Raw genomic sequence first — 60,057 nt, 5'->3', positions numbered from 1 at the left:
ACTGACTTAAATGAGCAACGGCATTTCAAACTATTTGAAGATTTGGCCCTTCTTTGAAATGCAAAGTAAAACAGACTTTCATTGTTATTCCTAATTACATTTTAAGTCATAGTATTGACTTTTAAAATATATACATTTATTGAAATTTTATAAATAAATATAGTTACAGAAAAAGAAAATAGGAGAAAATAGGAAAAATATTTACACTAGAAAGTATAGTGAATTAATTGGATATATAGAGACAGTATCATGGTTGGAACTTATGACAGATGGTATTTTATATTTTTATATAAAAATGATATATTCTTAATCGTATATGTCAAAGAAAAGAGACCATATGTTGTTAAACACTTCCAAATTGTCATTTAATCTGAAGGGCACTCTCTTGCATGCTACCGAATCCCTCATTGTTTTGGTCTAACCAGTGCTAATCTATAGAAGATTTTATTTATTGATTTGCAGGAATGCAGTGCAAGAAAATGTTTCAAGGTTTGTTCCCTTTTTTATTACTTGGCTCTCGTAAGTGGTAAAAACTAGCTTTGATTGGATCCTTACATTTTTCCTGGTTTCCCCATGCTAACCTATCCTTGTTTGTAGTGAAGTGATCAACAGAGATCAGACTTGGTAAGAGATCACATCATTTTTTTTCCTATCTCCTGGTATATAATTTTCCCTTCAAATCTCTTTGTGATTGGATTAAAGCAGCAATATTTCTGAGGCTCTGTAATTAAATAATGCAATTTTACATGGCTAAGTGGTAAAATTTAAGAATGGCGTGTAGAACATGAAGAATGCACTGAGAGATTGGACACAATTTTCTAGCAAATTGTTTATGTAGAGAGTGCGGTTTGTGCTATTCTCGAGGACTGAGTTATAATATTAAAAAACCCAAAATCATCAACACCAAAAACCCCAAACAAACCCACAGAAGATACAGTTTCAGAAAGCCTGGTGTTAGAATACCTGATACACTGTGGGTTGAACAAAACATTGGACTTGTGGATATTTTTGTTTTCTATGTTTAAACATGTAGAACAGAGCATGGGAAATGACTATACTTCAAGGGGTACAAGACCTGACATCATGTTTGTGAGAGGGTAATAGAGCCTGAATCACACTATTTTATTGATTGATTTAGAATTATGTTTGGTAGTTATACACTGAAAGAGTAATGAAGGAATAAGAGTGTTTAAGCTGCAGCCTTTCACCCTGGGAATGGACTGGAACTCTGTCTTGGCAAACCCGTAAATGGTGAAAATGTTTCTTCTGTTATCCTTGGCAAGCACTCACTCCGTTAGAAGTGCTGATGGTGACCTCTGTGACATCCCCAACAGCTTGTACAATGCTTGATCAACTCCTTGCTGCATGCAGAGTAATAGCAAGTCTTGTCACAAACAATGAATAAAATTTTACAGGATCAGTTAAAGATAGTATATGAGTGAGATTACTTTTTTTAGACTCCTCAACAATTCTACAATAGCTGCAGAAGGCTGTTAGAGCCTTGAAAGAGGCTTCATTAATCCTGAAACATATGATTATTGAAAACCTGCAAACAAAACTATTTGCATCTCTTTCAGAGCGCAGACCTGCCCATTAAAGTATGACAAGTATTAAGTCAGTTTGAGTGAGAAGAATGGTAACAATGTATTTGGATATAATCCATCCCAGTTAGGAAGGGAGAGGATATAAAGAAAGCAAACATTCCTTACAGTAAGCCATAAACAGCCCCAGCCCCCCTCCAGTTGGTGCCAAAAGATCTTGTTTATATTGGAAATTTCACCAGCCACAAGTTTCACATGCAGTCCTAAAGGAAACTGGACTTTTGTCTTTTTAAGTCTATTTAAAGTGATGGCTGAGTTGTGAGAACTATCTACAAACCATCTGGAGAAGATAAGGCCAAGAAAAAAATCAGTCTTGCTGGAAATGCATGTGTTGGGGGTGTCTATGGAAAATTTTTTGAAGAAACAGAGAAGTGGGTTTGTGTCCCTGGCAATTGCAAAGGTGCTACTCTGTGAGAGACAGTTTATTTAAATAACTGTGTAGAAGACTGTAAATTGAAAACTGTAAATTAAGAGAAAGGTGGTATGTAAAGTGGACATACTGTGGGGTTTTCTGGATTGCTGTGGGATGGAACAATACTACACCTCTTTTTCCCTCCCCTTTATTCAGTGGGAGATTTTCCCCTTATTTGTGACACAATAAAAATTAATTTTGTACTTCCTTTAGAACTTAAGATTTATTTCTGATTGGGCTGAAACATTACTTTTATAGAAGAGCTGTGTAATTGGTATAAGGCTTTTCACCAATTTCAGGTAGTGAGAGCCAACCAACAAAGATAATTTCAGTTATTTCTGTGGTTATGTCTGTGTTAAGGAGTAGTACAGTCTAGGAGGAGTAAATGTGTGGGGCTAAATTGGTGTGGTACATTTCTGTTAGCATTTTCTACTTCGGATAGCTCTACTTGTGTCCCAAGGTTGAATGCTCATTTACAACCAAATTATGTGAAGCATGTTTCTGCTCTGCCATTTTTCAATGAGAGAATCTACTTCCAGCACTCCCAAACTTTGGTTTGCTGCTTTGAGGGTTTTGCTTTAAAGGCACACTCTGGATGCAAACTTAAACAATCATGTAGATGCATGATACGTATAATCTCTTTTTTAAACAAGAATCAATCAACAATGTGTAAAGATAACATGGCACAAAGCTGGAGAAGAGTGAAATAAAATTGAAGAAGGTGAAGTCCTCCACATTGCTACACATGGCATGCCCAAAGCTCTGGGTATATACAATATGTTCTATGGAGAGCCTGAGGGACCTGTAAACTGCTAGATAAAAACCCATTCAGTGAATATTTTGATCCTCACAAGAATGTCACTTGGGAAAGGCACATTTTTTGCAAGAAACCAGCTGCCAGATGAGACCATTGACCATTGTTAAGATCTTTAAAATAAAGCCAAGTAATGTGAATTGGAGCAGTTAACAGATGGATGAATTACTTGTGATATAAGTGATAACCAAGTCAAAGCAAGGTGAGAAAAGGACTTGACATTGCAAAGAACAGCGGATATTTGCAGGGCTAGTAAAGACTGCTTCCCAAATAAAAGTGTTAGCTAGTGGTGAAAGAACTGGAGTGTATCTAATTAAAAATGCATACCAAAGCATAAAGAGAGAATACAAGGGTAAACAAATGGCAGAGACCAGACTTGTTTTCAATAGATGTAAAATCAATCACAACATGGTGAAAAGGTCCTACACAAGAGGTTCGGTGTCCTGTATACAATGAAAGCAGCCATTTTGCCAAAATTAAATTGCTTTCAACTCAACTTATAAAGATCTGCCTAAGAAAAGCTATCTGTGACTGTGCTGCTGGAGGACATAACAGATGACAACGGTGATTACAGTGGCTGGTTTAAAGGATGGTAGGGATGATGCTATTCTGTAAAATCAGATTTTCTGCTGGGCCAGAACATTTACCTTTGAAATTACCTCGCAAACAGGATTGCAATTTACAGATTTTGAAAATTCTCTGATGATAAAAAAGTAATGAAGAATTCCTAAATAGCTTCATTCCACAGAGTTCTACGTAAATCAAATAAATCTATAGAGATTACATTAGTCTACTAATCACAGAGATATAGCAGAGAATAAAGTATTTGCAGTCTTGGTGCCTCTGCAAAATAAGGTGTGTTCATCATTTGTAATTTACCCTGTTACTTGGGATGTGAGGAACCTGTACTCTCTATTTAAATAGAAACTGGAGGTAAATACAAAATAATGTATCTAACTCAGACATTAAATTTGTATAAACTTGTTTAAACTTCTATATAGTCTTCAGAATAATGAAACTTATCAATCAGATATATTGACTCTTCTCTTTAGGATGGTTTTAGTTCTTGCAGTCCCTCAAGATACACACCGTGGCATTTTTTCCTCTTCATTACACTGGCTCTTTTTTCTGTCATCCTTTGTAGAATTCTCTACTGTCCTTATAAACATTAAATCATTATAGAGCCCAGTTATATTTGGAATTTTTCTGAGACAATACAAATTATTAATAGCCAGCTAAGATAAACTAGATATTTCTCCTCCTTGATTGGTTTAGAAAAATAGCTATTTTATTAATTAAACATATATGTTATACTTCAGCCAGTTCAGCTTTTTGGAACACAAGACATCGATAGAAGGAAAAGAAAAATAAAATATAACATAATTGTTTTTTGACTGTGCACAGTCTATGGAGTTGTGATCATGCCTTTTTATCTGTGTTGATCACAGAAAAAATACTAGAAATCGATAGGAAAGGTTGGTTTCATTCTTGTAGTACCCAGATTTTCACAAATGTAGTTCTTGCTGACTTTATTACCCTGAATAGACAAGTGTCTTACAAACACTGAGAGGAATGTAATTTGGGTAGGCACAGTACTTGCAATTGCCAATAAACTATTCAGGTAAGGCTATATCCTTATTTTAGTGCCATAAATAAATACAGTAGTGGTTTCTCATCTCACTAGCTTACGTGACTCTGTTGATTAAAGGCTATAAACTGACTTTAATTATATGTTGTAACAGTTGGTATTTGGAGACCTAAATATTTGGGTCCATGTGGTGGCAGTTTTAGTCTCCATTGTAGAAGGGATCTGGAGAAGCTTTTAGTACTGCCCAGATTTCTAATTTCAACTTCTTTTTTTTTTTTTTTTCTTTAATTAATATGCCTCCAGGTTTTTTTATACATTTAGGAGGTCATGGTTTTTTTAGTTTGACTATTAAATACTTTTTTTTTTTTCCTGTCTTATTCCAGGTCCAGAGATCGTTTCAAGCACCAATTGAACCTAAGCCTTTTCTCTGCAAAGGTAGGATGTGAAAAATGCAATGCATTCCAGATTTTTTTTTTTGCTAAGATGATAAAAGAGTGAGACACTTTATCCATGCAGAAAAGGTGGATGCAAATATTACACTTGCACATGCTATTGTTTTATAAAATGATTTGCAATTTTTTTTTAATTCCTGAGAACTGAGGAGGCAACTGTCAGTATCAGGTGCTTAAGGCATCATTGATTTGTTCTTTGAATACTTTATTAAATTAAATTAGATTAAATTAGATTAAATTAAAATTTTAAAATTAAATTTAAACTTTATTTTATTTTTTATTTAATATTTAGTTACTCTGCTAAAAAAAGTACAATTCTCTTGTTTATGCTTACTGTTTAACTGTTAATCTGCACAGCACTGTCTAAGTTATTATATTTGTTTCACGGATAAAAATGAGTCTAAATTCAGGTAAGAACAATATTCAAGGCAAAAGTAAATATAAAAGCTTCTTGTAATTAAATAAAAATATTGAAACCAGATAATGAAAAAGGAGTTTTCAATAGGCCTTATAAACTGTTGTATTGCTGGTATTTAGGTTGCTGGGTTGTTAAAATGTAATACAATACGCATTCTTTAATTCTGAAGAAAGTGGATTTGAATTATTATAGTAGAGAAATATCTTAAATTGTCTTGAGACCACTGACTTTTCTACCTACCTGATTAAGTCAATGTAACTGGTTTAATACCCAGATAACATGAGTGGCCAATTAACAAAGTCCAAGAAACTACTTCAGGATCTGCTACCTAGTTTTTGTCATATTAAAACTTGATACTAGCTCAAAACTTAAAGTTTTCTTTGGCTCTTGTTTTATTTCCAACTATTTGTGTCAGTATATGGCAGTAGATTTCAATCTCTTTTGAGGTGGAAAGTCATAAAAATTTCAGTGGACAAGGCGTTGCATTAGAAACAGTTTGAGGACAAGGAATACTCCACAGACATTTTTTACCATAGTCCACAGGTCACAAAGTTAATGTCAGCACTTTAAAGATCCTTTGGAGTATTTGACTAGTTTTCACATATGTTTAATATACCTGAAATATAATATGATCTTTCATATGGCATATTTGCAGTAGGGAATTTGGGGTGAAATAAATGCAATGGTGATGATCGCAAGAATCTTTTTGCAACAGCAATTATACTCCCTAGTAACTAGGGAGTTACTAGGGAGGATAATTGCTAGAACCAGTTGCACAGAACCTTATACTACTTTTGTGTATTTTAGGAGCTTGCAGCTTTTGAGTAGTGTTTGTATACTTAAAACTTACACTGTTGTCCTTTTGTGATACCCTTCTCAGTATTAGTCCAACAAGACAATTCAACTATCTGCTCCTTTCAGCTTAATTTTACACTCATTGTTGAGAACCTTTCCTTTCTCCACAAAACTTAGACATAGAAATTAATTAAATTACACATTTCCAGTTTACCTGAAAAATGTTTTTAAGCAAGAGCCATAATCTCCTCTAGCCAACAATTACATATATATTTATTATTTATATTTATAACAATTTTATATTCAACATCCTTCACTTGTTATTTTCAGGAACTGTGGATAGCCTCTAAAAAATCATCAATCCTTTGTTGCCTATTTCTTTATGAGCACAGATGCTTACAACGTCTATTGAGTGACTGTAAATAACATCATTTTTAATTAGAAATGCGCTGATTTAAAACTGCCTGCTCATCTTAGCTCCATCTTTCAGGTAACTGGAGCTGCTAATTACTTTCAAAAACCCAGGTCAAATGGTCAGTGTCTGAATTCATTAACCACTTAGCAAAATATCTCTCTGCCTCTAAAAAAGAGGAAAACTTTACAAATATTTTTAAAGGTCAAATGTTTTGCTCCACTTTACCCATTGACTTTGTTCTCGGTAATAGATCTGGGATTTTATAGTAGCAGTAATACACAAATAGTTAATACTGTTTAAATAAGTGGTAGGTAAACCAGCTTTGTTCCTTTGTAATGGAAGACAGCAAAATATACTGTTAATGGTGTAGATAAGCAGTAACCTTTTAAGATCTCCATCCCTCTGAAAAACATTCAAATCCAGTTCATTCAAATTTACTTTGTGCAATCTTTTACGATTTTATTTCTCAAGTAAGTAAGAGGAAAAAAATTACCATTAATGATCATCACATATAGACTAACAAGTAATGTGTTCAAATAAGCATAAAAATTGGGTCTAAAGCCCAGATGTTTTAAATATTTTCTTCTGACTACCTGTGTGGGACACAATTTTTAAGGGAATGTTTTCTACTTGTAATTTTTGAGAAAACAGTTTGAAGCTCTCATAACTTTTATTTTGCTGACAATATGAAAATTGTCCAGTCTAGATCTCTACTTTTATTGTTCTGCACACAAATATTTAAGGAACAATTTTAAAAATGCAAGCCATTCTAACTGTCTTGAAACATAAGAATAGGGTCTCTCACTGTGTGAAAAGTAATTGTGGTTTGAATTCCTTGAAAATACTTTTGATATTGTAGTTAGTTTTAAAAAAAACATTATACTTAAAGCTGGTGAGCTATTTACATTATTAATGTGATGTAATTTTGTGTAATTTTGTGGTGCTTCTTTCAGGTCTTCATTTCCTGAACATTTGTTAAACTTTCTTCACTGCTTGCCAGTAAAGTTCTAGCTAATTTAGATACTTGTCTTGTAATTGAAACTTGATTTCAGATATACTGGGCTGATGTGGATAATATTCATGTCATCAATACAATAGTGTAAGGTTTTTTTACTCTACTTGTTGTACTCTACTTGTGTGTTGTTATAATTATGTGTTGTTATGATGTGGTTAAATTTTGTTTCTCATTGGTTCTAGCATTTTTACTACACAAATAGAAAAAAAATCTTAATATCAACTCTTTCTTCTGACAGAAGAAGGAGCTATCTCTTATATTTTGAATGAAGTGGTAATTTTATGGAGGAAGAATGCACTCTACCTAAATTTGGACATTCAGATATTTTGTCTTTTGAGGTCTTTTTCATTTTAGTGTTAATGAAAGAGGGTGCTTTTTTTCCCCCAGAAGCTAAGAGTGCTAAATATGCTCTTTCCCAGAGCTTACTGAAGAGCAATAGTTTTGGGGTTTTTTTACACTGACTGATGCCAGTAGGAGGGGAAGGCATGTATTATTACACAGTATTGCACACAAATTTATTTCATGTTTTCATGAAGTATATATTTACATTTCTTTAGAAAAAAAAGGTTCAGGTACATCTTCAAACACAAACACTGTGAATAATGCGGTCTTTCCCCTCTGAGTTACAAACATGTTCTATGTGACTGAAGCCATCCTTGCATAAATCATTCTACAATGCCCAAAGAACAGGAATCATAGAATCATTCAGGTTGGAGAAGACCCCTAATATTTAGTCCAGCAGTTAACACCTTCAACCCTTAACCATGTCCTCAAGTGCTACATCAACATGATTTTTCATCAGTGATTCCACCAATGCCCTTGCCATCCTATTTCAGTGCTTGGCCATGCTTTCAATGATTACATTTTTCCTAATATTTTCCTAATATCCAGTTTAAACCCTCCTTGGTATAACATGGGACCAATGTTTGGTCTTATTGGTCTATATTTGGTCATTATTGGCATTTAAAACTTTGATGTTCCAGAGTGGCATGATCATGTCAGCTGGCAGTCCTCTCATTTTAGACCAGAAGTGCCACTGCCTTTCAGAAGAGCGCACAGTAAAGGTCTTGATTTCAAATGGTCATCAAAATTTTATGGTATTTGGTGTAGTAGCTGAACACAAAATTCTGCTTTAGTTAATTCTTCATCTAATTCGTTATTATGTTTTTACTCATTTCAACCAACAGCAAGAAGAACATTTTGGATACATTTTCCTTTTTGTTCATTAATCTATTGCAGATAATGGCTGTTAGACAGGTGTGCGTCTATATAGACAAAACCATCCATCCACTATAGAGCAGCATGTAAAAAACCCCAAAGTGATGGACTTTATCTTCAATTTGGATTAAAAAAAAAAAAAAAAGAGATTGCAAATTCACTAGTATTTATTACCATTTACATGAAATATCTATGCTAGCTGCATTTGTTCTGCAAATGTTGGTGGAAAATAAGGCCATGCATATTCCTACAACAAAGCTGTTCATTGTATAATTTAGTTTTTAGCTGACTCTGAACTTACTGCAGGTGAAAATAAGATGATCCAGATCTGTCAGCACTGATATACATGTAGGTGGTTCCATTATTATAATTTGTGAAAAGCTCACAAGCTGTCTTTGTGAGGGTGCTTATATAGAGTAATGCATTAAAAAGAGGCAAGATGTTCTACCTTATGATGGCATTGCAGTTGTGCAGTTTGTGTAAAGTAATCAAGTCTTTCTAAAACACACATGAAAAGTATTTGAAAAGGAAAATTGATTAATATTTTTATATGGTTTATATGTGTGCAATGTAATACTTCATACTTCAAGAAAGAATTTCCTGGTATTTATGGGACAGATATGTTCCAATCAAATGAACTGATAAGTATTTATAGACTAGATGCTCTTTTCATGAGTTGTGAGTACTACAAGAATAACACCACTATTCTTATAGAGAACATAGATGTTAGAACTGCCCCTCTCTTGAATGAAGAGTTGTTGTATTAGTACTGGTGAAATTTCTGGACTTTTCCCACTGTTTTGAGAAGACCACCCTGCTTTTTTCCATCTTTTCTTAAATTTTGCTTTCAATTTTTTTGTTTCAATTTCCAGTGATGTGTATGTATAGGATGTGTAATAGGTATTACAACCAGTCTGCAACTGATGAAAATAATTTACTGGCAGGGGGGGAATTACTTGAAACATCTACTTCTGATAAACTTATTAAAACATTTTTAATGTATAAAAATAAATTAATATAATGTAGCTGTATATAATCCACTAGTTTATAACATGAACTTCAGTCCTCCCTCCTTCCTCCCCTCCATGTTCAGAACAGTAGCAAAATGATATTATGAGGTTTTATTGAGGCTGGCTGGCACACTTAGAAAAAAATAGAGGAACTTTTGGACTCATGGTGATTTCATAAAGTAATTCTGCTTCACTTACTTTCAGTGAAGCAAAAAGAAAGAAAAATTCTGAATTTACACCAATTTAAGCTTGTGCTCTTGTAACTCAACAGGTATGTAATTTTGGGGTTCTCTGTGGGATCCACATATGAATCCATGTTTGAGCTTAAATAATAGAAAATGACCAGCTCTCTGATGCAATAATTTTTAATGAGAAAAGAATGAGCTCACCTAAAATGTGCTAATCCTGTGAATGCTTGACCATATTCTCTACTTCAGTCACATGATTACAGACAGCTTTGGAATAATAGAGCATTCCTAATCTGAAGAAATCACTTGATGGGCACTTGAACAAGCAGGGTATTCCTTCTTATGTGAAATGAAGGGCAAAAGTGTATTTTATCTATCCCTTAAAACAAAATTCCTGCCCTTGAGCGTAGTCAACTATGTAAAAAACTAAGTATTGTGCAGCCCATTTTATCTATTGGAAATCTGAGCACTGGAACCATCAAATTTTTGTATAAGTAGCAGCTCTGCTTTTCTCTTCTTAAGTTCTGGCCAGTGTGCCATTTTTGAAATATTCAAACAAAGAAACCACAAACCGCTAGTCACACCACAATACCAGCTTGTGTTTACATTTTCAGCTCTCCAGATCATGATCCTATTGAGTGCACATAGAGCGAGTGCGTGTACACGCGCCCATCCACCATCAGGAGAAACGAAACTGTAAACACAAGCTGGTATTTTGGTGGGGGCACACTAATATGGCGGTTGGTGGGGTCAGAAGGTGGAGGGTGAATTATGGATCCAGAATTTCCTTGTATTTTTAAGTCAGGCTGCTTGCAGTATCTGCTTTTCAAAGTGAAATGTTCGGTTGTTTTATAAGACTAAGGCCTAGTTTCATTAATTCTGAACTACGCGTTCAGACTTGAAAGATGATGGATGAAAGCGCTAATGCATGACAGATTTAAACTGGACAACATCTTACAAACTGCATTACAGGGAGTCCTGATTGCTTGAGTGGAGGGTGGGCAAGAGTGATCTCACAGTTACTACCATTTATGGAATTCTTTGCTGAACTAACTAGTGAATCATCTTGCTTAATATTAAACTAAACACTAAAGACATTGTTAAAAATAATGTGGTGAGACCAAAGTGACTATCTTTAAATTTGCAGAATCTAAGATACATATTTGAATATAAACTCTTAAAATATAGAGCACTTGATGGGTAAACTGAGGAGATGAAACATATTCAATTAGATACCTCTCAAAACTTCTACATTTTATTTGTTGCTTAATTTAAATATGCCTGCAAGTCCCTAAACTATTTTTTCAATCAATTAAGTGGTATTATTTAATTAAAACTAGAGTGCCTGAATGTCTCTTATGGAGAAGACTTGGTTTTGCTGCTTACAGATCAGCTGTTGCCATTAATCTCTACGGAATTCTCCAATTTGAGGGTATCTGAAGTTGTCATGTCTTCCTTACTGGCCATTTGCAGCCACTTTCTCTTGTCTGCTCCTCCAAGAAGAGAATTGCTGAAAGAGTTAGATTGCTGTTTTGAGAAAACAGGATGCTGGAATGCAGGATCAAATCATGGCCTTAAGGAAGAGAAGAGAGACAAGACTATTGTCTTCAGAAGAAAAATAATCTTCCTCTAAAATCTAAACAGTTCAATAGCTTCTCCCAGTGTGAAAACAGCATGGCCTAATTTTCAGTCCTGCTCTTGTATTAGCACGTTGTGTTAAAAACAGCCTTTCTGAGCTCACTCCTTTACGTGCTATGTGTTGTTCTTTACTCCATAGACATTCTAAAGCACTACTAATTAAATCACAATCACAGATACTAAAATATATAAACTAATGGAAAATGTAAACCTTAAAAATAATAAAATGCAGATGTAATATTTTTATCTCAAAAGCTATAAATCTGTATTTTAGCCGCAAATTTGATTATTTAGCACACAATGCCCATATTTGTCTGATCCTTAAAAAAAAAAAAGTATGTTAGAGAGAACAACACAGTACTGAAAAAAAAGCATATCATAGGCTTTGTTGTGAACTGTCTACACTTTATGGAAATTACATAACATCTTAGTTCTTAGTACAAGTCTGGTTAAATGGAGTAGAAGAAGACTGTGTACCTGCACTTAAAGAACTTCTGAAATTTGATATGTATTTTGAGCATTTGAATTCACTAACTGAGGGAGACTAAATATAATAATTGCTTTTCCTTATAACTAATGTGATCATCTTGGAACAATAATATTTGGAAGACTGTAATTCAACCACAAGATCTGGAAAGATACCAGCCCAAAGCTTTGAAAGAAATATTAAACATCAGGCTGCTTAGTGCAATTAAGTAAGTCTGAAATGGAGATATTTTCATCTACCCCTTTAGATAGTTCACAGAATATCAGAGACAGATTAGAGAAAGAGCCAAAAAGGGATACATTTTCGGTCTTACTGCTGTCACACTTGTACTATTAAATCACTGATATTTTTTATAGGTAAGCTTTATTTGTGTGAAAAATCATGTTTTTATTTGATTTAATGGAAGCTGAGATTCTCAATGAAATCCATCACACAATATTGAGAAATTTTCAGTAAAAACCTGAGGGTTAGCAAACAGCTGAAAGCTTAGTGAACTAAAGCTGAAGTGGAATGTCTTGGTGGGTGGTGGGAGGTCTCATCTCACACTTACCTAAATAAATGGATAATTATCTATTGTTTTAGCAAGGTTTTTGGTGTGGGGTTCGTTTTTTGTTTTGTTTTGGTTTGGTTCGGGTTTATTTACATTTAGATCCCCTTTCTTTCGTGCAAGGCAACAAGATATGCCCATCTAGACTTGCTACTTATTTCTGCAGACCTTTCATCTCACTCTCTATTCATGGCCATGAAACTCATCCAACAGCAAGAAAGAACTAACCTTTCAAAAAAGCTACATAGCCTCAAAGATGAAAAGTTTGTTCTTTGGTCGGGCAGAGCAATTGAGCTCCATCAGGCTACCCATCAGTACTGCAAGGAGATGTAGTTATGAGAGATCTGCTCAGTGTTTTTCCCAGACCTAATTATGAGAAAATTAGTTAGCAAGAAGTGATGAATATAAATACTGCTAATGTTTCTCCCATAAGCATTTTTCTAGTAGTAGGTTTTTTACTGTATTTTCCTCTAAAATTTTCTTACTATGAAATCTTGTTGATCCAATCCATAATCTTCTGATCTATGAATTAAAAAATTTTTCTTTCAAAATTCCTAAATTATTATGGTGTCATATGAATGAACATTAGACTAGAACATTAGTACAGCTGAAATAGTAACTATAACTGCATAGCCATTAGTATTAAATAGTTGCAGTCCTGTCTTGTAATAGTTATGTTTCAATACAGAGGAGAAAAAAATAAATTAGGAAGATTCTATTTCTGAATGCGACATCTGAGGAAACTGGCAGAGATCAGTCAGGCTTTAATTCCAGTTTAAAATGCACAGAGATGAAAAACCTAATAGTCAGCTAATAAGAAGAAAATTCCTAGAACTGATATGCAATTGAATGATTGGTGTAAATAGGAACAGTGTAGACAACACTGGCTACCTGTACACACTTCTAACTTCTGTCAATCTGCTGCCATGACAGTTTTGCTTTATTTATTAATATTAACAATTATTAGCATAATCTTAAAGTGTCAAACATTGTATTGTTTTTCCTATTTACTATATATATGTGTGTTGCATATACTTTGATGCAATATAAAGAAGAAAATAGATTGAAAGTTTTATCTCTTTACATAATTTCAAATTTTATATTAAAATTAAACAGTAGTACTGAAAACATTAATGACATATATAAATAGTATATAGTAAATAGTTTTATAATGTATAAACTGATTTTAACATCATATCACCCAATAGAGGATTACTTTCTGAATTGCTTAAATGGAAAATTTATTCCAGAGAGAGCTATTCTTTTAAGAGGCTTTTACTGACATTTCAAAGCAATGTAATGTGATACATATTTACACAGAGTAAAAAACTTTTAAAATTCATGGCTTTGCATTTACAGTTAAATGTTTTTAAAATATTCTTTGAAGGGTCAGATTAAATCTTGCATAGGTAAAACTCAGTTCAGCATCAAGTATAATCAACTGGTAGACTCACATGTTGTATGCCAAGTGGCTGAAAATACATTACATGAAGTAAGTTACTATTACTATTACTATCACTGTAAATGATGTGCTTGTTGGGTTTCTTTTTCTTGGAGGAGGAGTATGAAATGACTCGCCTTATGTTTGTTTTGAGGAAGTTCCTTCAGAATTAGATCTTATTTACAGTAAATCCAAGCCTGTGGTTCCACTGAAGCTGAAGCCAATCTAAATGTTGATTGCTGCAAACCCTACTTTTGGCCATATGTTACCACCGCTTTCCCTTGAGCTCTCTTTGCTGTGCTCTTCTCCAGCATTTTCACTGGCACCTTCATTCATCTGACTTTAAACTGAATGTCTAGTAGCTCAGGGGCTTGCTTCTTGTATAGTGAACTATATTTTATAAGATTTTTTTAATGTCTCTTTGACTTCTCTGTGGGGTCAGATCATTACCTCTGCCAGGGAGGATGGAGCCAGGTTTGGGAACAAAACAGAAGCTGGATAATTTCTTTTTATAGTGGATTGATTTTAGACCAGCCTAGTTGTATTGTCAGGCTTCACCCTGAATAGAATTCTGCCATGAAACATCTCTGTGGGGGGACAGTGGCCTCAGTACTCTGATGCAAGAGAGAAGCCAGAATCACTTGGCACAATGCACAGTGGCAGCTCAGATGCAGAGCAGTTCAAAGTGTAATGAAACTGCAGCTTTAACTAATGAAATTTTATAGTTGGCTACATCATGCAAAGGATACATTAACTTTTAATTTAAAACAATGTCATGTTTGTAATTAAGCAGAAATAGTGTAGTAATGTTTAAATGTGTTAATTTAGGATGGCACATTAGAACAATTTGAAATAAATTGTAGCATCATTCAGTTTTTAAATTATTGTATTATGATTGCTATTATTATAAATAATGTTCTGTAAATATTTTAGAATGGAAATCTGAACCTAACCCATTTTCCTTCAAATCCATGAAGTTCTGTTTCCCAGAGTAGGATCAGACATACTCACAAATTCCCTAAAACTCATGAGTGACAGCATCTTACTATAGACGCCTAACTATGTGTTATGGCAGTATACCCCCTCAGATTATAAACATTTAGATCTGTCTTCCATCAAAGCTCATTCTTATTTAAGAATGTCCTGTTATTGCAGCAATTGTTCCTAGACTAACAGTGCTTCTAAAGTGATACACAGAGCCTTTTAAAATTTTAATAATTAAACACTTATTTCCAAAGTATGACAAGAAATAGAAAAGTCACTAGCTTTAATTGTATCGTATTAGATGTGCAGTATTTCATCATTTAAATTATCCTTAAGCATTGTATCTAAATAGTATTAATGAGGTTAATATCCATAAGAGACAGATTTAGAATCTCATTGCTAAAACTGGTCAAATAATTCATAATGAATTATTCACCTTGTTTTTTTCATGAACTCTTGGTGAACAGATTGTGATTTTCTCAGAAGGATTAATTATTCAAAGTTATTCACCAAAAAACTTAATAGTTCTTGGGCTCAGTTTCTTGGTGAGCAATATATTGTGAACATCTGACCAGCTCCAGTATTTCAGATTATACAAAAGTGGATTTTTCCTGCTGTGACCTTTCCCGATCAGTTAAGGTCTCTCTGAGATGAAATGTTTATGATACTTTTTTTCTCATACCATCTATGGAACTGTCCCTTTAAATCTGACAGAGACAAACAGTAGCAGTCCTACAACTGACACGATATTGTTCTTGCCTTTCAGTTACTAAGTACTGTATGCTGTATTTTGCCTTTGCCTAATTACTTACTCTTGGAGGGTTGATTCATTGTCAGTTATGTTTTGTATGGATGATGTGGGTTTATATATTGAAGTGCACATTTAAAATTTTCTTAGAATTATTGCTGAAAATGTTCTGTATGAGCGAATAATATTGCAAATTGCTTATACAAACCAAGTGAATTAATTTTAATGTTTTAATATTATATTTTCTAATTTGCTTAGTACTCGGAGGACTTTTTTTTGCTTCCCCTGTAGTGGTTTATATCCATAGGCACATTGCTTTCTTCATCTCTCAAATATGGAAGTTATCAATCTCCACTGTGATCTCTTCACTTTCTGCAAAAACATCTTCAGTGAAATGGCTACAGTTGCTGGAATAGCCACAGATTAGCCAGGGTTAGTAAGGTTTTGCAAATAATATTTAGAAATGTTGGTTCTGTCCCCCCAAATTACTTTCCTGTATAGTTTGTTCATTTCTTTCTTTCTTTCTTTCTTTCTTTCTTTCTTTCTTTCTTTCTTTCTTTCTTTCTTTCTTTCTTTCTTTCTTCTTTCTTTTCTCTCTTTCTCTCTTTCTCTCTTTCTCTCTTTCTTTCATCTCTCTCTCTCTTTCTCAAGAAAAATCCGGTTCTGAAGTTTACACTTTCTCACTGAAGAGCAACTTATCCTTTCAAGAAGGCAATATTCTAGAGAATGCTTTGTGGTTCTTATTTTACAGAATTCTCCCATCTTTTTTTCTTTTGTTTTAACTTTATTAAGCAATTTAGTCTACAGTGTTCAAATCACATCCTTCAAATGCAACAATACAACATCACCTTTTAGCATTAGAAGACTATATTATTAAAATGCTTAAATATTGTAAGAAAAGCAGAAGGAAGAAAACAGTCTTTTGCACTGGTCTCTCAAATAGAATTTCTTATGCTGGAAATAGCCAGCATAAGAGCCTGCTGGCTTTGTGACTCTTCTTTTACCATCACATTTAATGGACTTATTTTCTCCTTCAATCTTTGCTCTTCACAGCTTCTCTTTAGAAATGTCTGGAGGCATTTGTAAAAGTGCATCAAATTTTCTCCTGCCCCTATGAACAGCTGTAAAAGTTGAAGGATTGCTTTCTGCAACACAAAAATTGATACAGCACAAAAATTTGATGGACAAAGTTCTGAAATTCACTGTGAATTTCTTTCCTGTTGTCTCAGGACCATGGAAAACAGTCCAATAATGAAATACTACAATACTTAAAGTGAAAAGCTGTTCAATTAACATTAAAACTGGTTTGTTATAGTTCTGTTTCCTGTATTGCCCTACCTACTCCCCTCTCTTCAGTATCCCAAGTTATCCTTAGATTAGTTCTATATTCTAAGACCTCCAAGACACATTCTGTTCCTTTAATGGAACATCCCCAGAATGTTTCTGGCTTTTCCCTTAACCTCTAGTTTTGAATTGTGGCCTGCTAAATAGGTAAGAGACATCACATGGTGAGGCAGATCCAGGAGCTTTTGTAGGTTTTTTGATCAATCAACTGCTGCCTATTAAAGGTTGGCTTCTTTATACCTTTCACATGGTAGTTACAAAGCTTGTTCTTATTTATAAACATGGAAAAAAAAAAAGAAAAAAACACAAAACCAGTACCTTCATGTGTATTTTTCAGTCAAATTGGTTGAACTTTGCTAACAAATTTAAAAATTATTAAGCAATAGGTCATAAACACACTTTTTCCTTTTTTATCTGGAGACAAGAGTTAAAAAAAAAAACAAACCTCAACATTGTCTCCTCAAATGAGATAAATGAACATATAAAAGTGTATGAGCAGAGTACTCAGAAATTTTTTTTAAAAATTCCTGTTTGCACAGTTGTGTGTGTGTATATATCTGATGCAAATGTTCCCAGATACCAATTATGTGGAAACCATACCCAAAGTTGAGAGAGAGAGGTTATGTTCTGCAAGTCCAGATGTCACCAAACTCTCAAAGCAGTGCATGCACTTGTACAGCACCATGTTTTCCAGTATGCAGTTTTAATTAAGTGAACACAGGATGAAGGTCCAAACCCTGTTCTCCTTAATAATGGAAATAACCACATTATTTTTGTTCTAAATTTCCTGGATGCAGTAGATAAACATGACGCTGTAAACATCAAAATTATTTTGATTAGGTTATTCCTTAAATGGTTTGAAATTATGTGTTCAATATTATCTACACCTTGTGTTTTAAATTTAGCTGATTAATGAGATTTATGTTACCATTGAAACAGAAGCAGCAAAGGATTTGTGTGAAGGCAACATTTTTTATTTATATATACACAAACATATATATTCATGGGTAAAGTTGAAGGCCGTTCTTTACTCAAACTAAAACTTGAAAAGCAAATTATTTCATGGGAGAAACTATTGGGTCCTATTACATTTTTTATAAACTTTGGCATATTGGCATGGGTTAATAGTAGGAAGCTTTAAAACAAACTAAAGCACTTTTGAAGGATGACTGTGTTCTATGTGTTTGTGAGACACTGGAGAAAATAAAGGAGTGAATTGACAAAGGTGTTGCAATCTGGAAAAAGGCATCACAAATGATAATCCAAACAAGCAGGGAGATGGTAACCCATCTGAATGTAAATACTGCTTGATGAATATCCTACACACGGATTTTCCCGATTGAATGGATATTTTAGTCAAGCTAGGCTTCCTTTTGCTGTAGTCGACTTCAGGTGAGGATTTGTATCGTTCTGCTTTTGGAATCCTGCTATTTCAAATCGTCCTTCTCAAATACCTGACTTTTTAAGGATCTGTGAATATAAATGGGTATATTTTCCAGTTCCTGCTGGAAATCAGAACGTATGGATCTTTTTATAGCCCCGCTTTCCTCTAAGTTGTGTGCGATGTTGATTCGAGAACGGTGAAGAATTAGCGTCTAAATCTAAACGTACACTCTTTGTTGGAATGCCCGGGCGCTGCTTGGAAAGCCGCGGAGGAGCTGGCAGGGAAAGGAGGGATGGAGGGAGGGAAGGAGGGAGGGAGGGAGGCGCAGCCGGGCGCGGGGCTGTGGCGCGCCCCTCGCGCGGCTCGAGCGGCGCCGGTTGCGGCTTCCTCGGCAGCGCCCGCCGAGCAGCGCCGGGAGCCAGGGAGCGGAGCGGAGGGTTCCCGCTGCCGCGGGAATTACTGAGCCGGGCAATGGAGAGGGGCAGGACGGGAGCGCTCGCGGCCGCGGGAAAAGACGGCAGAAGTAGCGGTGCTCGGAGGCAGGCTCCCGCCGCACGGCAGGCGCAGCGCGAACCGCGCCGCGCAAATCCCTTGCTGAGGCTCCTGCCTCTAGAGAGGAGCAAACTTTCTGGCCTGCCTTCCTGGAGAATCCTAATCCTAAAGACGCTGAGATATTTAATCGTGAAAATAAGACTATTAAGAATTCACAGATTATCGAAAACAACAGTTAATCACCCCACGCCTGTCCTAGAAGAGACAGACAGACGTTAGGGAAAGCGCTGGGGACGGGCTGGTGTGAAATGCAGCAGCCTTGCAAAGTCTTTCCAGCTCCAGCCTGCTCTTACAAGAAAAGGATCATGTGAGGATCCTTTGAAAGGCAGTGTTCTGACTTAAGCAAGCAACTGCATTAATTGGAAGTCTTGTATTCATACATGCTGGGCTAAATAAAGCAAGCTGGTTTGCTGCGGCAGCCTGGGGAAAATATATAAAACTAATCCTTCAATTACTTTGTCGCTGATTAGAGTATCCATAACAAATGTAATGTCCCATGTAGCACAGAACATCTTTTCAAGGAGCAGGACAAGCGTCCTAAACAAAAACCAAAACGACCTAACTTTTTGGGAGGGTATTTTTTTGACATTTGGGGGGCGGCGAAGGGAAGCACGAATCGCCGCGATTCACTGCTTTCGAGAGTTGCAGCTACAAGGTATCCCCCCTTTTTTTTTTAATCCCTGAAGTTAACTTTCATGATGGAGAAAAACTCGGCAGGACAACAAAGCTTTGATCTTTGTGTGAAGAAAGTACTAGAGTGAAAGTCTCTCCAGAGGGTAATTATTCTTTGGCCGCTCAGGCAAGAAGTTCCCTGTCACTCTTAAGGTTAATATTAAGGTAGTTCGGCTATACTTTCCCATATTAAAAAAAAAAAAAAAAAAAACAAACCCAAACCAACCCTCCCCAGAATGTTATACTATTAATTGCCAATTTGCATATGTGTGCAGCTGCTGTTTTGGCTCCGATCTTCCATCCGATAAGCTTGCTGGAGGTATCACAGAGCACTTGGCAGCTTTCCTATTTGAAAAGAAAGCCTTCCTAACTACAGAACAGCTGATAGTCTATCAGTGATAGACCCTGATGGCGTGAATTACAATTACACTACTTTTCACACTAAATCTGGGTGATAGCTACTTGGAAAGAAGTTTCATCATTTTTTACCACAAACTGGAAAAAGAATTACATGGTCATGCTGTGCTTTTAAAGGCAGTTTGGTTCACTTTTGTCTATTTAACACCTAATTCCGAGGAGTCCATAGGCATCTGGAGATCTGAACGTCGCGTAATGAATTCACTGTTTAGATGGGAGATTTTTTAAATCTACCTCAAATTACATTTATTAACAAGGAGAGCAGGAAGTGTTAGAGTTGTTAGACGCTTCATTTATTAAATAATTTGTGGATATTTTCAGTTGTCATATCCAGAGTCATGGGGGTTTACTTGTTTTTTAATTAGCAATTCCAAAACAATGCTACCACAATTTAACAATTCATCACGTAATCTCGGGCTGTTCAGTTCAGCCACTAATGCTAGATAATTCAGATTGTTATTTTGATCTGTTGATAACTCATTTTGTTGTGATAAGAGAACTGCTGCCTTGAAATTAAATGGCATGTTTTCCTATGGACCTTGTTGCGACCTAGAAACCAACTATATAATCTTTGTCTACCTATTTCTTAACATTATGCTTGGTATAGCAAAGCAATAGTAATTTTGAAATGTCACTTATTTGTTTTCTCACTTTATGATTAGTCTTTATTTTGCATTAATGTGTTTTCATATACCACTGTGGAGGAGGAAGACATGGGGAGAAATGCAAGTGTCAAAGTAAATTTAATTGTACAAGATAGTAACCCACAATGATGCCGAGGTCATGATGTCTAAACTTTTTCCTTTATATGTCAGAAAGTTAATTTAGTGAGGTACTACCCTGATAGTAAAATGTAGCTGCTTTAATATCTTATAAAGGCATGGTGGAATGCCTGACTCCTGACGTAGCTAACCTAACAGAAAATAGACTTTGTTTTCCTTTTTTAGTTTCTTGCTTTATTAGATTTCTCACTCTCACAGATTATCCAAAAACTACCCATTGATTGATCACCCGTAGAGCTGCATTTGGTGTAAAGAAAAACTTCACAGCTTTATTGGCTCCCAGGAGACAAAACAAACATAACAAGATATTCGTATTAATACAAACAATGCAACAAATGAGAAAACCATCACATTTAAATAAGATGGTAAAATCAGTCCAGTGTACATCCAGCCTCTGATATAGCAGACATGGCAGTTCAACTATTCAGCAGTGCTCTCAGGCACGGGTCCCTCTGGGAGTTGCGTTATTGCTCACAGCATCTCACCACCAGGAACAGTTATCCTCAGGAAATGCCACCGAGTAAAACTTTCAGAACCCAGTTGAATGGAATTTCACTGCAGCTTTGTAACTGTAAATATAAAGGTTGTGATTAGTCTATTTCTTCAAAAGTATTTTGAACAAGGTTTTTTTTGTTTGTTTGGTTTTGTTTTGGTTTTTTTTTTTTTTTTTTTTTTTTGTGTGTGTGTGCTTGGACCTGGAAGCTGTTGTTTATTTATTTTAGGGCATCATATATCTGATCTTAGTAAGGCATTTATTTTGGGAAGAGAAAGTGAGAAGATTCAAACTTTCTGCCATTTTTTCTGAAGACAAAGAAAGGGATGTGTCCCTTTAGCCTAGGCTAAAAAAACCAATCCAATTAACTGCTTTATTTTTAAGGAAAGAAACTTTCCCTCCCAGCACAAATACACCCACGCATGCCATGATTTTTTTTTTTTTAAATGAAAGCTAATGCCCTCTTAACTTCAGTACCAGTTTTGAGGAAAGGTACCAGTTTTGAGGAAAGCAAGCTGGCAAGTTCATTCTCAGTGTTCTTTCCTCCAGAGTCTTCATCAGAAGATGAAACCAGCCTGTTACATACTATCATTTTCTTCACATTTTCTTATAATAACTATGTTAATAGAAAAGTCACTTAGGCACAGTGGGAAATATGGGCCTTCTGGAATGCAGTGGGAGTCCTTTAATCCTCATCATCTTGCTACCCTCATGCAAAGGCTATGAAATTTCTGTTCTGCCATTCTGGTAATAGCCTTTTCTGGTTATCTCTGTGATGGGCTACTAAATACACGTGAAGCTGGACTTTGTGGCCATGTGATTCTTTTGAGGCCCATAAGAGAGCTGACAGGTCTGAGAATCACATCACTTTCCAGGTCTTGCATCCATTTTCCACTGGATGGTGAGGTCGAAAAAGGCTGAGGGGATTGATTGCCTTTTCATTCTGTGTTTGTAATGTTCAACGGGTATTTCTTGACATTCCTGCTATTCTGCAGGAAAGAAAAAAACAAGGCTAACTTATGAATTGTTGCTGCAGTTGCACTGGTCACGTTTCAATGGGTTTGTGAGCTTGCATGCATGACTACAGGCTCTCTGCCAATGACATCTATGTTGGTCTTTTTGTACACTTGACCACTGATCACCCCACATGCTCACGATGACAGAGCTTTGTGTGGAACATCGAGGGATGTCTGTGCAGGTGCCATTTAGATCACCTCTTTCATGGGTAGGTCAGTGAGACACATAAAGGAGCAAAATACACATGCTTAAATAGTAAAACTTAAAAAGTAGAACTGAACTAATTTTAAAAGAATTTGTGAAGCATACAGCATTTTCTTCTTCTAGAGGAGGTATTAGGTATTCACAGGTTACTACATGTCTTCAAAGAGTTGCACTTGCAGTCATGGCATATAATGCCAAGTTATCACTACACAAAGTAAATTTTAAAATGATGACTCTTAATTTCTTGCTAAGGTGTAGGAAGATATTTCATAACCAACTGATATAACATTTCATATTACTTTCCAGCTGCGTATTCTTCTCAATATTACTTGCCTGAAATACCTGTGTGTATGCACAGAATTATATGGAATAAAAACTTTGGAAAAATGCAAGGAGTAGAGTGCTGAAAGAGATTTCAGAAATGATACATAGGAATGAGACGAAGTATGTTAGAAGTAATGGTAGAAGTAAATTAAAGGTAGGAGCAAACCTGCTGTTCCTCCTCCCTGGGCAGAAGGAGGTCTAAACCTAGCAGCTCTATTCTGGAAGATTTTTATCATTCTTTGAATACTTAGGGACACTAAACTCCCTGAATAAAGAAATCAGATTAATCCATTCTAATTAAGGATATTCCTGTTGCTGCTGTCTTGTATCACTTGAGGCAACTGGGAATCTATAAGTAACAAGCTTATTTGATTCGTATTAACTGCAGTTAAATGGACACATGGATAAGAACTCTATTAAAAAATCAGTGTATGAGATTTTGGCTGCTGAGTCTCTGTGGGCTTTCACATCTCGGATGGCATGGAGCCCGAGGTTTCTCTCCCGTGATCCTATTGAGCTTGGACGTGGCTTTTTCTACGCCCCCACACTTATGTCCAGAGTTATGTACATGTTTCCACATATTAAAAATGCAGTCTATACTGCTCAGATTTACAATGCTAAGCCTCTCCAGATGTATCTATCACCAGGTCTATGTACACTCCAAACGGTACCATTCCAGCCAGCTAGTTCCTCTGGGCTGGTTCTGTACTGGCAGAGAACTTGCATAAAGCTACAGTGATATTTTTTCCTGCTCACTTCACGTTCTGTACCTCCTCCTACAATTGCTGTAATCCCTTTAACCCCACAGAAACCTCCAACACTCTACTCCTGATAAATTGGTAGGTCGGATGGCCTTTCACCTGGTTGTCACCGCTGGAAAAGTGCTAATGGACATTTGTAGATAGGATTGTGACCTGACCAGAGGCTCAGTTTCTGATGTGCAGGCATAGGCTTGTCACACAAAGCCTCTACTCCACACCCTGTCTGTCTGTATAGTCTTTTGCATGCACACTGACCCCAGGAATAAATAGTTTCTGTGTTTTTTTCAGGGCAACTGTTATAAGCAGATGTTCTTATAAGAACATCTTATAGTCCATGAACTCAAGGACTTGTTTCATTCTGTTGTCCCATATATGAGGTGTAACCCATGTACAGGAGGCTTGTGATGGTGAGAAGGGAAGTCGATCAATTAAAAACAAACAAACCAAAACCCACAACAAACTACACCCCTCCCCAAAAAGAAAAAAAGCCCAAACCAAAAACCAAACCCCAACCGTTATTTGTCACTCCTTTGCTGGCAGTCAATTATAGAGAAGAAACTTTGAAAGACTGCATGTCAGCAAGGATAGGAGGGGCAGCAGTGCAGATGTACTGCCTGAGTTCATCCATCATTACCTAGCAAATGAGCCGACTAGCTTGTGGGCAGGTACAGAAGCCCTGGCAGGCAAGCAAGAGAAGAGATTATTTTTGCACATCTTCTGTGAATCTCCAGGGAATTCAGTGGCGTTCCTTATCTCAAAAGCTTGTAATTAAGAGGATGGCATCTTTGGGCTGGAGAATTCCGGAGAAAATCATTTTCACAGCACCTAGAGGGCTCGATGTTGTGCTTGATGACAGATGGGAAACCTTTATGAAGGCTCCATAACCTCTTGCCCTCAGAGACTGTACTTTTGACACTGCAGAAATTGGGAGGATATAGATGTTTTTACTCGGGTGATCGTGTGGTAATTTTTTAAAACAACGAGTCATTTATTAAAGTATTTTAATGAACTATACAAACAGTGAAAACCTGGCAAAGCTTGTGTCATTGCTGAGAGCAAAAACATAACTATTAGAGTGTTTTGCTTATGGAGACTTTTCTATTGCACGCAAATAAGATATAGGAAAAGACTAGCAGATAGAATTTCATGTTTCATCTTTTCAGATCGTGACCTCAGGAGTGTCATGCCACTTCCATTAATCCTTTTCTCGACTTAAAGATCCCTATGAATATGAATAAATTTGTATTTTAAAAACGAAAGAAAGAGAGAAAGAGGAAACAAAACTCATTCACATTCCGAGTCTGCTTTCTGTCTCACACGTATTACATTTCACAAAACAGATAGAAACAATAGAGCTTATTAAGAAAAACTTGTTTTGAATGGCAAATTAAGCATAATGAAAATACACACGTTTTTACAAGTAGTTATTTTTTACATCAATTGAATATTTTAAACCTTTTAAAACTATGTACTTGTCTCTGCAAAATGTTTTTCTTTTAGCTCATTTGCACCATATCACCCTGCTATATATTTTTATTTAAAATTTTAATTTGGTCAGTTCAGAAACCTGGATAAGCACAGCACCTTGTCTGCAGCCAGGCAGTAACCAATAGGGATGCCGTACCCTGGATATTTATGAGCAATATCATTGCTGGCTTCTGGGCTGAACAGGCTGGTGCATGGATTGCTCCATATTATGGCTTCTTAGGCAGGGAAAAACTTATTCTATTAGAGAAAATATCTTGGCATTTGTCTTTGATCCAAATAGCTTTTTAGTGCACTGTAAATCATCAAAATAGATATAATAGTTTGTTTCCAGCTTGAAAAATTATATGAAATCAAGAAACAATCCAATAATCTTTTAATGAAAAGTAAACTTGATCTAATGGAAACTTATTTCTGCCTTTTATCCTTATGAAAAAATGTCTTGGTTTGGCATGGCCTGGTTTTTGGTAGCAGGGGGCCACAAACAAACATTACAACAGTTAAAAAAAATACAGATAATAGCAAAGGCAAGTTTTTATCTCCATCCCCCATATCTCTAAATTCAGAAGGACATAAAAAAGGGTGCATAGTTTATCTCGAATTTTGGTTTATACTGTAAATGTCTTCCTAATATACACAAACTTATGTATCTAGTATATAAAATCTTTTAAAATATAAAAGACTCAAATGTAGAGCATTAAGGTGGACTGCATTTTTCTTATTTCTTAGGTATTACAGCGATCTGGGAATTTATTTTTACAGCCTGAGATGTCAGTATGCCACAGAAGCATGAAAATCTCACCATCTGTATGCTCATGGACAATCTCATCAAGTACACTCAACGACAGACTTAGAATAACAAAATTTAAACGCTATTACTACCGCCTAGCTGTGCATGCACTCAAATCTACTTTAAATAGCATTCAACCTGAGTTATCATGCTGCTTACCTCAGGCCTAAACCAGTTTATTCCCTTTCAGTGTTTTTTTATCCCCATGAATCCTGCTGTAAACCAGACACATGCTATTTGAAATAACATTTGTTTAATTAAATGTGAGGTTACACACAGACTTACATAATTTAATTTGGCCAAGTGCTGATCCATAACCCAGTGAAGGTTCAGGAGTCAAGTAATGTCTTCACCTGGCAGTTTACCTAATGTGCTGGGCAATGTCCTTCTGGATACGTGTTTCTTGTCAGTGCCAGAAAGCAAGGATATGTTTTAGTTGGAACTCTGTTATAACAGACACTACATAGTTTAGATTAACTCCTTTCAGTAGTACAGCATCAATGTGTTATTGCCTTAACATAAAACATACAGATTATGTAAATCTGTAATAAATACTATTTTGAAGTGTATAGTAATCAAAAATCTTTCAGGGCAGGATGGAATGGAAACTGAGAAATATTGGAGAGTAAACATTCCAACGCTCATTCCTCTGCTTCTCCCTGGCAGAGTGGAGCACTTACTGTAGCTGGGCTGCTAATGCTCCAGCCCCGGGGCTTGCCCTGTGAGTCCTACGGAGCATGGACTTCCCGGGAAAGGTAGGGCCAAAGCCCTAGCTTTGGCGGAAAGCATTTCTGCTGTTCTGCAGACCCAGTTGCACTGTTTGTGAAAGGAAACGGTGGTTCCTGGTCTGAAAGAAGGCCAGACCTTTTAGTACCTCCTCACAAGGCACGCACTGTGTACATGCAGAGTCATTCAGGCTTGCAAGGCCAAGCAATCCGAGAGGCAAAAGGCAGTGGTGAAGAGAGACCACTTGCTTATTGCATGTTTTAGCATTCCGGCCTCTAGTTCCCGTGCAGAGCTGAGAGGGCAATGGAGCCCCTGGAGTCCATCAGTAATTGGCACAGCTCTGCATTTCCACCAGCTCGGCGGCTTGGTCTGGGGAGCGGCAATAGATTGTCTCTCACTGGGCCACCTGCCGCGCTGCCGGCTATGGCCTGGCCTCTGGCGGGGAGGGCGCCGGGAGGTCAGCCCGCAGAACCCGCAGGGCTCGCACCAAGCGCTCCTCGCCTCTGCCCCTTGCGGGGAGCGCACTGACGGGCTACTGCCAGCCCGGGCGCCGAGGGCGCGGTCTGAAATCTACCACTGATACCCAGCAGCCTGCTCGGTCCCCCGGGTGCCGCCAGCCCCGCTGCGCGGCCCCGCCGGAACTCTCTCTGGGTTACCACCTATGCCGGGTGCGGTGCCGCCTGCTGCGGAGGGGCCGGGTAGCGCTGGGCTTGCCATGCGGCCAGCGAGAAGGAGGGATCGCGGCAGGCAGGCAGGCGGAGGGAAGGAAGGAAGGAGGCCGGGCTGATTAGCATGCAGCAGCGCTCGCAAGCCCGGCTCCATTGTTTTAACACCTCCCCTCTCCTCCGCGCCAATCTGTCACCGTTCAGCAGGCGAACGCTGCTGCCTCGAATGCTGCTCTTCTCAAATGAGACGGATAATTAGCTGCCCCGCACGAATGGCGCACTCTTCTCACCCCTGATTGCTATCACCTTCTTGCTCCTGGCAGTTTTGACACCTCGTAATCAGCCTGCTGCTTTTTCTCTTTTCTTTCCCTATTTCTGATTTTTTTCTCCCCTTTCCTTTTTTTTTTTCTTTTTTTTTTTTTTCCTTTTTTTTTCTTTTTTTTTTTTTTTAATGCAATCCCAGTTGCCATTTGGATTGAGACTCCTCTGTTGAGTTAACCTTGTATGATTGCGGGGGAAAGGGGAATGTACGGTAGGGAGGGGAAGAAATCGCCTCCTCTGAGGCTCATCTGCTGAGAGAACCATGGGGTGGGGGTAGCAGCATCTCGGCTTGATCCTCCAGTGCTTTTGTTCGTAAGGGGTAACAGCCTCTCCTGAGCATCCTCTGAATTAATATTATCTCGGATGAGGAAGGATGTGTTGAGCGTGTTGTGTGTTTAGCGACTCCTCCGCTCAGTTAATGGAGAAAAGACTGCATTTCTATTATCTGGTTAGATACAGCCATACGGGGAAGGGATTTTAAAAGCAAGTTCACAAGGCCAGGAAGCTCCCTCTTCCTCCTGGGTAGGCAGGGGAAGGAAGGTAACTTCCTTGTCCTCTTAAAACGAATTCAGTTTCATGGGAGTCGGAAGAGAGATCTCATTGGAGTGCGAGATCGGAGAGGGAATTTCTTTCCTTCTGATTCTAGAGAAATAAGAAATCTTAGTTAATGCCCTGGTGATTTCTGCGAGATTTAAAAAAAAAAAAAGGAGAACTCGCGGAATCTGTCATAGGAGCGTTTTCCTCTCCTCTAACAAGCAGTGACAGTCTAATTACTGGAGCTACGAGCAGCTGTCGAGTTAGCCGGAGAGACAGAGGAGCTACATGTGTTCTACCCGGCCGCCGGCACCAAGCCCTCGCAGCAGGCTGAGGCAGCCGTACCGCTGCAGTGTCCCTCAGAGAGCTCCCGATAGGAAACGGGAGCAGTTTGTTTCCTTGCGAGCGCTGCCTGTGAGCGCGGGGGGTTCACGCGGCGCGCACCGTCAGCGCGGGGCGGGGTGACAATGAACTCGTACAGGAGCCCTGAAACTGCTCCAGCCCCGGGGCTGCCCTGGCGAAGGCTCCGCTGGCCCTGGCAGAGTCGGAATTCGGCAGAACACCTTGGCACGAGTTTGCTGCTCTTCCTGTCCTCTCAAGTTCCTTCCACCATATTTATGATTTTTAATGACAAACTACTTCCCATTTGGATTCAACCTCCTCTGCCGGGTTGAGCCTGTGTGGAAGAGGGAGGGAAGGGGAGGAATACTGAGCCTCCTCTGGTGAGTGTAATAAAGCAGATGTCCCTGCTGGCAGCAGCAGCCGCCTCCAGGAAAGCTGTATAAGAGGGGCCCGTTCAGGGACCGCACTCGCCTCCCACTTCGAGTCGCTCACAACTGCTTAGCGTGAGATTTATTTATTTATTTATTGTTTATTTATTTAAAAACTAAACTAGTGCTCCTCGCAGTGGTCTGATCGGTGAGCCTATCTGGATGCCTTCAGGCAGAAACAGTTTTACGCACGCAGGATTAAACAGCTTCTTGAAACGCCGCACTAGGCAGGAGCTCTCACAGTGGGAGATGGATGGGTTCTGCTGGTCGACGAGACTTTGGTCAACCGGGTTCCCCCCACCTCCTGCCGCCCTCCCCGCTGCCCCAGGCTGCCTCCAGCAACAAAGAGCCTTGTCCCCGCGCGGGGACTCGGGCTCGGCGCAGGGCACTCGGCTCTGCCAGCTCAAGGGCTCCTGGGGAACCGCATCCACGCGTGGGGGCGGGGGGGAGAAACAGATGACTTTATTTTCTTCAAAGGTGATTCGCAGTTTGCGCATCCCTTAATAACGCGAGCTTCTGAGCTCGAATTTCACGGTTGAGAGGACGAGTCGGTGCCGTGTGTCGGGCTGGCTGGAGACGTGCGAATCCCCCTTCTCTCCTCCCGAGGCTGGAACTTGTGCCTCTCCCGGGCACCACCCCCAGCCGTGCTCTCCGGGGAGGTGCTTCACACTCCGCACGGCGCGGCCGCGGCCGAACATCGCCTCTTCAGCGCTGCGCACCGGCAGGGTTTAGAGCCCCGAAGAGTAACAAACTCTTCCTCCAGGTCACGGAGCAGACGTGCACTGTACAGTGCTGTTTATTACAGTACACTCTGTTGACAGCCCGTCACAAACATGACATGTTTAAAATAGAGAAAATAATTGCAGAAAAATCCATTTCTAAAAATTACGCAGGTGTTAATTCTTCTAGAAATTTGTCACCTGCAAACAAATCTTTAAAAAGAAAAGGTGTTGTGCTTTGCTGCTATGAAAATATTAATGCTAATTATCAATATCAGGGCTAAACTCTATATTCTGTTCAAATGCAAAAAGCAAGTACCCTTTATCATTAATTTAAAATACTTGGCAACACCCCTATTTATAAATTTGAAATCAGTAAATCCAGAAAATGTGCAAACTTTATCAGACTTCAATGTTTCAACTAAACACAAATTTTAATTGCATTGAGAAAGCCACCATATTCAGGTTAAAAATAAATTCACTGAGATTTGGATGATTAGGTTTTCCCCTTTCCTTTCTAGTCTATACCAGACTTGGGCAATCCATCGTAGCAGACCAGAAGGGAAGGCAAATAATTTTTGGTATTGTTAGTTTTAGGGAAAGTTTAACCTTTTCTATCCTTCATATTAATATAACCTGCTCCCTGAAAGCATTTTTAGTAATTATTAATGCTATAAAGGTACATGAACAAGATAATTTTTTTTATAACATGTAACAGATATTCATAAAATCATTACTGTTCCATTTTAGCAAAAGGGTCATTTATATGTTATTTTTGATTACTTGCTTTGGTAAAAAATTCATCTGGGAAAGTCAGCCATTCATTTACGTTACTAGTGTACAAGCCTATCCTAATTCTGGCACACCTGGATTCAGCTATAATGATATTTTTACAGGAATCTGAATTAAAAGGTTCACTATTTGGAAATGATATAATATAAATGAAAAATGAGGGCCTATTTCTCTTCCTATTTACTTCAGGGAGAACATAATCACATCACTGTATATTGTCAAAAAATCCTAGCATTACTCCGATTTTTGCCAGCCAGATTAAGGCATTAATCCTGCAAGTCTACATTCATAAATCTAGTCACAACTTCAGGTCGATTCAGGCAAAGATTAATTGGGAAAAAAAAGTGTTTGACATCACTCTCAAAGTTATTAGTTAAGCATAACAAGCAATAATGTGAATTACAGTACCGAGTGACTTAGTTTCATTTTGCCTTGTGCTTATCTGACAAACAATTTCAGTCATGAGTTCTTGTTACAAGAAGTCTTAATTCTTAAACTCTTATCATATCTATTGAATAAAAAAATGTATAAATGTATGCAAAAACAGTGAACCATTGAATTCTCATACATTAAGACTGTACTTTAAAGTGGGAATTGAGATGCCGAAGAAAATCTTCCTTAGATGTTAAAGATGGTGGGAAAACTTCTCGACAGAATTCACATATTCCACACTGATTCAGTTCAGAGTCTGCATATGCTTGTGCCAGCAAATCATTGTCTTGAGGCTGCCAAATGGGCTAAAAGAAACAGAAAATTATTATTGTTGAGGTTTACATTATGCTGTAGTTTATATTTATATTTAAAAAAATACCTGCCTCTTTAAATTAGGATTCCTTTACACCTGCCTGGCCAGAGACGTTAACTAGAGAGTTCTCATTTAAGAAAAGCAAGATAGGACTTCATTTTTTTTGAAGCTCTATAAACACACTATCCTGGCAAATATTTAAAAGTACCTTGGTACATATTAATGATAAATATTGCTGTGTGCAGAAGTCTGTAATATCAGTCTGGTACATACTAAAGCTTTTCTTTAACTTTGCATTTCAGTATTTTACTGTAGAAATCATAGTACACAGCAGCCATTTAGCAGAAATGAGAAATACATTTTTACCTTAGAATAAAATGTTTCTTGTACAAAGTTAATATGATTAATATGATTAATATTTTATTTCCATTTTTATTCATATATAACTCATTTTCAGTTTACTTCCAAAATAACTACAATGTCACAGCTTAAGGTACTTATTGCTCTGGCTGCCTTTTAGTATAAATGTGTCACAAATAATCTTGTTTGGGATTCCTCCTGCCATGACATTGTCAAACTCACTGGAACCACCTGAATATCTATCCATACATTCAGGTGATTCTATAAACTACGTTGTATTTGGTTCAGCACCTGCACTGCTCTTGGTCCCTGAGCTAGTTAGTTTCAAGCCAGCAAGTCTGTTTATTCAACATTCAATATCAAGGCACTTAAGCCCAGAGTCTAACGATTCTACTATTTAGAATCGTACCAACTAGGAATCAAAAAGTCTTTTATCAGTTTTCAAAGTTAAAACTTAAGTTTCATAACTTTAGTATTAGCAACACAAGATCAAATAGTTACACTATATGGCCAGGACAATCAGGTTTTGAGTCAAATGAAAACAAAATGCATCCTGTTGTGAGTACAAAGTAGAAAGAATGGCAGCAAGCTGCTATGTGCTCTATGTGGGGATGGAACTTAGAAGAGAGTGTGCCCTACTGGGGTTTTTTTTGCTCAATTTTTTCCTCTTGCTTCACTCTTACATGGGAAGGAAGGCAAGGAAGAATACAAAGTAATTTCTTTAGAAGTTTTAAATTTCTTAATACCGATACCCAAGATTTTTAATTGTCAGCTCTTCTTTAAATTTCATCATGCCAAATAGTTAGAATCTATTGTTTATTTCTCTCACAGCAACCCACTGTACAACTAAGCTGACTTTCACAGCAGTTAAACCTTCTGTTTAAACCACCCTGAACTTCTTGGGAGTCAATTTCCTGCCCATTCTGTATTTAAACAGTGTTTAGCTTATCACATAGCAATAGCAGACTTACTGTCTTTCATTATGGTCAGCAATCCATATAATTAAATTGACTAATTAGTAATTAAGTGCAATCACACCACTTTTTTCAGCTCAAAGAGTCTACTTATTGTATGTTGCTGGTGTAAATTGCATATTAAATCTATCTAGACACTGACACACTTAAACAAGTTAACACACTTAAACACACGACATAAATGTGTTTAGAATTATTTGTTTCTGATATGATGTAAAGCACTGTTTGAAAAAAAGATAAAATAGTATTGTAAAAACTATTTGTCATCTTGGAAACATAACAAGGGGAGGTACCCATCCAGCAACCCACACACGCAGGCACTTAACTTCCATTTCTTGAGTGCTAAGCTTGTGCTTAATATCCTTGTCAGAACAGGGATCTATTCAAGCAGACATTCCATTTCAAAAACATTAATAGTGAGATTAATAGACTACTGAATTGCTTTTAAAATCATGAACATACTTAGAAGTATTTTTGGTGGAAACTTCTCCCTCAAACTGCAAATACCAATAAACATGTGCATCTATATGAAAGTCTCATCTAAATGTAGTCTGAAAAATCCTAGGTTCACTAATATCCATGTTTATTTTAATCTACTGCTCTTTTCAGTCACGTTTTTTTTTTTTTTTAAGTTACATTCTCAGAAAACAGTACTGAGTTTTTAGATTTAGTATCCACATAGAAGGAAAGAGCTAAATTTATTACACCAACTGAGAGCAGTTCCAAGAACTTGCTGTTGCCAAATCTATTGCATTTATGGGGTTTTCCATTTTATAAGTTAACATATGTAGTAAATACTTGAAAGTTTTATCTACACTAGGAAAAAAAAAAAGAGGTATATAATTCTCTCCTTAATGGCTTTTCCTTCATTTTTTGGAAGGGATGATAGAAGCTGTAAGCAGCATAACCACCCTCTAGAAAGGTGGTAAAAATACTAAGAACAAGTTTATACATAAATTTTGCTAAGGTCGACACAGTGAAAAGGGCATGTATACAAGTGACTTTAAAAAATTACTGTTTTAATCTACATATATATTATCTGTGACCAAATCTTAAGCAAAATTTACAGTCAGAAAAAAACCTCTAGAGCTGAGTCCAAGTAATTGGGAAAAATACTTAAAACCTGAAAGCAGCTGAATAAAGGTGATGGATATTTAAATATACTGATATACACAGATGTACATTTAATGGATTCTAAAGTAATACTGGCTTGTTTTAAACAAACTTCTGAATAAGAAATAGCATTTTAATCAATGCAGTGCTATTGTAGATATGACTTTGAAATACTTAACAGTTCACCATTAGCTGTTTTTTTCTCTGAGTGCTAGCATTAGTACATTTTTCTCCACAAAACAGATCATTCACATTTTAAATGCTGGCTCCAAATTAATTTCCTTATTTTGCAGAAATACCAGTGGTCAAAGGCTTACTGCTATTCAACCACTGTTCTGTACTTTTTAAGCTGCAGACTCCCCTATCAATTTATAACCACATACCAGCTGTTTCACTTGCTGTAATGTACAATGCAGGGTGCCATCTATTGAAAAATGAATACACAGACTAACTAGTAAAAGAACAGGCTGGAGAGGGAATACAAAAAAGGAGGATAGTAACAAGCAATGGAGTGAATTCTTTGCAGTTCCACAGGAATTTTACTAGCAGTATTAAAAATAAATGTGGTAACTTGTTTAACTTAGTCTCAACTTTATCCGGGGACCCAATGAAAAATACAATAAAACCCGTAATTAATAAGTTGGTAAAGAATTGAGATCTCCTACATTACAAATAGATATTTAAAATAGCTTTTGAAAAAAATCAAGCTTATAGCAGCAATCTTTCAACGCCTTAAAATTTTCACTCAAAAACTGGTTTGCAATAGAAAATTAAACTAGACTGGGAAAATTTTAGGAGAAGAAAACATTAAAGCTATAATGGCCTACAGCACTTTCTAAATGCTGGTTTTGTAGCTCATGCAGTGACCAAATGGAGAGATAAAGCTTTTCTGCTGCATATACCTTGTCATTAGGAAAGAACATAAACTTCATCCATGTAAATGGTAAAAATAGGTGAATTCCACCCTCATAAAATTCCAAATTATCACTATTTGCTTATTCTTGTCCTTTCACAAGGTACCAGAAAACCCACAGAAATAAAAAAAATCAAACAAACACAAATTCAGTCTATAAAGCTCCATAATTTTGCAAGGTTTCATCTGACACAGGATGTTACACAAAAGAAGCAAAGTATTCAGAGACATGAGTGTCAGAACATGCCAATACAACTACTGGGCCTTGTTTTAAGAAGCTCCCATGGACTTCAGGCTATAACTGAAATTTAAGCCCAAATTACATACAGAAACCTAAAATAAAGTATTATAGCAAACTTTCCTTAATTAAAAAAAAAATTATGTTTTTTTTTCTACAATGACAAAAATTTAAGCTTCTTAGAGCAGAGGAATAGGATGTTGTTGATACTTCAGATTGAGACAAAAAGTAGCTATTTTTTTATAGTGGAAGTATTTATCTATTTAGCTTTTTAATTGGTTCATTTTTCCAATTCTCTGCTGTCCATGAAAAACAATTAAAACAAATGTGTGACCTATACAACTGAGATCAAGGGTAGAAACAAAGCAATCTAGGGGGCAATTTAGGATTAACGACAGCTTTGAAATAGATACAGAAGCAATTAATATCTAGATGAACTGAAATTAGTAAAAACATCCAGTGCTTGTCTGCTTATATTCCTGATGTTTCACTGGAAAAGCATCTTGAACACATTCTGCAGTATTAGGAAGAAGAAATGACTAGAGATATTGTCTTAAAAAAAGACTGATTAGCTTTCTTAGAAAATATATTAATCCAGTCTCAAAGATCTTTGCAAAATGCGTGTCTGAATCATTATCATATTTTGAAATGTAGAATATTTATAGAAAGATACCTGATGAGGACCTCTGACGGTTGTTCCAGCAGCTTCTAAGGAAAAAATTACTTCAGGTACACCCTGGTTTGTGTGCTTAGGTACAAATGTGAAACCACTGTCTGCTGTTTTTAAACATGGTTTGTCACAGATATTTTCTATGGGCATCTTTGCATGATCTGAGGGGTTTGTTTTGTCAACAGTAGTTAAACTTTGTAAAGCTGAGGTCATAAGATCAATGCCATGAGCTTCAAATGAGTTAGGTTCCAATTTACTGAGGTTAACAGCACGGTCTCTGTGCTCCAGGTTAAAATGATGATCTTGAAGCATGTTTTCAGATATACCAGTACAAGGAACTGTTGGTTTTTCCTGAGTGCTCTGCAAGAAAGCAGAGTCATTGTCTGTAGGTGGAAACTTGACATTAAATTTAGAAAGTGATTCTACAGAGTTGTTGTCCTCATCTTGGCCCACTCCTCTTGGTGTGATAGATGTGATGCATGATGCACCTCTATTTATATCCTTTATAACCCGAGGCTTAAAAAGCTCTTCTGCTTGTTCATCAGTTTTATCTGTGCACTGTATTGGCATGGAAAACTGTATTTCTGTGAAGAAAGAATGAAGAAAATATAAAATAGTCCATTGAAGTATAGTTATTAAAAAAGTGGTGTTGGTGTATTTTTTTTTGTCTTCCTTCCCTGCTTTTTTAACTGTTTATTTTCTCTTTAAAATCAGATTGAGTTGTACTTCTCTTTCACAAACATTAGTTCTGACACAAAAACTATCAGAACAGAAATAAAAGGAAATACTCCCTTCCAGTAATTATATTTCTCTTTGATTTATGGCTATAAACATTTTCATTTTATTGAAAATTGTGTTGTCCCATACTCTTAACACATACTCGCATATTCACTGAAGTGTTCTGGCAGAAATAGAAGCTGGAATCCAAACCACTTCACACAGTGCCAAGAACATGCTAGGCACCATGAGCACGATTTTAGAAGGTATTCAGGTACCCAACTCCCACTGTTTTCCAAATTAGTTAAATATTTAAACTGAATAGCTAGTCAGAAATGGGACCATGTTTTCCCTTTTTTTCGAGAATTCACCCTTCATTTTTGGCACTATATTAATAAAAAGGGTAATGGTTACTCCTAACCAGGTCAGAGCGTAACTCCAGTAAAAAACTGATTGTACAGCAGCCTTCTGACAGTGGAACATGGAAGTAACAAATCAAACATTAAATCTATTTGGCTTTGGTCAAATATACCTTTACACACAGTTAACTTAAGCACTTCTTGTATTATCTATTACGCTTACATCATGTATGGCTTTTTTCACAGTTGAGTTAGGCACTTTTTTGGGAATCAAAACCATTCTTGTAAAGTAAGTTGCCAAACACACTTCCTCCAAAAGTCCCACCCCCAAATAAGGATGCTATTAGCATACAATCAGACTACCACAATACAGTTCAGACAGAGCAATTTGAAGCAATGAGATACGTGTTAGCACTTCATGTAACAAAACTTCAGTAACAGATGACCTAAATTAAGATCAAGTGCTGAAATCAGCATCTTGACTTCAGCTGTGTGCATTTGGCAGATTTTATTGAAATTGCTTAATATATTGAGTCTGATCCCACTATTAAGAAAAGTTAGTAGAGAATACCCATAGTAGCTTACATTGTATTAAAGGTAAGCATTAGCAGAACTGGACATTCGGGATCTCTCACAGTTTCAAAAAAAATCAAGCCTTCCCTATGTCTTCAGGAAGTGTTGGATTAAGCTCTTGTCCCATATAAGAAAACAGTATTTAAAAGTCTGCAGAAAGAAGTCTAGAAAATAAGTCCTCTGACTCTCCTCAGTCCTGCAGTTTTCCTCTAACAGATATGGGGCTAGAGGCATTCATAGCAGACATCTTTTGAACTGACAGCTAAATTAAAAGCAAGCAAGTGCTGTCATTCACACAGTATGATGGGATATCACATGTAGTAAGTGCCTGCCTCTCACTCCAAGGGACAAAACAATTACAAGAGCCATTGATGTGATGACTGTCTTTTAGAGCATGTGATTTGGAGCATTCGTCATAGAATGCCAAAACTGGCGGTGCGTTTTCTTGGTGAAATACTGAGCACCATGTGAACAGACTTGAAAAAGGCAGATGGTAAACAGTGGAAGTACTTCTATGTATGTGTAATTTGCAGTATTTTCAAATATAAAGCAAAGCTTTCAAACAGTTGAATCACAATAAGAGCTTAAGTATGATATTACCAGTTTCAGGTTCTGGCTTTATCTTAAATATACTCAGTTGGTCTGTTTGTTCTCTGGCTAGCATACATATTCGATGACACTCTTCTTTCATGTCCTGGAAAATAGTCTCCAGATTCTCTCTGGAAGATCAAAATTGTAAATAAAGAGTCAACCAATTCAGCTTGTTGTGACCTTTAATCAAGTCACACACACAAACCAGAGAAAAACAATAGTATAAGCTACTTTTCTTGGATATCTTGTTCCTCAACATATGTATACATATTTTTTGTTCTCCTCAGTAAAAGCAAGCAGAAAAAGGAAAAGGAAATGTTGTCAAAGAGTTGTTTAGTCATATCATACAGATATATATTTGAACATAGGAACTGACCCTACAAGGACTACCCCCAAAAATCCAGCCTTTCAGTTCTTTCAGGTATTTTGTGGAAGAGTTTATCTTTCCACCTCAGTTCTAGGGAAAATAAGATGCTGCCACTATGAACATTGTTTGCTGTCATTGCCAGTGCACTTCAGACTGCAGAAGAAGGAACACACAAGCATTTGTTATGGCTCTTTCCTTCTCTGTCTACCTGGCATTTTGAGGAGGAGTTTGTGAACTCATTCCCTCTGGTTTCATACAATATGATATGACTTTTCTTTTTATTCTGAGACATTTATTGTATTATATCTTTTCCAGTGTATCATATGGGAATCTGATATTTAGTTATCTGCACTGAGAATGGTAAAAATAGTTCATGCTGGTGTGAGTTTATTTCTGCAAAGGCACTGTTATTTAGTTACTGATGCATCCATAAAATTCCACTGTGAAATTCTGATAAACTTGCTGAGTATTTTATATTTTTAAGCACAATATAATGGATTTTATAAAATGAACTTCAAAGATGAAAAAGTTGGATTTGTGTTGTCTTTTGCATCTTTTCATCAAAAGATCTCAAAAGGGATTTTTCTTTAATCCAGTGAATTGCTTTCTCTTTTATAACTGATTCATACAGCAATCTGACTGTGTGCCTACTTCTGTTGTGTTTCTCTTTCTGAAGACACAAATGTCTATTTGTATCTCATTTGAAATAAAGATCTACAGAAGTAGTTAAAATTATTACTATTAACACATTCTGATGATTTTCCAGATGTTTTGATAAATACAAAATAAAAAAAATTAAAGTTTCTATTCAGAACTTTAAAATATAGCTATGATTGGATGAAGCAGTCTTAATTTGCTAGACATTTGTGATACTATAATCTTACTAGTGTAAGATTACCAGCAATCTTACCAGTCACATACCTCTTTCCAAGAAAACAGTAAAGTAAGGAAGCTATTTGAGAGCAGAGGGACAGAAGACAGGTAAAGGTTTTTCATTTTTTAGATATAAATCAAAAAGACAGGTCTTTCTCACATTACATTCTTATTTCCTCTCTTTCTTATCACAAAAGAGTAGTGAGCCAGACTAAATATCCACGTGGTTCACCTAGCCTATGTATGGGAGTGGTCAAAAGCAGATGCCTAGGCAAGATAAGAAGAAGAAAGTAAGAAATTGATACTTTCCCTTAATACTCCCATAACCTCACCTTCGAGAATCTTCTATTTGACCCCAGCAAAGCTGTTAAAAAGTGGCATTACTGGCTATCCTATGAAAAATACAAACCTAAGACTTTGTTCAGTATTTTTCTGAAATCACTGGCAGAAGAGGAAATCTACTGCTTTTGACGCCTTGGTCATAGCAGGGGCTTGCTGCCTTCAGCTTACAAATAAACTTGGTTTCAAACTATCTCATTTGGGATGGATCAGGCCAAGAATTATTTCTGCATGCTGCCTATCAGAGTGCTTCCTGGCAGCACAGCAGGCTCCTGTGCTGTGCTGCCATCAGTTAATCCATAATGGTTGTACATTCCTGCCCAGAAGAGTTAACGCAAGGCAGTGAATGCTTATCCAAACCCCAGCATTAACATCCACCACCGTTTCCTGGAGTTTATCCTCCTGCTGAACCGAGTGGATATCTCCCTCCCTCCTGGCTTAGCCCTCCATACTTGGAAAGCCCCAGCTATGATTCCTTATAGCTCTTGGCTCCATGATCTTCCTGCATTAGCTCTCTGACCTTTAATGCAGCCCCCTCCCGACTCCCTGCCCAGCCAGTTCTTAATGTACTGTGTAGAAAAGAGGGCAATAGCTGGCCTTACTTCATTGCAGAAATGCCAAAAGCAAATTTGAAAAATGCTGCAGAAGTATTTACCTTTCAGGTGAAATACCAGAGATCCCTAGAGATAATTCAGGCTTATCTGGAACAACTTTCTTACTTTTCACCTTGAAGTAAAAGATGAAAATATTGAGCATGTTAGCATATTAATTTTGTGCTTCACCTTGATATGAATAAAAATGTCATGGGGTCCTTCACCTAGTCTTGTTGAAAGCTCTCAAAGCATTGTCAAAATGACAAAAGCAGTATGTGTGAAATTCCTAGTTCCTTTTAGGTTAACTTATTAACTCAGTGTGGCATTTCTCTGCTCATACTCCCTTGAAACGGAACTAGTTCTAAGAATACTGCTTGATTGTAATTATTTTTCAGTCATGTATAAGGTAAGATTCTGTCTTTTGTGTAAGCTTGTTATCCAGCTATTTTACCTCTTAAAAATCAATTTATTCACTGAAAATTTCAATGAACACATTGGAAGCTAATATGTCAGGAGTTATAGCAGTTTTTAAAATAAGTTATTAACTTTGACTACCACCGTGTGGTTCACTCCAGTATTACATAGTTTTACATCTGCCAGGCATTGAGGGAAGTTTTCATAATAACCAGTCACTAAGCTGCAGTTCCACTAGAGCTACATTACCAGATGGCCTGAGTAGTTCATATGTGCTCCAAGTCAGACACGAACTTGAGCATGCCTGCCAAATCAGCTGATTTCAAAGATGTGTAAGCTCAGAAATCTGTATAAGCTGATCCATTGCCTATAACCACCGGGTCTTACCTGTAAACCTGAAGTGCAGCTGCAGCTCCTGCAGATGCATTTGAGCTGCTTTACACCCAGCAACACAGGATATAAGTCCTTGCCACAGTAAACCAAGCAATGCTTAGGAGGTCTAATAGCAACAAGTTCTGTGTTGCTGTGCTCTTATGCTTACCTGCGTTCACTTTAAATTAGGTAGCTAATATGTGTATACATGGTTAGATTCACATCAATGACTGCATTCTAGCTATCCCACAAGGACAGAATAGCACCCTGGATACTATTGTGTAACAAAAATAGGCGAGCAATAAAATGAAAAATCAACTCAGTTTGGTGAAAACTTCCAACTGAAAATTATAAACCAGAAACGCTAATCTGGAGTTTTGACAAATAGGAAAATTTTCAATACATACCATAAAATAATTAACATACCAACTAACCAATAAATATTTAATTGTGTTCCCTATGTGTTTTGTATAATTTGACAATTTCCTAGTAATTATAGAATGATGACATTTAAATAAATTTATCAGAATAATTAGTATGAATTCCAAACATTTCATGTTTGAAAGAAGTAATCATTTATAAATGTTTGTCTTTTTTATTTTATCTCTACTTGGTTTCTTATCTTACCTCCCTTTTATACGTTGGCGTCTGTATACCCTTTTGTGCTTCATTTAATTCTTGCAATTTGCTTTCCAGATTTCTTATTTTATCATCTTGATTGGAAATAATAGATAAAAGCTTCCTTTCCTTTTGATTGCTTTTGTCCTCAAGTTGCTTCAATTTCATGCTCTCACTGTCTAACTGTTCCTAAAAAATAATTTTAGAAACACCAGTACAATTAATTTGAGGCTTGTGGAATATCACTATTCAGCAGTCTATAATAAGCTAAATGTAGGTTTTGCATCATAAGTTAGGGTCAGTCTTGTTTATTGCATTAATAATTTTCAATTGATAGTAAAGATCTACTGCTACACATAGCTGTAACTCATCATAGGTGATTACTCAAAACAACTGTATCTTCTGAATTTCTGAAAGTCATATTAGTGTTTATACAAAATAAAGACACTTTCTTGGTTCACTTACTATATAATTTACATTAACATTTTATGTATAATATTTTTCATATATGATACATAGAATAGTATTTAATTAATTTCAATCTTATACCATTTTGAACATGTTGATAATTCCACAAATTGAGCGAATCCAAGAACACAATCACACAATCACAGAATCCTAGAATATCTCCAATTGGAAAGGACCCATAAGGATCATTGAGTCCAACTCCCTGCTCCTCGCAGGACTACCTAAACCTAAACCACAGAACTTAGAGCATTGTCCAGAGAGGCTCGGTGCCATGAAGGCTCCCCTGGAGAGGCTGTTCCAGTGACCAAGAGCAGTCTCAGTGAAGGACCCTTTCCTAATGTCCAACGTGAGGTTCCCCTGATGTGACTTCATTCCGTGTCCTCACGTTCTGTCGCTGCTCACCAGAGAGAGGAGAGGAGAGCAGCACCTCCCCATCCACTGCCGCCCTTGAGGGAGTCAACTGTGACGAGGTCACCCCTGAGCCTTCTCTTTTCCAGGCTCAACAAATAAGTGACCTCAGCTGCTCCTCCTAATTCCTGCCTTCAAAACTTTTCACCATCTTGGTCACCTCCTCTGGACACACTCCAATAGTTGATGGTTTTTTGTGGCACCCAAAACTGCACACAGTGCTGGAGGTGGGGCTACAGCATTGCAGAGCAGAGCGGGACAATCCCATCCCTTGCCTGGCTGGCAATGCTGTGCCTGATGCCCCCCAGGACACAGCTGGCCCTTCTGGCTGCCAAGGCACACTGTGGACTCCTATGAACTTGCCACCAACCCTAACTGCAGGTCTCTTTCTGCAGGGCTGCTCTCCAGCCTCTCATCCTCCAATCTTTATGCATAACCAGGATTGTATTGCAAATATTTTAGTCCTATAAAGATTTGTGGAATAAAAAGCCCTGGCTGCTCTCACTTTGATGATCCATCAAGTAATTCATGGAACTTTTAACTATGTGGGATTTTTGTGAAATAAAGAAGAAAATAACAAACAATTTTTAAAAATATGCTCAAAGATAGTAGTTTCAAAAATTTTCAAGAAACAACCAACAGTTAAAAACTGCTACTATGAAAACCTTATGGTTGTTAGTTTATGAAATCTAGGGAACTGTATCAAGTGTCACAGAAAGTGTCCCCAAGCCCCATGATTGTCTCTGCAAGAGAAGTAAGCCCAAAGGTTAACTCTAAAAGAAGAATGTATGTGAATATAGTCTGTAGACAGGTTGGGTAAGATGGAGAGGAGAGGAGCAACCAAGTGCTTTTTCAAGATCTTTTGTTTTATTTTCAAATGGAACTTACATAGGGTGAGGTTGTGCATTTGGAGATCGGGTGGGTAGGGGCTACCCTGCTACACAAAGACAGCCATGGAGGGATAGGTCCAGAGCTGGTTTACCGAGACACCAGCTGGCTAAGCATGGATGTGTGTACATGCAGGTGACACAACTGTTCAGCCTCAAAAAGTTATACTAACTATTGTATACCTAGTTATACTAGGATAAAAAAGAAAAACCTGCAGAAAAATAGCTTTGAAGGCCTTGGTTTATAGTCTCAATTGCAACTTTGAACAGCAAATCTACAGTAAGAGCTTCAATGCAACTCCAGACTTGGGTGGCATCTTAAAGATCCAGATTAAGCCTCTTCTGCTCAGCAACTTCAAAACATTGTCTAAAAATGGCATGTTTTAATCTCAGCAAAACTCCTTAATCCTAATTCTACTATGCTTTGCATTTCTGACAGATCAAATTCAATTTCCCATTTAAATATAAGGTAAGGGGATACACCTTCTCCTGTGTTTTTCTTCATCAGTATTTGCTGGAAATCCAAACTAGGAAAAAGCTTTCATCAAAGATAGCACTTGCCCTTGAGGAACAATTGTATCTTAAGGACAGTAAAATAACTCACTGAGCCTGAGATATAGCATAATTGTCTTTGAGACTATTACAGCTCCAATTCACATGTGGGTTTTCGAAGGCCCTCAGATAACTGGAGACTCTGCAGTAATGGCCAGTACTTCTCCCCCCTTTCTCCTACATCTGCAGGAAGTGAGGACAAGATTTAAGCAAGCAGGGAAAAAAGCCACATGAGAAGAACCGTGCAACATGTTACAGTGAAGGCATATCAGTATATGCTGATGGAAATCATCATTCCTGTGCACCATCAGGATACCAGGAAGAACACTGGAGAAACAATTACACCTTTTGGGATCTTTCAATAACACAACCCTTCATAGCTTGATGATCTTAAGACTTTCCAATACTTTGCCAGGCAGTTTGCAATGATGTCATAACCCTTCTAAACTGGCCAAATATTACAAAGCTAATGCGTGATAAACTTCATAAACTTTATAAATTTTATAAATATGTCACACAGGTCTTTTAAGCATGCTAGTATTAGCTGTCAGCAAAGTGGTCATGTATATATTATGAACAGATCAGTATCTTTTCTTTTGCAGAGACTTTATAGGATCAGAGGATAATTGGAATTGGAAGGAACTTCCAGGATTCTCTAGCTTCTAATTAAATCAGGGTCAGTTACAATGTCTGATCAGGTTACTCAATTTAACCTTGAATTTCCCAAGGATGACGACTGCACTTTTCCCATGCCTGCTGTCCTCATGGTGAAATGTTTTCCCCTATGTTCAGTCTGAAACTTTCCTGTTTCATCTGCCCATTGTCTCTTATCCTCCTGCCATGCACAGATACCTTAAGTTTTAACTTTCATATTTTCCACATTCTCCACTGTATCAGTATGTAACTCTGAACTTCATATAAAGCATTAGCAAGTTCTCTTCACAGTTTTGTTTGACAAAACAATCCTTTTCCAGCCTGAGAACCAAGGACACCATTGCAGCTTCAGGCCCAAAAAGTGTAAACAATGGCAAATTGAGGAAAGCAATCTGGGAGGATGGGACTTCATAATCTGAAGCTGTAATTGGACAATTAACCCCAATATGTAAATGGACCAAAACTTATAAAAGTGTAAAAACTCGTGGTTGGAGTCCATCTTGGGTGGAGCCACAGCCAGGCTCTTGTACTGCCCAAGGTGTATCCTTTAAAGGCTTTTTAATAAATACCTACTTTATTCCTTTAACACTGTCTAGCCTCTGTTTTAGGCAACCTCTCTAGGCATCAACAACACCATTAAGAGCCTGGCTCCATCGGCCTGATAACCTGAATGTAGGTACTGGAATGCTATTAGCTTTTCCTGAAGCCACCTGTTCTCCAGGTTGAACATGAGCAGATTTTGTACCTTCTCATGGGATATGTACTCCAGGCCCCAGTTAGCTCAGTGGGGGGCTTCTGCTGAACTCACTGTAGTTTGTCAATGTTTTTCTTGTACTGGAGGTCCCTAAGCCCAATGTATTATTCCAGATGCAGTCCAGTGAACGCTGAATAGAGGGACATACTCACTTCCCTGAGTGTGCTAGCTGTGCTCCTGTTAATACAACACAGGGAGCTGTTGCCCTTCTTTTCTGTCAGGACACGCTGCTGGCTCATGCTCAGCTTGCTGTCTAACAAGATTCCAGCCCTTTTCCAGCAGAGCTGCTCCGCAGCCAGTCAGCCCCCAGACTGTACTGCAGCAAAGGCAGGTTCCTTTATTTTTCCCTGAAGTGTGCTGCAATGGCCTGTTTCAGTGACTTCCTAAAACAAACAAATGGTCAGGTAGTTTCAAGGAAAAACACAATTCAACTGATGAACTATAAGTGGTCTCAAGGAATATTAACTGTGACTTTTAACAATTTCCTCACAAACTCCTCTTTATTATTGGGTAGAGATAGATTAAACAGATGAAGCAACAGGAGAAAAGGCTTTCAATACCAGAATTTCTTATATCTTATATTAGGGCCTAATCCTGCTGCATACATCATACCAGCAGAAAATAACAGCTACCTGCACAATGTTATCAGCCAGCAAAAAAATCAAGTACAGCTTTCTTTGCATTAAATATAGGAAACAAAGTGACACTAGTGAAGCTGGCATGGACTGGAACATGGAAATCTACAAGACTGCTGCAGTAGCTGCTCTTAGTTACCTAAGTAATTTTAGCCCTATAATTTAGAACATAAAGATGGCTCATGTATGTCTGCCATTCCTCTGCTTATGTCCTGCAGAAAAGAGCTAAGCATTTATTGAAGGAGGGAGAGTTTTGTATAACATTTGTCTCATTCATTCCTGACACACAGTTTCTTCCTCCTTTTCATGGCACAAGACACTCTTGACGAATCAATTTCAGACAGTGTTTAATACTGAGATTCTTGAACCAGCAAAATGGGATCATAAGCATGTTTTCTTGTCACAGGAGTTGACTTTAGCTTCATGTCTTATCAAGTTCACAAGGATTCTGATCTCTGGCCATACTAAAAAGTAGAAGCCTGACATCATCTCATCTCAAAGGTTTTTGGTTCACTGCAGAGCTTTGGCTCTGAGACAGTGGCTGGATCCCAGTTCTTCCTAATTAAAAAAGGGGTCTCAAAACTAGGCAGCAATACAGGCACCTTTGGTCTTCTCAAGCAGAGGGCTGAAAAATTCTGGTAATGTTGTATATAGTTGGGTGCTGACCACCAAGCCAACCTGGCCCACTCACTTCTTTCAGTGAAGACAAATGTGAACAAAAAAATCCCGAAGCGTTTTATGACACACAGGCGACAGACCTTGACAACAGCATATAAAATACACGTGTATGGCTACCTACTAGAAAAAAAAGAAAAGATAGCTCCTCCCTAATTTTAAACCTCTAAAATTCAAGTTCTAATCATGCACCTATTACAATCAATTCAAGATTTCTATTAACTTTACCGCAGGACAGAATACAGTCCACTGAAAAATCCCACCAGACTTAGCAAATGACAGTTTCAAAAGGTTATGATAAACCCAAGCATCTGCTGCCATGGGAGAGACTCTGAATTTCAAGGACAGAGTAGAGGACAATGGCTGTAGGAATAATTTATTTGGTTTAGAGCAGACTGTGGATAGAATATGATTAGAAAAATACAGGCTTTCAAACAGAGTATTCAAACTTCCAAATTTCAATACCTGAAAAAGCCAATACTTTATTGAATTACGTACAAGACAACTCTACTGGGTCAGTGGTGGTAGATTTTCAGTTTTAGAGATGTCAAAATATGACATCTGGAGAAAAAAAAGTACAAGAAAACAGGAGACATTCATGATATATCTGTTAATAAATTCCCAGATCTTCTTCGTAATAGTTGCCATCTATTTATTAACTCTCAACAGATGTCTCTTCCACAGAGTTGTCCAATTTTCCCTTGAAGCATGAATTCCACTGGCTTACTGTGGGGTTTTTTTTATTCAATAAAATGATAACTTATGTAGAGACACTGCTGTATATCTTCCCTTGTAGCTATGAATTGCATGGCCAAGACACAGCCAGAGCTAGTACAAGTGTGTGTGCCTCTGCTGTGCTGTCTGGACATTTTTGTATCACTCTTGCCAGATCAGTGCAAGTTTACTAGACACAATACCAAACATTAGGGTCCTCCTTACATTGGAAGGATGGTGCAAATATGGTGCCTCTGCAGAAGGCAGCCTTTGTCCAGGCAAACATACTTTCTCAAGCTCCATGCTTTTTCCCAGTAACAGAGAATAGGCTGGGTCAACCCAACTTTGCAAGGGTTTAAGTCTCTACACATTTCCTCTAAAAAGATATTATTTGAATAGCAATGTGCCTGGGTTTAAATGCACCACCATGCAGACAGACTTATATAGTTCATTCTGCATGGAGGTATTTCAGAAATATTTCTGCTCATGATAAAGAAGAAGCAAAATCCAGATGAAGTACCTGTTGCTGAGAGGTAACTGCAGCAATGGGCTACACAAAACAAACATGCAGATAAAGAAAATAACCTATATTCCATTAGGAAAATAGCTCCAGAAATGATGATTCCAGCTTCTCATGCATTGCCTATCATGTCCTGTAGAGATCACATTATTTCAGTGTTTCCCCATAAGATGAGCAGGTAACAGAGCTTCCTTTTATTTTATCTCATTATATGACTGAGTTGCTTTAAACTATTGTTCTTTAGTAAGCATTCAGAAAGAAGATTGTGAAATACTAGACTTGGTCAGATCTTCATGTGCAACCAAAGATATAATTTTTATCCAGCTCAAGACAGCAAACTGCAAAAATATGCAAAGATGTTCCATCAGAGAATTAACCCTTCAGCTGTGTTTTAATCCAAGTGCAAAGATTAGGAAAGAAATGACGTCTTATAATTACAGATTCTGGTGTAGAAAAGTTATATAAAGACTTTCTTTTAAATAGAAAAGGAGTGTATAGAAATATTTGCTGACAGTATGTTTAAAATGTTTACAAAGGCTCAGTCTCATAAAAGGTTCCTTCAGGATAACTAAGCAAGCACCAGTAATTCAATGAAATTACTTTTGGATCTAATGGAATTGCATTTCTGATAAAAAAAATGTGTTTCTGTGAATTTATCACAATTAATTTGTTTGTAGCTTAGGAAAGAAATCCTGAAATTGACTCATTTAATTCTAATGCCTCATTTCTCACAAAGGTCTTTTTATGACCCTTAAAAAGACTCTGCTATGGAGCTATGGAGATTCAAATTCAAAAATAAGAGACTTTATGTTACAAGACAGCTCTCAAAAACCACACTGAGATGATTTACAATAAGAACAATGAAACTTTGTGCATCTCTGTCACTGTCTTTTCTCAATATGTAAAATCCATTCAAGGCATTTCCCAGCTATTCTGGGCTATTACTTTATTCTCATTCCTGTTCCACACAATAGGCTGTAGTGAAAATCTTAATGTTACTTCAATGAGGAGAGGCAGAAGAGACATCATTTTAACACTGGCTATTTTAAAAACCCAAACAAACAGCATCTCCAAAGCAATGGATCTTTCACTTCCTACTCCACAATTTTTCCAGTACAGATTCTCCATTTCTTGCAAAAATACAGAGACCGTTTGCAATGTGAAATGCTTTCGTAAAAAAGAAAAAGCCCTTTTATGGGTTTTGGCAAGTTAAGAAACAAATAATCAACTAAGTTCCTGCTTTATGATCAAAACTGTTCTAGAGAGCTTGATGGCCAAACAGAGATTTCACTGGGAAGGACCAAAGATAATGCTTAGTTCACCTAAGCAGGTTGCAGTGGAACAACACTCATGCACTTCATGTGTGGTGCCTTGTCTTCTTTTTGCCAGGGTCAGGATTAATGCACGAGATGGTATTTCTTGTTCTGTTCAAAGGCACCTGTATATATCTCACTTATCTTTTAGGTTCTCACAGCACAAAAGCGAACTTACTGCAGGTGACATACCTTTAGGAGTTTTTCTCTTTGCTTTGCTAGGTTCAGTTTTTCAGAGAGCTGCCTGAAAGGTAGGTTGGATGTTTCAATGTCTTCATGCATCAAAATGTAAGGATGAGCATTGCCTTAAAAAAAAAAAAAAGCCACTGACTATTGCTGCATTTTTCACGGTCAGCTTCTAAGTAAAACCAAATTAAAAGAAGCTAGACTTATATTAACTTCTTTATGTTCTTTGAGCAAGCCTTCATATTAAACAAGCAAGAGATGCTAAATTCTGTGGTTAGAGACAATGCAAGACTAAATCGGCAATAAAGAAATGTACATGTACTCTTAGAAATAAAAGTCAGCCACTTTGCTAGTATTTATGAAAACCAGGAGTGTTAGGCTAGTGTGAATAAATATTTAATGAGCATGGCAGATTAACACATGGTTACTTTGACTCTTTTCTCTTATTTGTGTAATACAGTCAAACAGTGAAAAATTATCCATCAATGACTATTTGATCTGAAAGAGAATTACCTGCTTATAAAGTTCTGGTTATGCAGTAAGATTAGCATCACAAGATTCATCTAACATAACAGACATATAATCATAGCACTCACATCTAGAACAACCTGAGATAAACTTTTTAACAGGTAGGTGTAAAAATAATTATGTAACAAAAAAATGTAGCAAATTATTTGAACCCATTTTTTCTTAACTTTTATTGGCTTCAGTGTAAGCAGATTCTACCTCTATAGAAAATCTCACCATTTCTTGAAGTGGATGAAGAGAGACCCCAGAAGTGTTGAATTTTATAAATAGATCTTGAAACGGCACATTTGTGTTAACTCTCACATTCACAGGAAAGTATGATACTCATTTGAAATATGTATATTGTAAAAACTGAAGCAACAAAGTCAGAACTATTCATCAGTGCAACACAGCATAAAAAGCAATCATGTGCAAACTGGAGTACATACCTCTATTAGCATTCAGAGCAGCCAACTGTGATTTCAGTTTTGCAATAATGCTGTTTTGAAGCTCTATCTTTTCCTGCTGTTCACGTATTTGCTGCATGTAGTTTTCTGTCTGCAAATATAATTTAATTAGCATTAATCTTATTCTGTTTTGATTAGGGGTCTCCTACTTGGCATATAAAAAGCAGCTCTGATTTTTAAAGATAACAGTAGTTTTGGTCGTCTGAGTAAAAACCTTTGACAAGTCCATCTTTTTGGGACTGTACTGATTAGAAAAGGTATTATAGGAAATAACCCCTGAGTTTCAATAACTCTTTCACCTGTGGCAGTTGTAAAGGGTAACTTTTAAGCTGGGATTCTTCATTTACAGATGTAGAATACATTGGGCTCAAATTAAAATTTTAGTATTCTTCAGAATGCTTGTCAGTTTATCTATAGGAAAAAGTAATCTTTCCCCACATATTTTCTAACAAATAATATAAAAATAGGATTTAAAAAATGTAGATTTTAGATGCAAAACAATAACATTGTTTATTCCATACAACAGATACTCTGTAAACCATTTTGACTGCCTATGAACAGTTTTGTACATTTCTTTGAATGTAGTGGACTAGTTTTTCTATCCTACATAATGGGGCTGGGGAGGAAGGTAAGCAAAAAGCCCCATCCTTTGTCTCCAAAACTACAACTCATGCTATAAACAGGCCACACAGACTCCTTTAATAATACTGCTTGTACTTCATCAAACTGTAAATTTTGCTAGACAGTCCATTAATTGAATGAATGGCCAGGTGGCAGGAAGTTGCTAATACTCAAAACTATTATTTCATTAGCACATGCCTATTGCTGCAGTTACAGCAGTGCTAAAAACAAGCAAGAAAACTTGTGAAATCCCAACAAGAAAACTTTCAGAATTCACTGAATTTTCTGAAATTAGGAATATGTCTATTACTGAAGAGGTCACCACCTGCCACCATCTGGGACAAGACTCAGCATTGTTTTCATGTCTATTCATAGTTTAGCCATAGTGCTATCTAATTCTCAAATCTCAGACACATTTAAATTCTATACCCTCCTACTGTCCGCTGAGTTTGTCTGTAAAGCAGGCAGGGAAAAAAATCTACAAGCAAAATTGATTTTAAAAGGCCAGGTAGTAGTTGTACTATGAGATGATTTTTTGTTGTGTTTAGGGGGGAAAAAAAAAAAAGTGATCAAGGAGCAGTACACTCCAGCAGCTATAAGAGACCTCATGAAGCAGAAAAATCACTGAGAACCAAATTGAAAATGTACAACAGCAATGTCTTGTCAACACTTCTGTACAGAGCACAGACATGACAGCTAAAACAGACAGAAGAGAAGATGCTTTTGACAGCCAGTGTGCACAAATTATTCCTTGAGTCAGATGGCAGCAACAAGTTACCAACTAGAAGATCTGCATGACAACCAACCATCCATCTGTATCAAACACCATCTGGCCGAGATGACTCTGGCTTCTGTGTGCTTGACATGGCTCCCAGCTCTAGAGACTGGCAAAACAAGTGGCCTATCGGTAACTAAAGTAGTAAACTGTTAACAACAGCATGGTGGACAATCCAACAGTGTGTGGAGGCCACACAATGAACAGAGGAAGTTACTAGAGTAAAGCACTGTACAAAGGTCATTCAAAAAACAGAGGAGTTTGGTTCAAAAAAAACAACACAAATAATAAAACCCAAGTAATTTTATTATCAACTCTTCTTGAAATAAAAATTTTGTTCTCTTTTGAAATCATAAAATTCCACTACTGAAAGTTTGATTAGGACAAAGATTTAAACTGTTAGTAATCCTTTATCAAAGACTTTAGATTTTTAATTTCTGAACCAGTGAAAATGCAGAGAGCAATCTTGCAAGCATTTAGTTCACTTGGCCCTGATGATCTCACACTTCTCTGGCTTTCTTGCATAGATCTTGGAAGGACTATCTCATCTTGTACTTGATGCCTTGTTTCTTGGTCAGAAGATTCTTTCATGTAGTTTTAGATTATTCAGGAGTATTAACTGGCTTTTCTTCAAATAGTTAATAGCTCACCCTAGGAGACAGAATTTAAAAGATCCCTAAACATTCTAAAATGTCTTGCCTTTTGTTAATTAGTTGTAATTTCAGCACAAAAATCACACTACTTATGCTTGTTATGTAAAGAGACCTCTACAGATTTACACCAGCACTGCTGCAAGACTATGAATAGAGACAGACTGTACAGTGGATGATTGCACACATGACTGACTTGAAATGTGTTTGTTCTGTGATGCCTTGGCTAGTTTATTTTGCCATGCAAGGAGATAGCAAGATTGGGCCCAGATATCAGATTATTCTCTATTAGATCTTTCCCTGCTTCCAATTCTACTACTGCTCTATAACTTGATATGGTTCATTGGCCCCTGAGCTAAGTTCCAGCCTACCAGTTCTACTGAGTATCAGAAAGTCCTGTAGCGATGAAAACATTCAAGCCTTCCTGTAACAGAGGTTCCATTGCTGGGCAGAATATGCATGATAAAAGGACTACGACACAGCCCAAACCTGATAGCTTTGAAATAAGCTGTCCTACTTGAGAAGTTCTAGAGGAGTTTTGACCGAACTCATGTTTTCTGCAATAGACTAACTAAAACTTCAAAGGCGCTTCTCACTGGTCAGAAAGCCTCCAGAAACTTTCTGTTATTTCATTAAAGAATAAATGTACTGGTTATTTTTAAAAGAGGAATACTTATTCCAGCAACTTTCAGGTACATTTATCACAAGTATTGTTTAATTTAAGCTATTTACATTAATAATATAAAAAAATAATTTTTAATAATGCAAATTAAATTCCAAAACGTAATTTGTTAAAGTTAGGAAAATTTTATATACCTCCGAAATAGACACCACTTTTCCAACCCTTAAAACTATTAAAAATACAAAAAAAAAAAAAAATCTAAGGTCAAAAACCAGAAACCCACTCACTAAATTCAAAGCCTAATGAGTTACTTTGCAGTGTACTGACATGGTTCCATAATGGCAATTTCCAACTTTAACAGATGCACTAAAGTGTGCATAGCTGAAGTGAAACTGGTAGCTACATGTACTGCCATCGTCCATGGAAAGGATGGCTTTAAAGACAGAATTGATCTTCCAACACCTACTTTTTGCTGTAGTTCTTTCACAGCATGGTCCCTATCCATGCATGCTTGTCGATAGGCTTCGTAAGCTTTGTTAAGCTGCTCTCCAATGTTTTTGTCCATAATTCCCAATGTTGTTTCATCACTGGAAAGATGGTCAAGTTAACAGACCTAAAAAGTAATCAGAAGGAAAAAGAGAGAACACTAAGAAAAACTACAAACATATATAGCATGACTTGTACCACTGCTGTATTCAACTGATACGTGCAGTATGTTTGACCATTAACAGCATAGCTTGAACTATAGCTCTGTTCACCTCAACATTTAATTTTATGACCAGGGATAGGTTTAAACAACAGACAAACAAAAGCAGCTTAACTCTTAATCCAATTCTGGATGTATAGAATGTGTAAATGTATCTGTAGTTACAGTTTTTAAGTCTAAGACTTAAAATTGTTGCAGATTACCAGTTACCAGATTTTATGTGATCTCCAAAAGTTTAACGTTTGCATAATTGTGAAATAAAGACAGCATTAATGACCAAAGCTAAACTCAGCTTTTGGCATTGTGTGGAAAAATCATGCTATGAAAAGCCAGAGTGTAGAGACAGAGTCCTGGAACTTTTTTCGAATAAAGGGAGGGAGAGTTCCCCGGGACACATGCTCGTGGGGTTTTCTCTCCATTTCGGAGGGCGCAGCCTCCTTTTATCCTGAACTCCCAGCCACATGTTGCCCTCTTCCTTTCCCCCTTGGCTGAGGTTCTAGGAAGGTACTGCCTTCCCAACTCCCTACCACATATCCCCCCTTGAACCGGTCATTTTCCCCCAAAGTTCAGAAACTCAGGCTCGTGCAGACCCTTGCCAGTTTCAGGAGCCACACTGTCTGGGCTGTGCAACAAATTTGCTGCTTGAAGTTGGTAAAGGCATTAAGATCCATTTCAAAGATCTTAACACCCATACCCTCACCCATTGGAACTGTTTGTAAAAACATTAGCACACATATTTCCCATCAGCATTAAGAAATAAAAAGATAAAAACTCAACTAGGTCACACAAATCTATACCATTCTGTGCCAAATTTGAAAATGTCAACACAAGCTACCCTAAGGTAGTGTTAAAACATCTTTTATCTAAAAATCAATGATACCAACCAGTACGAATTATCAAGACCTGGACCTTTTTATCCAATATTATTGACTTTTTACACTTTGTGTACAATTTCAGTCACAACTCCCAAAACTACAGCTATCAACTTTGACACATAAGACTAGAACACTATTAAATGTCAGACTCCAATTTCAAGAACTTTGCAAACACAGGTCATTGGCTTCTGTAGTAATATATGATACTAATTTTAAGACCAAAATTCAGCATAATACAAGTACAATAGAGAACAAGTTAGTGAAGTCTCAACTCCCACCCCACAGCAAAAAAAAAAAAAAAAAAAAAAAAAAAAAAAAAAAAAAAAAAATCAATTTCATCTCTCCTTTATTTCTTATTTAAAGCAGTGTGGACTGCCACTATCATCTCTCACTCTCTCCTGGGATTATACATAAACCACAAATACTACTAAAGAAAGTGACATGAGGATAAACCCTCAAGAAGAGTATAAGGGTAACTTGCTTTAAACACTGCTCAAAATTCTGAAGATTGCAGCTTGATGATTTTGTTCATGTTTCCTTGCTTTTGAATATATTCCCTATCATAGGGCTTGAATACACAAATGTAGTCTAACTTTTCTAGAAGGTTAACAGAGTACTGTATGAACATCACACTTTTTTGTCCTGCAAATTTTATTTTACTGGTATGTTCCTACAGGAAAAGCAATTGTATCTCACCTCTGGCATGGCTGTACTTCAACAGCAGCAAAGCAAATTCTTTTAAGACTTGGAATTTTTTAGGGATCCTCTGATGTCATAACGTTACTGAAATCCAAGTTTACAAGTTTTGCATAAAAGGCCTACATTGTTTCACATGAAAGGCTTTGTTTGTTTGACTTGTTTTGTTTTCCTAAACACCAGCTCAGTAGTTTATAATCCCTGACAGTGCATAGTGTCTCAATGCACTAACACAGGTTACTTCACCCACCTCCTTCCTCCCCCAAATGGTATCCCTTCAATAAATGGAATATTAATGCTCATATCTGGGGCACACCTTTAATGAAATGGGTAGGTTTTCTCTTCTCTTCAGATGGAGGACTATTCTGTGTAGTTCAATGAATAAAATCAGATATTATATCTGCCTTCAGGGACAGGTGCTAAAGTGCAGAGAGCATTGCTATAGCTGAAAGTGACTGAAAGCATGTTGTCACAATCTTTAAAAGCTTGTGAAGTTTGCATCAGTATTGATTTTGTACTCTTCTGAAATCCTCCACTGTTAACAACTTGCCTAGTAAATGGCATGTCCTATACATATGAGATAACTTCAAAAAAATGAGTGCAATGGGATCTAAGAAACTATGTTCAGCTTCTAATGGAGAGAATAGGGCTCAGCTCCATGTGACTCAGTTCACAGAAAATGAAGGTTTTAATTTCATTCATGCAAACACAAACCTCCATTTGAACGTCAGTATTTAAAACTTATACCTAATGTCCAGCCTTTTAGTCATTCATTGTAAATGGGAACATTAACAAATAGTGCTTCTGCCATTTGGATGGTATCAAAAGTAATTGATCCAATAGGCAGAACTGTAGCACAGTGCCTGATTTTCTACTTTGTATAGAAAAATAACTTACTGATAGCTCCCTAAACTTCAGTCTCCATGCAAAGAAAGGTCAATGAAAGTCATTACTAATGACACTTTAAGATGGCACTGTAACTAGAAGAATTGGTCCTGTATTTGCCCCATATCCTAGACATTCTTCTTTGACCTTACCCTTCCCTTTCTTCCAGCATGAGCAACCTTTCTGTGAACCGTATCAGTAAATCAATCCAGTTTAAAATGAAACATTAAATGCATTTTTGCCACATTAGTTTTAATGCAGGTCAGATCCACAGACCACTTCAAATGGCACGGTAACACAAGGAAGCCTGCGTAGGGACAGAAATCAGCAACAGGCAGACAGAACTCCTGTGTTCAACAGCAGCACTGGCTTTGAATTGTAACATGAAGTCACAGTTGTGTAACAGTGTCACAAGCCTGCACCGAGAAGGATAGGCCAGCCTTCCCACATCTCTGGCCGCGCATTTTGCTGCTTACTGGTACCGCTATCAGTACTCCTATGCTACAGCTTAGTATGCCAAAGTAGCTCCCTACTTCCTCAAAAAAGCAACAACAAACCCCCTAAAAAAACCCACCTCGGAATTAAAACTGGAGCTAGCTCACTGCAAGGCTGCTGGAGCACTACTACCAGCACAAGGAGGCAGTGGGAACATGCGACTAGCCGTGGGCAGGACTGCCGCAGTCTAGATTTAGATTGGATTAAACTACTCTGTAGTCACACCCTGGGTTGCCTGCTGCTGGAATAAATAACTGCTTCTTATGTTATCTGTCTCATATCCAGAACTCCTTGCAGTTAGAAAAACTGGCTCATTTTCCTGCTTCTCCTCCATAGGCATCAATATTTATCAGGGAATTTGCCAACTGTTCCTTGTCATTTACCCTTCTCCCTGCATCCAATGAGGAGGAAAAAACTCCCTCCCAACAGCCCTAAAAAAACCCCCCAAAAATCAACAAACCAAAAAACCCCAACCCAAATATTCCCGCTATTTTAATCAGTCATGATTAGTTATGCTTTATCCAAATGGCAGCTGGAACATAATTCAGCTCAAAGCTGACAATCCTGATCTTCAGCAACTTACATTGTGGATATTCATTAGATCCTAAAGACTTTCACAATCATTAACAGCAATATGTAGTCAGCAGAAATGTAGCACTACAAAATGCTGCATTTATTCTAACAGGGTCAGAATTAGAGGGAGATGAGTTACAGAGGTTGTCCTGCAAGTGTGAATACCTGTGCGTGCTATGCTGCTGGAGCCATGGCAATGACAACTGGCATTTCATATTTGAGTAAAGACTTGTACACTGAATAACCACTGGGTACAGCTAATGTTGTAAGACAAACTTCTAAGTAAACAACAAACGAAACCTGCAGATTATATTAAAACACTTCCTTAAAATCAGAAACATTTTGCTGATATAGGTGGTGGGAAGAAAAGTAGTAATATGCATTTTCTTAGTCAAATGCCAAAAAAACTCCAACACAAAGATTAGCAACATATTTCTGCTGCAATCCCAGCTCACAGCTCACTAGAGTTTTCATACTAGCTTTCATATTGCCTCTACTGCCATACTATTTTCATATTGCCATTAAATTATGAAAGAAAGGTTTTAGCTAATCATGTGTATATGCACATTAATTCATAATACACTTTCCTACCTCTCATAGTTTCATGAGAGATGAGAACACAGGTGCCATCCAACCAAAAGCACTTCTCTACATATTTCTGCTCTCAAAACAGATGTTTCAATTGCTGTAAGTCACACTGCCATCATTTTGGGAACTGGAAGCCTGTTGAGGTAATAATCTGTGAGAGACTGAGAGCTCATTGAACTTTTCTGTGTTTTGTTTTTTCCCTTATTTTTTTCTGAGTAGACACAATTCCTGCTTTGCCCGACGGCGGGATGCGTCGTTACCACAGCAGGAGCCCCCGACGGCACAGCAGCGTTAGAGCCGGGCAGCCCTGTGCGCTCACGGCTCGGGACGGCGATTCCCGGAGCGCTGGGGTTCGCTCCCCGCACCGCGCTGCCGCTGCCTGCGGGGGCAGCCGCCTCTTCCTGCTCCTGCGCTCGCCCGCACGGGCCATCGCCTCTCGGCAGCGAGCCCACCGATCCCGTCCCCCGATTCCCCGCTCCCGGAGCGCCTCCGCACGCAAACGACGCACCCCCGGCCCCGCTCCCGAGCCGGGCCGGGCGGCGCCGAGGGGGAAGCGGCACCCCCGGGAGCGGGGGGCGGAAGCGCGGCCCGGCTCGGTATCCCCTGGTGCGCACTGCGGCCCCGGGCCGAGCCCCGCCGCTGCCGCGGGAGCGCGGGAGCGCCTGGTTTCCAAAGCGACTCAGACTTACGAGCGCCTCACGGAGCCCGCGGCCGCTCCCGGCACAGGGCGCTCGCTCCTGCCAGGGCGCCTTAACCCAGGAACCAGAACCGACTTCCTGCCGTGCCTCTCCCCGCCCTGTGACGGGGCCCTGCCCGCGCCGGCCCCGGGTCGGGGCAGGGCAGGGCAGCGGCCGCCGGAGCCGTCGGGTTCGCGCAGGGATAGCACCTTCCTCGTCCTCCCCGCGCAAGGATGGGTGCCTGTCCGCTATCCCGCGGCTGTCGGGCAGTGCCTCTTCTGTCTGGCTGCAGAAGACCTCTCAAGCAGCCTCTGTGCTGCTCTCGAGGTCCCCAGGCCTTTCCTGTTTCTGTCTTTCCATGACTTAGAGTGATTTGTAAATAACAATAGTTACATTTGTAAAATACTTTTCATGCTCAGGGTAGTTTCTCTCTGAAGGCTCTGTCGTAGGCTACTCCAGAGGCATTTCCCTACCTGCGTTTATTTCATGCAGGCAGTGACTACTGTAGGTAAGAATATAATGGAAACACACAGTTTTAATTTTGCTACTGCTACAAACCCTTCTCTCTTTAGGACACACGTATAAGTACAACTTTTTTTCCTGAAGATGTGTAGGAGGATGGGAGCTGATGGGAGAACATGAGGCATTTGCTACATGTTTGCGAAGGATACCATTACAGAGCCAGCGGCAGAGAAGCGCTACAGATTTTGAATTAATCTCGGCTGTCTCTGAACCCCAGTGAACATACCCATGCAGCCGAGCTGCGGTGTTTCTTCTAGGGCAGAGATTTTTGCTTTGCCCACTCACAGAGCAGAACTTGCATTCCAGCTATTACAACCTACCTACCCTGGGCGCCTGCCCTTAGAAGTTTGAGGACTAAGCTCAAACATAGCCAGAGAAAAAGTAGCCAGTTGTTGCTCTCTATGCTCTTTTGAAGATTATTTCTGCTATAATTTATCTTTCCTGCAAAGACTTTAGCAACTCTTTTGGTCTGTTTTGGCCTGTACTAAGGCTAAAGAGACTTACAGGCTGATAGCTTAATAAGCCTATACATATACTTCCTGTTTGGCCATTTTTAAGAACTTCGGGTGAGGTCCTAATGAGCTATTAAGAGAGAGTTTGCTCTTTTAGCACATTTCCAAGAAAGGGGAATTCAATTTCTTTTTTCAGAGACCGTGCTTGAGATGTCCAAGTTAAGGTTTCATTCAACGGGGTCTTAAAAAAATAAAATAGGGTGTAGAGAAAAAGGCTATTGTTTCTCTTTTAATTCTACATGTTACATTTTTAGTCAGTTTTGGCAAGCAGCTATGCACTTAAAATTATCATGGATATTCAGCTGAAATGTAACCTGCATTTCTTAAATTCAGATCAATAAATGCAATATAATTTAACTGCTGCTGTATTTAAAATGCATAATATGCAGAAAAGTACAAGTGGGTGTTGTCTGATGATAAACATGACTCAAATAAAATCATGGCTACCAGAATTCAAATAGCCATAACATGTATATCACCTCTGAAATACTATCGTTGCATGTTTGTTGTTTTAGGGGGGAAAAAATTGTTTATTTAATTCTAGGAATGTACTTAATGTCTCAAATTCAGCAACTCAAAACTGGCAACTGTCTACAAACGTGACTTTTCAAATCACATGCATTAATCTCTTAGTGCTTTATCAGTAATATTCTTTCACAGTAAAGCAAGGGAGAAGCTGGTTTTTCCTCTCCATTCTTTAGTGCTTTCTCTTTCATTTCCTCCCCCAATACAATAAGGTATATTTTACAAGCTTTACAGTAACCCATC

At 37.7% G+C, this 60,057-nt stretch overlaps 1 protein-coding gene across 2 annotated transcripts; it reads right to left on the bottom strand.

The window, feature by feature from the left end:
- Positions 1-29,776: 29,776 nt before the first annotated feature.
- Positions 29,777-58,398, bottom strand: TANK (TRAF family member associated NFKB activator). 2 transcript variants are annotated; one of them, XM_059852943.1, is made up of 10 exons: positions 58,268-58,398; positions 57,582-57,713; positions 53,227-53,373; positions 50,075-50,183; positions 49,125-49,237; positions 41,362-41,541; positions 40,011-40,081; positions 37,786-37,904; positions 35,540-36,120; positions 29,777-31,260 (listed from the first exon to the last, which is right to left on the bottom strand). In XM_059852943.1, exons 3-10 carry the CDS (start codon positions 53,323-53,325, stop codon positions 31,093-31,095), a joined length of 1,440 nt encoding a protein of 479 aa, XP_059708926.1. In that variant the 5' UTR covers positions 53,326-53,373; positions 57,582-57,713; positions 58,268-58,398; the 3' UTR covers positions 29,777-31,092. The 2 variants fall into 2 exon arrangements, with proteins under 2 accessions (XP_059708926.1, XP_059708927.1); XM_059852944.1 differs by lacking the exon at positions 57,582-57,713 and having other exon boundaries at positions 58,268-58,393.
- Between the last annotated feature and the right edge of the window lie 1,659 nt (positions 58,399-60,057).

The sequence above is a fragment of the Haemorhous mexicanus genome, chromosome 8 (assembly GCF_027477595.1).
Source record: "Haemorhous mexicanus isolate bHaeMex1 chromosome 8, bHaeMex1.pri, whole genome shotgun sequence".
In the NCBI taxonomy this organism is placed as follows: Eukaryota; Metazoa; Chordata; class Aves; order Passeriformes; family Fringillidae; genus Haemorhous; species Haemorhous mexicanus.
Note: the sequence above shows the minus strand (reverse complement) of the source record. Positions and strands in the feature narration are given on the sequence as shown.

Coding starts and splice junctions, on each gene's coding strand:
- TANK (XM_059852943.1), bottom strand. CDS start 53,325: ATGGACAAAAACATTGGAGAGCAGCTTAACAAAGCTTACGAAGCCTAT. Junction 40,082..41,361: donor CGCCAACGTATAAAAGGGAG/GTAAGATAAGAA, acceptor TTTTACTTCAAG/GTGAAAAGTAAGAAAGTTGT. Junction 31,261..35,539: donor CCGTCAGAGGTCCTCATCAG/GTATCTTTCTAT, acceptor TGTTTCTTTTAG/CCCATTTGGCAGCCTCAAGA.